Below are 72,089 nucleotides of genomic sequence, written 5' to 3' on the forward strand. Positions count from 1 at the left end.
ACATTTTAAAACAGTTGACCCGGAGCGCAGCGGCCAGCAGCTTCCCCCCAGCCCCTTACCCCTAGCGAGCCACCCACACTCTACCCCCGACCTCACACCTCCACCCACACAACCCCCACAACATCACCCTCGAGTCTACTACATCCAGGATCAGGCGTGGGATGGGATACTATACCTTTTTGAAATGAGAGAATATTACACGCTGTAGTTCGTCCAGACTTTCCATTTCTTTCAAAATATACCTTCCATTCTTAATGACCGTTTTAAGGTACTATCATTCAATGAGTAGCTTAACAATATTCATACAGACATTTAAAATAAAATGAATCTAATCTACAGCAAACTACAACCAGCCTTTTGAAAAGCAAAAGAGTGTAACTGCTTCCACCCTCAAGCCTGGTGAAGCCCCCACATAGACCTAGAATCCCTACAATTTCCACAAGGCATACACGGCTCCTCGGTGGACCAGACGGGCGAAATGTGCAGTGAACAACTCCAGTGCATGGTGAGCAAGGACTCAAGCAAGAGAAACAATAAAACAAGGCAAGAGAGACAGACTCCTAGGATATCTTTGCAACATTCATCAACAGAGACATATCCCCCCAGCAGTCAGGTCTGACACACAGCCAACAGGATTTCATAAAAACACAAGCCATCTTCCATACCGCAGTTCACAACTGAAGCAGGCGACATCGAAGACCCAGTTGACTCAGGCATCCGAAATCATCGTGTACAGGTGCCAGGCACATGAAGTGCTAGGGACATGGTCAGGCACGAGACGGAGGGAATCATCATGCAGCAGGAGTGCCAGATAGAGGGATCATGCAAAAGTGCCAAGTACAGCAAATTATCGATACTAGGTTCCATTACCATGTATAATACTCGAGTGTTTATCATGTCTCCATCATGATGTACTAGAAACCAGTTGCTTGGGGGGGGGTATATTCATCCAATACACTGCATGACTAATAATGTATTGTATTAAATGTATAAAAATGTATATTAGTTAAAGTCCTCCGAGCTAATAAAACATCTTTTTCCAAGTCTTATTACATATCTATTTACACATTTACCTACCTATGATTCACAGTTTCTAAATGATATATTTGTGCTTGACTTTCGTTATTATGAATATGAAGTGATAGATCATTTTTTTTTTTTTCATTCCAACACTCACAATACCACTGGAACGTCGAAATCAAGAGCAGAATCAAATAAGATTGCGCTGCACTCGACTTGTTTCATCTAAATGTTCCAAACTCAAAAAAATCTGACATCAAAATATATTTGTTTATTGATATCCCTAACAAATAAACCATCAGTCATTTTCTCTGGTTAGCTTTGAGGATGCTTGAGAAAACGTGTATATATCTAGCGGAAACTAAGTTTAGTCCAGTCTCATGGCTAACTGTCTTAATTCTCCTCAAAGTACTCCTAAAATCAAGGTTTCTTTCCAATTTTGTTTTGATCAATGAACAATCAATGAACATCGTTAAGATCTACCATAATCATTCATCTTTACCACGTATACGTCGACGGATCAACATACCTCGCGAAACTAAAACAGAAGCCACTCTTATGTAGTAGTCCTGTTAAATATGTATGGGAAAATCAAAATATTCATCACTTTTAAAAGACAGGAATTATGGTGACCCCAGAGTCTATGGCATCATCACAAGCAAGGAGGACCGACAGTATCTTAGAAAAACAATGAGCAGATGCTGATGTGATCCTGCGTTGCTGTTTAATCAACCTGGTGTCATGAAGCCATTCGCATCAGCCTTACGAAAAGTAACGTCATCTTGGTTCCTCCGTTTGTCTGTTAACGGTCATGCATCACTGTCACCGGGGGCGGCCAGTAACATCTTGATTCCTCCGTTTGTCTGTTAACGGTCATGCACACTGTCATCAGGGGCCAGTAACATCGTGATTCCTCCGTTTGTCTGTTAACGGTCATGCAACACTGTCATCAGGGGCCAGTAACATCTTGATTCCTCCGTTTGTCTGTTAACGGTCATGCATCACTGTCACCGGGGGGCCAGTAACATCTTGATTCCTCCGTTTGTCTGTTAACGGTCATGCAACACTGTCATCAGGGGCCAGTAACATCTTCGTGATTCCTCCGTTTGTCCGTTAACGGTCATGCATCGCTTGATACATCGAACACTCTTATGCCAAGATTTCGAAAGCTCTTAAAACGGAACACCTAGACTAGGTGCCAATTGGACATCCCCAGCTAGGCCCCTTGTATATGGCCCGAACCCTCAGATGGTCCCATAATAAGATGTCTTTATTGTCAAATTACATACATAATGCAAAATGAAATTCATAGAATTATTGCGTTTTTGTGATAGAGTACATGGTGACAACCATTCAAAAAAAAAATACCGCTCTACTCTATGCTGAAATATGAACAATGCGAATCAAATACTTTTCCAATCAATATTCAAATTTAATTGGATATCATGGTTTCCTTGGTGTTTCCTGAGTATCGCTTTTACTATGAAAAATAATGTTTCATTTTGTGCAAAGTGCAAGGTAAACCTGTTCTTGTAATCTCGAGAACCTGTGACATAACAATGATAAGTTTGAGGAATTTGAAGTGATTTTTTAATTGATAATATCAAATAAAGAAATAGAAAATATAACGAGAAAGCGGAAAAAATAATTGCTATAATCAGAGTGAATATCAAAATCTACGGCATGATCCATTTTTTTCTATAAAGAGATAAAAAAAGAGGGGGCGAAATGTTATTTCAGTGTGGTAAACGACACAGCCGACCGCCAAATCGATTTTTTTTTTTTATTTGGAGTGTATGTTTACAGTCAGGAGCCATTGTTCCCGGGGTAGACCCGCTTCACCTCACCTTATCGACAGCCAAAGCCACTATGCCTGACGCAGACTGAAGAAATCACTAGATTCTTTCCACACAACACATTCTTATCTAACGAATTCCTTTTCTTTTTTTCCAATTATTCCATCCATGTCTCCGTCTATCTATTTTCATTGCATTTCCAATTCGAATGGGGTGGATCAAGTACATACATTCTCTGCAACACCACTCACACATCCTTTCACCCTGAAAAAAAAAAAGTGCTTCTTCCTTAACACACGAAACTGTTTCAAGTGAGAAATCAACGTCTCCTCCATGCCTACAACTGCATATTCCACTGCACCCAATCTCCAATCATTCCTCTAACATCTTCATCTTTAATATCCCTAATCATAATGATTCCCCAATAAATGTATCCGTATTTTTCATAATCTACCTATAATCCTCCTGCAAACCTAAATAATTAATAAATATATCACCTTGTCCAACGTATTCTCTGCCATATGTTCTGTATGATCCATACCAATTCAAAAAACTCACACCTTTTTGCCTTTCGAGGCACATTCACACCAAATAACCTTAACATCTTACGCTATTCTCATTCAAACTACATTACGCAAATGCTCCATCTCCTGTGCTCTTATTCGTCACCTAGCCCGACCTAGTCATTTGCTAACTATACAAGAAAAGCCTAGTCGACTACGGGAGTAACCTCAACTCCAACCGACACCCTCCCCTCCTAGCCCCACCACCAGTTGGCCCCGGGGGCTACAAGACAACGTGATGTAAATGCAGGAAATTTCACGTTCTATTTGTTATTCTGTTCTGATCGAGGCGTTGATTACGCATGTGTGTGTGTGTGTGTGTGTGTGTGTGTGTGTGTGTGTGTGTGTGTGTCTTTCTCTCTGCTGATGTGTGTCTTGTGTGTGTGTGTGTGTGTGTGTGTCTTTCTCTCTGCTGGTGTGTGTCTTGTGTGTGTGTGTGTGTGTGTGTGTGTGAGGTATCTGGTAGGTGCATGTGTTTGTTGGCGTGTTCGTTGTGTAAACATTGTTGCAGAAGTTCTAGTGGGACATATGTACCTGAATATTCTGTGTGTTTTTGTAGTGTGTGTATGTCCGTCAGTCTGTCTACGTTTGAGTATATATTTGCGCGCATATGTAACCGTTCCTTCCTCTGGTGTCTTTGGAGTAATCAATTACGTATTAGTAATCATTTATTTGTGCAATGATAGGTTAGAGTTCTAATATATATATATATATATATATATATATATATATATATATATATATATATATATATATATATATATATATATATATATATATATATATATATATATATTTAATTTATATATATGTATCATTATATATATATATATATATATATATATATATATATATATATATATATATATATATATATATATATATACTGTTCAAGTAATCTCGCATGATGCAAATCGATCACCACCAATTGATATCGTAATTCTTTTCACAAACCATACAGGACCACCCTGAATAATGATAAGTGAAACATTATTTCCATCAATGACCTGATAATATGTACCAAATGAAAAAAAAATATACATATATATGTATACATATACATATATTGCACCATGACAAGCAACAAGCAGTACGAGTGTACGGATGGCCCTGCTGGCGATACATGGCAGCTCCCCCTCAGCTGGCCTGTCGCTACAGCTGCAGCTTTCCACTGTTTACGTACCACGAGTGGCTGTATCACACGCACCGCAAGCGGGATTTCTCTGCTCCGACGCCTTGTGAGTTATTCATTGTCATATCCAGTCTGTTGGTACTGTGCATATATTAATTTACGAGTGCCGTTAGTATGAATGTTAGATGAGGTCTCCGCCAAATCTACTCTAGGATGGGAGGGAAGCTGATTTGACCCCGATAGGTTCAGTGTGAGTCATCTAGTCCAAATCATTGCGGTTTTCTATATCACACAGGACGTATATCATTATATATCGTTTTGCAGGACATTCAACAGTAATGATCTCGTGTACTGGTAATTCCGTGTACTCCCGTGGAGCTGTGGTATTGATTGAAAGAAAAACATATGTCGGAGCTAACGGAACTGCTTGACCAAAACACCAAAACATCATGTAATTTTTTTTTCTAAAAAAGAAAGGAAAATATGTAGTTATCTGTCCAGTGATGAATCATATCAATCCTCTGCTCCGCCCCGGATCTGGAATTTTTTAAACTCGGGTATGTTTAGGGGGTCACTTACTCTCGCATATTTCTCGGTGCGAACTGTGCCACACCCCCCACCACAGGACCCCAGCACGGCCCACGCCCCTCACAATATGTATCCACACCACACACCTCACCCTACACCCTCCGTGATATGTATCCACGTACAGCTCAGCCTAAGCTATCCATATATGTATCCACACTACATAGCTCAACCTACGGCCTCCTTAATATGTATCCACACCACACATCTCACCCTCCACAGTGCGTATCCACACCCCACACAGCTATGAAGCTTTCATTGCCAATCTTCGCACCACACTTTCTCCCACACCGCACTTCCACTAAAATCATCCTCTCCCCACATCACACTTCCGCCTCCACCCTACTTACCCCACACCACACTTACCCACATTTCCCTCCACACCGTACTTCCTCCTATACCACCCCACACCACACTTCCTCCACACCATACTTCCTCCTCACTACACCACACTTCCTCTTGACCATACTTCCTCCTCACTACACAACCCCACACCACTCTTCCCCCACACCATACTTCTTCCCCCACACCAAACCCTCGAACATCACAACTCGAGCATCTAAGTGACCTACATAACCATGGCCGTTCACATAGTATTTCTTGTAATTACTAATGTAATGAGGTTCACTGGTGGGACAGAAGTTATGAATAGTTTACTGTGAATGACGGTTGTATTATTATTGTACGGTAGGGGTTTTCTATACACAGAGCGAATTGGTCGTGGCAATGAGGTTGTCAGTGGGGTTGTTAGTCGTAGCGATGAGGTTGGTGGTATGGGGATGGGGGTTACGGGTTGTGGCAATGGGGTTGTTGGCCTTACTGATGGGGGTGCTTGGTCTTGGGATGGGGTTGTTGGTCGTAGTGATCGGGTTGTGGTCTTACTGATGAGGTTGTTGGTCTTGAAAGAGGGCTGTTGGTTTTACTGATGAGGTTGTGGCGATAGGACTGTTGGTCTTGGGATGGTGTTGCTGGTCTTACTGACGGGGTTGTAAGTCATGGGATGGGGTTTATGGTCTTTCTGATGAGGTTGTTGATTATAGTGAGGGGTTGTTGGTCTTACTGATGAGGTAGCTGATCGCAGAGGGGGTTGTGGGGTTGTTGGTCTTAGGATGTTGTTAGTCTCTGATGAGGTTGCTGATTGTAATGGAGGTTGTTGGTCATAGAATGAGGTTGTTATTCTCATTGCTGAGGTTGTTGATTGTGGCGATGGGATTGTTGGTCTTGGGGTTGTGGTCTTACAGTGAGGTTGATGATCGTAGTGAGGGAGTTGTTGGTCTTTGATTGAGGTTGTCTCATTGCTGAGGTTTTTGATTGTTGGTCTTGGGGTTGTGGTCTTACTGTGAGGTTGATGATCATAGTGAGGGGGTTGTTGGTCTCACTGATGAGGTTACTGTGGCCATGGGATCCTTGTTCTTGGCAATGGGGTTGTTGATCGTAGTGATGGGGTTGTTGCTTTTGAAATGGGGTTCTTGGTCGTGGCGTTGGCGACTGTTGATCTTACTGATGGGGTTGTTGGTCTTACTGATGGGGTTGTTGATCTTACTGATGGGGTTGTTGGTCTTACTGATGGGGTTGTTGGTCTTACTGGTGGGGTTGTTGATCTTACTGATGGGGTTGTTGGTCTTACTGATGGGGTTGTTGGTCTTACTGATGGGGTTGTTGGTCTTACTGATGGGGTTGTTGATCTTACTGATGGGGTTGTTGGTCTTACTGATAGGGTTGTTGGTCTTACTGATGGGGTTGTTGATCTTACTGATGGGGTTGTTGGTCTTACTGATAGGGTTGTTGGTCTTGGAGTTGTTGGTCTTAATGATGAGGTTGCTAGTCATGGCAATGGGGTTTGTTGATTTCAACCATGGGGGGAAGGGGTTTTTTGTTGGTCACTTTCGAAGCATACAATGCTCAGAGCAGACAGTTTATTTTACAACAATATTGTCTGCAGTGCCTTTTGGATGTGTTTCAGTGGCGGTTATGGCCTTTCTTCAGTGTGGTTCATTACCATATATATATATATATATATATATATATATATATATATATATATATATATATATATATATATATATATATATTATCCCTGGGGATAGGAGAGAAAGAATACTTCCCACGTATTCCCTGTGTGTCGTAGAAGACTAAAACGGGAGGGAGCGGGGGGGCTGGAAATCCTCCCCTCTCGTTTTAATTTTCCAAAAGGAGGAACAGAGAAGGGGGCCAAGTGAGGATTTCCCTGAAAGGCTCAGTCCTCTGTTCTTAACGGTGCCTCGCCAACGCGGGAGATGGCGAATAGTATGATATATATATATATATATATATATATATATATATATATATATATATATATATATATATATATATATATATATATATATATATATTCACTGAGAACCAATCACTTTCCTCTCTTCCTACACGTACACATGCCTTACATCCTCGATAAAAACTTTTCACTGCTTCTAACAACTTGCCTCCCACACCATATATTCTTAATACCTTCCACAGAGCATCTCTATCAACTCTATCATATGCCTTCTCCAGATCCATAAATGCTACATACAAATCCATTTGCTTTTCTAAGTATTTCTCACATACATTCTTCAAAGCAAACACCTGGTCCACACATCCTCTACCACTTCTGAAACCGCACTGCTCTTCCCCAATCTGATGCTCTGTACATGCCTTCACCCTCTCAATCAATACCCTCCCATATAATTTACCAGGAATACTCAACAAACTTATACCTCTGTAATTTGAGCACTCACTCTTATCCCCTTTGCCTTTGTACAATGGCACTACGCACGCATTCCGCCAATCCTCAGGCACCTCACCATGAGTCATACATACATTAAATAACCTTACCAACCAGTCAACAATACAGTCACCCCCTTTCTTAATAAATTCCACTGCAATACCATCCAAACCTGCTGCCTTGCCGGCTTTCATCTTCCGCAAAGCTTTTACTACCTCTTCTCTGTTTACCAAATCATTTTCCCTAACCCTCTCACTTTGCACACCACCTCGACCAAAACACCCTATATCTGCCACTCTGTCATCAGACACATTCAACAAACCTTCAAAATACTCATTCCATCTCCTTCTCACATCACCGCTACTTGTTTTCACCTCCCCATTTACGCCCTTCACTGAAGTTCCCATTTGCTCCCTTGTCTTACGCACCCTATTTACCCTGGTTCTCAGTGAATGTAGGTTTGCGGCAGGGGTGTGTGATGTCTCCATGGTTGTTTAATTTGTTTATGGATGGGGTTGTAAGGGAGGTAAATGCAAGAGTCCTGGAAAGAGGGGCAAGTATGAAGTCTGTTGGGGATGAGAGAGCTTGGGAAGTGAGTCAGTTGTTGTTCGCTGATGATACAGCGCTGGTGGCTGATTCATGTGAGAAACTGCAGAAGCTGGTGACTGAGTTTGGTAAAGTGTGTGGAAGAAGAAAGTTGAGAGTAAATGTGAATAAGAGCAAGGTTATTAGGTACAGTAGGGGTGAGGGTCAAGTCAATTGGGAGGTGAGTTTGAATGGAGAAAAACTGGAGGAAGTGAAGTGTTTTAGATATCTGGGAGTGGATCTGTCAGCGGATGGAACCATGGAAGCGGAAGTGGATCATAGGGTGGGGGAGGGGGCGAAAATTTTGGGAGCCTTGAAAAATGTGTGGAAGTCGAGAACATTATCTCGGAAAGCAAAAATGGGTATGTTTGAGGGAATAGTGGTTCCAACAATGCTGTATGGTTGCGAGGCGTGGGCTATGGATAGAGATGTGCGCAGGAGGATGGATGTGCTGGAAATGAGATGTTTGAGGACAATGTGTGGTGTGAGGTGGTTTGATCGAGTAAGTAACGTAAGGGTAAGAGAGATGTGTGGAAATAAAAAGAGCGTGGTTGAGAGAGCAGAAGAGGGTGTTTTGAAATGGTTTGGGCACATGGAGAGAATGAGTGAGGAGAGATTGACCAAGAGGATATATGTGTCGGAGGTGGAGGGAACGAGGAAAAGAGGGAGACCAAATTGGAGGTGGAAAGATGGAGTGAAAAGGATTTTGTGTGATCGGGGCCTGAACATGCAGGAGGGTGAAAGGAGGGCAAGAAATAGAGTGAATTGGAGTCATGTGGTATACAGGGGTTGACGTGCTGTCAGTGGATTGAAGCAAGGCATGTGAAGCGTCTGGGGTAAACCATGGAAGGCTGTGTAGGTATGTATATTTGCGTGTGTGGACGTGTGTATGTACATGTGTATGGGGGGGGGGGGGTTGGGCCATTTCTTTCGTCTGTTTCCTTGCGCTACCTCGCAAACGCGGGAGACAGCGACAAATTAAAAAAAAAAAAAAAAAAAAAAAAAAAATATATATATATATATATATATATATATATATATATATATATATATATATATATATATATATTTTCATACTATTCGCCATTTCCCGCGTTGGCGAGGTAGCGTTAAGAACAGAAGACTGAGCCTTTCAGGGAATATCCTCACTTGGCTCCCTTCTCTGTTCCTTCTTTTGGAAAATTAAAAAACGAGAGGGGAGGATTTCCAGCCCCCCGCTCCCATATATATATATATATATATATATATATATATATATATATATATATATATATATATATATATATATATATACATTCAACATTAAGGAATGCCAAATGATACTTATCGTGCATAGTGGTATTTTATACGTTCTTTACATTTTACACACACACACACACACACACACACACTTTATATGAGTAATATTTTTTCCTTAGGATTGGTATGAAAATACTCTATAATCCCCCTCAAGAATATTATTAAGACCTTCAGGACTGTGTGTCACAAAAAACTGACCACTCATTCAAGCCGTGTTTCCCGTGCATATAATTCAACTAGTAACGATTTATTTTTTCTTTTTTTTTCGCGTCACTGTCGTACACGATTGTTCTTTACATCCATCTGTTTTCACGTGCGGCCATCATAGCAGTAAAGGATTTGGCCCAAATCTTATATACTGGAGAAAACGTATTGTCAATATTACCACCCCCACACCACAGTTTCCCACACCATACTCCCCTTCACCATCCTAATACTACAGTTTCCCCACACCATACTCCTCTTCACCACTCCTATACCACAATTTCCCCACACCATACTCCCCTTCACCACTCCTATACTACAATTTCCCCACACCATACTCCCCTTCACCACCCCTATACCACAATATCCCCACACCATACTCCCCTTCACCACTCCTATACTGCAATTTCACCACACCATACTCCCCTTCACCACCCCTATACCACAATATCCCCACACCATACTCCCCTTCACCACTCCTATACTACAATTTCACCACACCATACTCCCCTTCACCCCTATAGCACAATTTCCCCACGTTATATTCCCCTTCACCACCCCTATACCACAATTTCCCCACACCATACTCCCCTATACCACAGTTTCCCTCGCCATACTTCCCCTTCACCACCCTCACGCCACACTTCACTACACACTTCCACCTGCACCATCACTGACCTTATTTCCTTTTTTCTTTTTAGTTTATTTACACAACTGTCATGTAGGTTTTCCCTTGTTTTACGCTAATTTTTGTCATTAACTTTCTCGGGTTCCTTAGATGCGGGATATCACTAAGGCTTAAAATCAAGGGTTATCTGTGCATTCTGTAGAGCCGTGTTGGTTTTGTACAAATTATGTAGCAGACGATTTCCAAGTTCTGACTTGAACACAAAACTCTAATACCCCCAACTGAATATACAATACCAGCTTATTATGTGTCACCCTTTTTAGTGTCATCGGCATGAAGATGATCAGCGACAACGATAAATAACTGAACGTTAATTAACAGCTTCAGTTGAAGTCGTTTTTGCGTGTATTCTACCCAATATCGGAGAGGCGTTTCGGTAACGGTGAAATCAGAGACCTACAAATGATCTTACAACTCCCCAGCCTTTTGTCGAGACTGAAGAGAATTTACATATTTGGTTCACAATGGCATTAACTGAATAGATAAATAACTGCGTCTTGGCAAAAGTGAGCTGCAGGCAGTTATCTAAATTCAGTGAATGTGCATGCACGCTCAAGGAATATATGTTGCATGCTTAATTTTCTCTAGGCATCTTTGTTGTTTGCCAGTATTCCGACTCACCCACCATGTTAGCTGCATTGTCCTATGTCTTTTCATCTTTACTTACTGAAGTCACTTTTGTACCCAACTCAAAAATCATGCAACAGCATTTTGGACATATACTTTCATCAGTGACTTTCAAGGTCAAACTGAAAGTCAGAAAGCGCTTACTGCGAAAACCATTATCGGGTAACATTATAATAGTCAGCTGATCGACTCGTGAAAGATTTGGTGTATAATCAACAAACAGTAAGAAATATCCTACTTCAGTCTTCCAACACTGACCCTTTCCCTTGTTTCGTCATGAAATGGATTCATTCAACAGGTACTAAAACAAGAATGAAGATTTCCCACGTCCATAGTCTCATGTTTTACATGGAGAGTTAGAAATGCGGCAGACTCAGCACGGAGGGTTATCGGTCCAGGAAAATTCCCGTTTTATGGGCGAGCCACACTTTCCCTTACCTTCTCCGTGCCAGACTACGTTAAGCTCATGCGCACTTCTGCTATAATGCGCACACAGCTGCAATAAACGTTGACGTTGGTGTTTTCATTACTCTTGCTCCTATTCAATCTGTCCCTCCAGGTGTGGTGCCAAGCCTGGTTCAAAAAGCTTCGTGAAATTCGTAAGCAAAGCTGCTCTATGATCCTCACAGTTGTCATGATCCTGAATTACAGCGGTTTGGCCGGTCAAGAAACCCATTCTTAGCCTACGCTGTTAAGGATACCGGGTTTGAAGGCGTAACAAAACAGCTGCAGAATATACAAGCTATTCTCGAATGATGTATCTTTCACCAACTTTTGCTGTATGAAAAAGACTGGATAACTGCAGAATATACAAGCTATTCTCGAATGATGTATCTTTCACCAATTTTTGCTGTATGAAAAAAACTGGATAACATAATTTGGTTTCTCAATGATAGTCTTTTGAGTTTCCATGTAAACTAGTTTCCATATAAACTAGTTAAATATCTAACCAAGTCGGTCTGGTGATCACATACCAAATAGTAACGAGTCAGCTTTCGTACACACTTTGAGGCACAATATGAAAAAGGAGGAAGAGAAATGATGACATTTATTGACGTGGACTTTTAACGCAGCTGCGTAGCAAAGGGATCGAAAAGTGTGGCACGCCACAGAACGAGAATTTTTTGGTCAAATAAATCTCACTGCTAAGTCTAGTTCATTCGTGGCCCACCATCCTTATAACATTATGGAAACGGTGGGTATGGGAAACCTTGATAGTTATCTAACCCTTTAGGTCTAGCAATCATCTATACATATCTCGTAACTACCCATGTAAGTGCAATAATCACATACATATCTCTAATAACGTAGATGGTTTAGTTCGTAATTACATACACTGTCTATAATATCTAACCTTGTAGTTGCTGTGGCCGAGTCTTCGGGGGTAAGAGGGCCTTTTTTCTTGTACTTCCTCTTACACTTTTAATTTCTTCTTTCAAAATCCCTCTTTATTTTCAGCAGCTCTCCCTGTGACGATGACAACAACAGAATTTAATAAAATTATTGGAACTAAATGCTGCAGGAAAAAAAAATCAATATACATAAAGTACAGGTAGTTCAATGACCTAGAACAGGAATACATAATTCTTTTCAGTTGGAGCATATAAATTGCAGAATTCCTCTCTGAATAAATGACACAGTGCTTAGGTTAGTGACTGTAAATACAAGTGTCACTAAACGAAACATACTTTAGTATTGTTTCTTTTAGAAGCAGTAATGAGACCCCGATATATAACATGTTAGCTTCTGTTACCCAAATCAGCATATGCCTCAATTTCGTGATATGCTTGGGAGATAATGTATCATTAGCTGGTTTACTCAGTGTTTAAACGTGGTTGATTACCTCGGCCGGACGCCTAATCGTCTGCCAGGGTCATTAAAGCCATCATCGTTATTTGGTAAACATCAAATGAAGAAATTTGATCACCATGTGTTCAAGAATATTCCTAAGGCGTACGCGATCTCCGTACACATGTTCCTCCTCTCATTCCCTTATGCTTGTGTGCGTGAAGATCCAAACCTGGCATGGCCGTTTATTAGTGACACGTTTTCGAGACGCCATTACTAGCACATATTAGGTACCTGTCTATGTATACAAGCCAAGCACCGGAACTCTATGTTTATTAGCTCTTATATTGTACTATGTATATACATGTGTATGTGGATGGGTTGCGCCATTCTTTCGTCTGTTTCCTTGCGCTACCTCGCTGACGCGGGAGACAGCGACAGAGCAAAATAAATAAATAAATAAATAAATATTGTACTACTGATCTTTATACAAGCACTACATGATACATAGGAATACATCACCATGTGTTTCGATAAAGTGCAGTGTCCATATAGTGCAATTTATATGTTAATTCATCGGAAGGCACCCATGTTAACTTATAGATGAGCAAACTACCCTTAAGTTCATTACAGCATTGAAGGTGTTAGATTTTGAAGGTGACATTTTCATCTTGCCCGACTTGCAATGTCTTCAATTTCACCTTTGAAATTAGTGTCGCTCAAAATATCACGTCCATTAATCATCATGGTTAACCCATATTTGCGCGGTATACACATTGCACATTCTTTGGCAGAAACTGAAGTGATCGTTCTCCACTTTCGTGGGAGCTCACATGGCAATGCAATCAAAGAAGTTGGAAATATGCATTCATCCTTTTCATTCACATTTATATCCCGAAAAAGCTCAACTGTTGGACATCACAGATCCGAGGCATCAAGAACAAATAAATAGTGCTACATAGCCTGTAATTTGGGAAATGTAGCTACACATGTACTTTCCATTTACTTTAAAATCTTCCGTTGAGTTAGGTCAGGATGTGTGATGTTTCAAGATGAATGACACGTATGAAATACATTACCTTAGAATATCATGACAATTCAGAATGACTCTGTATCAGCTATGTATTGCCTTATGAAAATACCTAGACACTGCCAGTGTATCTTAACGTCACAGAATAAACTGAAACTCTCTATTTGTGGAAGACCACGTCTTTGGGATTCGCAGGAGAATGTCTGGCACAAAAATGCTGGAAAGTTCTAATCTCTGATCCGAGCGCAGCGCCAACATGTGCAACAGCAATAACTGAACCACAATAAATATGGCCTCATGTACAAATATCTTCCTTTTTAGACTTCATAGTAGTTAATTGTAATAAGAAAAATAATTAAGAATATTTATATGATAATAGGAATGATATCACATAAACGAAATATCTATAAATAGATTAAATAAGAGATGTTGCAATATCTGGTGAGGGTGGTGGTGACGTCATATGTCAACAAATGTCAATAACAACAGCACGTGCGTTAGGTCCAAGTGTCAGGCTCTGCTCCAGGTAAATGTTAAAGATTTTGAAACATTGTACAGGATAACTTGAAAATACTTATATTTTGTAATACATGAGAAGCTAACTATCTTCTCTTCAAGTTTTAAGACTTTGTATTACGTAACTGTAGATCTTTTATGTGGGTAGTATATTTCATTTTGCAATTTGTTCAGGAACTTGATGTGTACTATGGATGTAGCTCTGGAAGAAAAGTGCTATTGTCTTGCACTGAATGTGTAGTGTGAGACTACAATAATAGAGGCAGAGGATGATTTGGAGCATTTTACAATTGATTCTGCGATAATGATCAGTACTGGTGAGGGCTGTGAAGAACAAAGATATTGCAGAGTTACTATGATATAGTAGTTGATATTGCAGGGCCAGAAACATACTTTTGACTTTATTCATCCCCGCTGAAAGGAAAATACGGAGTGTGAAAGAGAATTGGAACCATTAGAGTTCTTTTGGCGCTTGTGGATTCTTGCCTTATCCAGGGAACAGGCATCAGAGAGATAGATACTCATGAAGGTGAAGCATATAAATAGGTTGAACACTTTCAGAATTCGACTGAGACTTCATAAACCTTGTATTTAACTTCCCATGCCAACTGAGACCATAGATTTCAGTGATACAGGTAAAATATATCAACAATTGTATCTGATGCACCCTTCACATGGTGAAGAATACTCATTAGAAATATTTTTGTGTATGCCACATGGCGAAGAATGGGTAATAGCGCGCTTTAGTGCTGCATCATTATTAGTTAATAAAAACATGGTAAAGATATTAAGAATGAGGTAAAATAGGAAAAGGGAGATGATATAAAACATCATTCATGTAATAAGACGTTCCTCCAAGTGGGTAGGGGCAAGAAGCTGTGGGAAAATGTGGAGTAAGAAAACATCTTTCACACAAACCAAAAAATCATAACAATCTGATATAGCCCATAGAAAAAATAAGCCAAACCGCGATAATGCCTTGCATGTAGAGATAATGAAGTGTAATTTTTTCAGGAGTATGAAATAGAGTTGCTAAACTAGAAGTCTTTCAGACTTTACCAGTTATTTAAACTTTCTGTGAATGAACATAAGTAGAGATAATTGCATTATCATCTTCAAACCAAGACTGCTTAAATTTTTGACTTTGTCTATATATGTAACTTGTTCACTTTAACATACATCACACAAAAACTGGATGTAAGCATAAGGCCATAAGTCCCATATATTATAAGCATTTGAAAATAGGTAATGTTCAGCTTTTGCGAGACATTTTCATAGGTTTATTTTGATTTATACATGTTTTCTGCTTACATTTATGTTAATTAAACCCTTACTTACCTGATTTTCAAAGCCCTCCCCACTCTAATTTATTACATATTTAAGAATGATACAAATCTCATTCATCAATTTTTATCATCTTATCCATGCGCTATACTACCATTAAAATGCAAAAGCGCTCATTTCCCAGAGGCATTTCTGCAATGTACCTTCACTAAGCTTTCATGAATAATGGAAATGTTTTCAGATATACCTCATTGCTATCTGCAGTAATGCTTCGTCAAGAAAGTAGAATTTTAGGTGTGTTGAGAATCAGGTTGCCACCCATTTTTTACACCTTTGATTAACTGCGTAGATTATTGTTTGGTTTTTATCATTCTTTAAATATTATGATGGCTAGAATGAAGAAAATAGATATGGGAAGAATATGTGGTGTGAAAAATTAATTAGATGGACACCTGTATGGAGATATTTGGGATGTAATGGGCTTGGTAAAGTGTATCATCATACAGAAGGTACTATGGAAGACATGGATGGATGTGGTGAGAAATTTCAGTTGGGTTATTGATGTTTCGTATGAAGATGCAACAGGAATGGTTCGGAATCATATGCGATGGAAGCATTTTGTACTGGAAAGTGACATGAATAGAGAGTTTGGTCTCAGTTGACAGTTCAACTTGATGGCTAAAAATAGAAAATAAGCAATTTAACATTATCATATATTCTTTGAACCCCTTTCGTGGAGCTCCCTCATCTTTGAAGAGGCAGTCTATGCAGGAGCATGGAAATGATTCACTAAACAAGGTCTTTGATGTGGTTATACACTTTTCTGTCCACTGATGATGATAGCCTTGGCATAGGTGACTTGTTACTTGCAGTGTAACTACCAGTCACTTTCAACAAGGCTGAACACTATCATCCTCTGTAGACAAAAGAGAGTACAGTCACATCAAGGAACTTCTCACTCCAAAGGAATCTATCATTTTCTTGCTGTTAAAAGTAATGCAGCCTTGAAGCTGTAGAGGTCCCATCAGGGAAATGGGTTCTGTGGTTATATAATAATAATAATAATGATAATAATGATAATGATAATGATAATCTGGGATACTAAACATTATTTAGAAAAGGTAATTGCTTTGCTAAACTAGATTTTTTGCTTTTCATTCTAGAATCATGTCTGAAGCAAAGATTGTTGTAAAAGCTCCAGAGAACAACAAAGAGCCAATTTTGGTGGTTTTGCAAGATGTCATCCCTGAAAAGCTTGGCGCAGATGCATCATTATCAGCACTGGAAATATCTTCAGGCAGTGGTCAACATGTAGTTCATTTTGCTAAAAAATTTCCAAAAATATCCTGGCAACCCTCTGATATTGATCAAAAGTATCTTGAGAGTATTAAGAGCTACATAGCTGAAGAAAAGTTGCAAAATGTAAAGGACCCACTAGTAATTGACATTGCTAAGGTAAGTTATTTTTTCTCTTTCATTTTCTTGAGGATCAGAAAGGACAATTACCCATTATTTGTATAATGATCAGGCATTGCATATTTAATCAAATATTCATCCAGCTTCCAGGCTTTTATTTTTCTGATAGCTATACTTTTTCCAGCCCATCAGTGAATGGCCTGAGGCATTTGCAGACCATTCCCTCGACTTGATTGTCAACATAAATATGGTTCACATCACTCCTTGGTCATGTGCTGAAGGACTGTTTGCTTCAGCGGGAAAGCTCCTGAAGCCTGGTGGTATAATGGTTACATATGGACCATATGCTATACATGGAGAGATCACTCCTGAGAGTAATGTCTCTTTTAATGAATCTTTAAAGGTAAGTGTATGATATGACAAAATTGTTAAAATCTATAATACCCTTCATGAAACTTTTGCATGCTGTGACCAACATGAATATCATGTTTTTCTTGATGTAGTAACTTTAATTCATAATAATTAGGCTCTGTATATCTAACAAATTGTATAGATATATATTTTTTTATTTTTTATTTTTATTTTGCTTTGTCGCTGTCTCCCGCGTTTGCGAGGTAGCGCAAGGAAACAGACGAAAGAAATGGCCCAACCCACTCCCATACACATGTATATACATACACATCCACACACGCAAATATACATACCTATACACCTCAATGTACACATATATACACACACACAGACACATACATATATACCCATGCACACAATTCACACTGTCTGCCTTTATTCATTCCCATCGCCACCTCGCCACACATGGAATACCATCCCCCTCCCCCCTCATGTGTGCGAGGTAGTGCTAGGAAAAGACAACAAAGGCCCCATTCGTTCACACTCAGTCTCTAGCTGTCATGCAATAATGCCCGAAGCCACAGCTCCCTTTCCACTTCCAGGCCCCACACAACTTTCCATGGTTTACCCCAGACGCTTCACATGCCTTGATTCAATCCACTGACAGCACGTCAACCCCGGTATACCACATCGATCCAATTTACTCTATTCCTTGCCCGCCTTTCACCCTCCTGCATGTTCAGGCCCCGATCACTCAAAATCTTTTTCACTCCATCTTTCCACCTCCAATTTGGTTTCCCACTTCACCTCATTCCCTCCCCCTCCGACACATATATCCTCTAGGTCAATCTTTCCTCACTCATTCTCTCCATGTGCCCAAACCATTTCAAAACACCCTCTTCTGCTCTCTCAACCACGCTCTTTTTATTTCCACACATCTCTCTTACCCTTACATTACTTACTCGATCAAACCACCTCACACCACACATTGTCCTCAAACATCTCATTTCCAGCACATCCACCCTCCTGCGCACAACTCTATCCATAGCCCACGCCTCACAACCATATGATTCACTTCCGCTTCCATGGTTCCATCCGCTGCCAGATCCACTCCCAGATATCTAAAACACTTTACTTCCTACAATTTTTCTCCATTCAAACTTACCTCCCAATTGACTTGACCCTCAACCCTACTGTACCTAATAACCTTGCTCTTATTCACATTTACTCTTAACTTTCTTCTTTCACACACTTTACCGAACTCAGTCACCAGCTTCTGCAGTTTCTCACATGAATCAGCCACCAGCGCTGTATCATCAGCAAACAACAACTGACTCACTTCCCAAGCTCTCTCATCCACAACAGACTTCATATTGCCCCTCTTTCCAAAACTCTTGCATTCACCTCCCTAACAACCCCATCCGTAAACAAATTAAACAACCATGGAGACATCACACACCCCTGTCGCAAACCTACATTCACTGAGAACCAATCATTTTCCTCTCTTCCTACATGTACACATGCCTTACATCCTTGATAAAAACTTTTCACTGCTTCTAACAACTTGCCTCCCACACCATATATTCTTAATACCTTCCACAGAGCATCTCTATCAACTCTATCATATGCCATCTCCAGATCCATAAATGCTACATACAAATCCATTTGCTTTTCTAAGTATTTCTCACATACATTCTTCAAAGCAAACACCTGATCCACACATCCTCTACCACTTCTGAAACCACACTGCTCTTACCCAATCTGATGCTCTGTACATACCTTCACCCTCTCAATCAATTTTTTTTTTTTTTTTTTTTTTTTGCTTTGTCGCTGTCTCTCGCGTTTGCGAGGTAGCGCAAGGAAACAGACGAAAGAAATGGCCCAACCCACCCCCATACACATGTATATACATACGTCCACACACGCAAATATACATACCTACACAGCTTTCCATGGTTTACCCCAGACGCCTCACATGCCTTGATTCAATCCACTGACAGCACGTCAACCCCGGTATACCACATCGATCCAGTTTACTCTATTCCTTGCCCGCCTTTCACCCTCCTGCATGTTCAGGCCCCGATCACTCAAAATCTTTTTCACTCCATCTTTCCACCTCCAATTTGGTCTCCCTCTTCTCCTCGTTCCCTCCACCTCCGACACATATATCCTCTTGGTCAATCTTTCCTCACTCATTCTCTCCATGTGCCCAAACCATTTCTAAATACCCTCTTCTGCTCTCTCAACCACGCTCTTTTTATTTCCCCACATCTCTCTTACCCTTACGTTACTTACTCGATCAAACCACCTCACACCACACATTGTCCTCAAACATCTCATTTCCAGCACATCCATCCTCCTGCGCACAACTCTATCCATAGCCCACGCCTCGCAACCGTACAACATTGTTGGAACCACTATTCCTTCAAACATACCCTTTTTTGCTTTCCGAGATAATGTTCTCGACTTCCACACATTCTTCAAGGCTCCCAGAATTTTCGCCCCCTCCCCCACCCTATGATCCACTTCCGCTTCCATGGTTCCATCCGCTGCCAGATCCACTCCCAGATATCTAAAACACTTCACTTCCTCCAGTTTTTCTCCATTCAAACTCACCTCCCAATTGACTTGACCCTCAACCCTACTGTACGTAATAACCTTGCTCTTATTCACATTTACTCTTAACTTTCTTCTTTCACACACTTTACCAAACTCAGTCACCAGCTTCTGCAGTTTCTCACATGAATCAGCCACCAGCGCTGTATCATCAGCGAACAACAACTGACTCACTTCCCAAGCTCTTTCATCCACAACAGACTTCATACTTGCCCCTCTTTCCAAAACTCTTGCATTCACCTCCCTAACAACCCCATCCATAAACAAATTAAACAACCATGGAGACATCACACACCCCTGCCGGAAACCTACATTCACTGAGAACCAATCACTTTCCTCTCTTCCTACACGTACACATGCCTTACATCCTCGATAAAAAGTTTTCACTGCTTCTAACAACTTGCCTCCCACACCATATATTCTTAATACCTTCCACAGAGCATCTCTATCAACTCTATCATATGCCTTCTCCAGATCCATAAATGCTACATACAAATCCATTTGCTTTTCTAAGTATTTCTCACATACATTCTTCAAAGCAAACACCTGATCCACACATCCTCTACCACTTCTGAAACCACACTGCTCTTCCCCAATCTGATGCTCTGTACATGCCTTCACCCTCTCAATCAATACCCTCCCATATAATTTACCAGGAATACTCAACAAACTTATACCTCTGTAATTTGAGCACTCACTCTTATCCCCTTTGCCTTTGTACAATGGCACTATGCACGCATTTCGCCAATCCTCAGGCACCTCACCGTGAGTCATACATACATTAAATAACCTTACCAACCAGTCAACAATACAGTCACCCCCTTTTTTAATAAATTCCACTGCAATACCATCCAAACCTGCTGCCTTGCCGGCTTTCATCTTCCGCAAAGCTTTTACTACCTCTTCTCTGTTTACCAAATCATTTTCCCTAACCCTCTCACTTTGCACACCACCTCGACCAAAACACCCTATATCTGCCACTCTGTCATCAAACACATTCAACAAACCTTCAAAATACTCACTCCATCTCCTTCTCACATCACCACTACTTGTTATCACCTCCCCATTTGCGCCCTTCACCCATATACATACAAACACATATACATACACAGACATATACATGTATATACACATACAAACAAAGTGCATATGAACATGGACCTTCATGGAACATACAAACCTCCGACAGCAAGGATCGAACCCGGGAACCCGCCTGTTGCACAGGGGTTCCGGGTTTGATCCTGGCTGTTGGAGGTTTTTATGATATATACACATGTTCTCCTATGAGTCCACGGGGAAAATGAAACACGAAAAGTTCCCAAGTGCACTTTCGTGTAATAATCACATCATCAGGGGAGACATGAGAGAAATATAACAGTCAGTTGATATACATCGAAGAGACGAAGCTAGGACGCCATTTGGTAAACATCTGATTGTCCACATGTTTACCAAATGGCGTCCTAGCATCGTCTCTTCGATGTATATCAACTGACTGTTATATTTCTCCCTTGTGTCTCCCCTGATGATGTGATTATTACACGAAAGTGCACTTGGGAACTTTTTGTGTTTCATTTTCCCCGTGGACTCATAGGAATATCTTGATCACGCGCAAAATTGTGATCCTTTCCAACATACACATGTACATATTCATATACTTGCTTGCCTTTATCCATTCCTGTCACTACCCCACCCATAGGAAACAGCACTGCTGCCCCCCACTTCAGTGAGGTAGTGCCAGGAAAACAGACAAAAAAGGCCACATTCGCTCACACTCAGTCTCTAGCCATCATGTGTAATGTATCGAAACCACAGCTTCCTATGCACATCCAGGCCCCGCAGACCTTTCCATGGTTTACCCCAGATGCTTTTTTCTTTTTTTGAGTGATTGTGATTACATGGACCTAGCAGATTTTTCAATTTCAGTTTAATGTCTGTTTGTACATTCACTGAAGTCCCAGTTATCATAATCCTAAAACCATAACCCTTATCCACCACCAGGTCCCACAGTCCTTCCCATGGTGTTCCTCAGTTGCTTCATATGCCCAGGAGCAGTTCATATGACAGCACAGTGTCTCCTGTATACCACATCACTCAAATTCATTGTCCAATGCCTGCCCTTCTCTCTCCTGCATGTTCAGGCCCAGACCACTCACAATTTTTTACTCTCTATCCTTCCATCTCCAATTTGGGCTCCCCCATCTCCTTATCCCATCCACATCTGAGACACATACCTCCTGAGGTAGAGGAGAAAGAATTAATTCTACCTTTGTATTCTTTGTGTGTCATAGGTAACTAAAGAGAGTAGGATATAGGGGGCTGGATATCTCTCCATTTCTAAAAGAGGGAACAGGAGCCAAGCAGGGAGTGCTCTTGCTCCTTGAAGGCTCAGGCTTGGATGTCTAAAAGTGTGTGGATGTAACCAAGATGAGAAGAGAGGAGAGATAGTTAGTGTTTTATGAAAGAGGCCTGGATGTTTGGCTCAGAAACAAAGATCAAAATTAAGGGGCAAGAATGGTTTGGAAATGCCTAGGAGTAAAGTCAGGGGTTTTGAAAGGACAAGAGTAAAGGAAGGAGTAGCACTAGTCCTGAAGCAGTTGTGGAAGTGTGTGAATGTATGGAAGTAAAGTCTAGACTGATGTGGGTTAAAATGAAAGTAGAGGGCAAATGATGGGTGATTACTGCTTTTGCACTTGGTCATGAGAAGAAAGATCATGGGATGCAAGTGTTTTAGAAGCAGCTGAGTGAGTGTGTCAGCTGTTTTGATATAAGAGACTGGGTGTTAGTGATGGGTGATTTGAATGTGAAGGTGAGTATTCTGGTAGTTCAGGGTATGATTAGGGGGCATGGGGTATTCAGTATTATAAGTGGATATGGTGAACAGCTTGTGGAGCTTTGTGCTGAAAAAGGACCAGTGATTGGGAATACCTGGTATAAAAAGAGGGATATACACAAGTATACATGTATGACTAGGAGAGATGGTCAGCGGGCATTATTAGATTACACATTAATTGATAGGCGTGTAAAAGATAAACTTTTGGATGTAAGTGTGCTGAAAGGGGTAGCAGGTGGGATGTCTGATCTCTATCTCTTGGAGGCGAGTGTGAAGATTTGTAGAGCCTTTGGAAAAGAGGAAACAGTTTTGATGAGTAGCAAATGTGAGAGTAAGTGAGCTTGGAAAACTGACTAGGGTGAAGAAATATCAGGAGAGATTGAATGTATTATGGCAAAAAGTGAGAGTAAATGAAGCAAAGGGAGTGGATGAGGAATGGGAGGTAAGCAGTACTGGACTGGTATGTGCGAGAGATGCATGTGGCATGCAAAAGGTTGGAGATGGGCAGATTAGAAAGGGTAGTGAATTATGGTATGAAGTAAAGATACTAATGAAAGAGAAAGGAGAGGCATTTGGGTGGTACTTACAGGGAAGGAGTGCAAATGATTGTGATTAGTGGTCTAGAGGAAGGTGCAGGGGTCTAAAAAAAAAAAGGGCAAATGAGAGTTAGGGTGACCAAGCATCAGTAAACTTTCAGGAGAAGAAGGTGTTTTGGAAGGAGGTTTGATAATATGTGAAAAACAAGAGTACAGATGGGAACATTGGTGATGGGGCAACAAGGGTAGTGGTGACATATTGTAATGAAGTGAAATGGAGCAATTTGAAGAGCTTTTGAATATAGGGTATTTGGGTTTGGATGGTATACAAAGTGAGTCATGGAGAATGGTTTGGTGAAGAGAAAAGAGGTGGTGAGAGCATTATGTAAAATGGAATGTGGCAAGGCGGCTGGAGTGAATGGTATTACAGTTGAATTTATTTAGAAAGTGAGTGACTGTATTGGTGATTGGGTGATAAGGATTTTCAGTGTATGTATGGATCATGATGAGGTGCCAGAGGATTGGTATAATGCTTGTATAATGCCACTGTTTAAAGGCAAGGGGGATAAAGAAGAATGTTGAAACTAGAGAGGTATGATTTTGTGAGTTTACCTGGTAATTCATACAGGAGGGTTGTGACTAGAGAGAAGCAGTGAGGCTTCAGAAGTACTAGAGAATGTGTGGATCAGGTGTTTGCTTTAAACAATGTTTTTGAGAAATGCTTAGAGAAAGAGACGGATTTGTATGTGGCATTTATGGATGTGGAGAAAGCATATGATAGAGTTGATAAAGATGTCTTGTGGAAGGTCTTAAGAATATATAGTATGAGAGGAAAGCTATGAGAAGCAGTGAGAAGCTTTTACCAAAAGTATAAGGCATGTGTATAGATAGGAAAAGAGGAGAGTGAATGGTTCAACATGAAAGCTGATCTGTGGCAGGGGTATGCCATGCCATCATGATTCTTTGATTTATTTATGGACTTGTTAGTAAGAGAGGTATGTGTGAGAGTCTTGGAGAGATGGGCTAGTATGGAGTCTGTGAGATATGAGAGGGCCTTAGAAGTGAGTCAGTTGTTTGCTGTTGATACAGCACTGGTGGCAGATTTGAGTGAGAAACTGCAGAAGTTAGTGACTGAGTTTCGAGAGTGTGTAAAAGGAGGAAGTTGAGAGAAAATGTCAATAAAATCAAGGTTATTAGGTTCAGCATGGTTGAGGGACAGGTTAGTTAGGGTGAGTTTGAATGGGGAAAACTTGGAGAAAGTGAGGTTGATTTAGATACCTGGGAGTGAACATGTTAGCAACTAAAACAGTGAAAATGGAAGTGAGTCAGGTTTGGTGAGAGGGTGAAAGTTCTAGGAGCATTGAAGAACATGTGAAAGAGAGAACAGTATCTGGGAGGGCAAAAATAGTTATATTTGAAGGAATAGTAGTCCTTACATTATCCATACATATACTGAAAATTCTTACCAACCAGTCAACAATACAGTCACCCCCTTTCTAAATAAATTCAGGTGCAATACCATCCACTCCAGCCAACTTGCCACATTTCATCTTACTTAAGCCTTCACTACCTCTTTTCTTTTCACCAAACCACTATCCATGACTCATTTCATATACCAACCCGTATACCCTATTGTCAAACACATTCAGAAGTCCTTCAAAATGCTCACTCCATCTCCTTACTTCATCATTATATGTCTCCACTTCCCTTTTTACCCCCTTCATCAATGTTCTCATTTGATCTCTGCTTTTCACACATTATCAACATCCTTCCAAAAGTTTACAGATGCTCGCCCACCCCAACTCTTATTTGCTCTCTTTTTCGACCCTTGTACCTCCCTCTTGACCTTCAGTCGCAATCATTTGTACTCCTTCCTCATAAGTATCACCCAAATGCCTCTTTTTTATCTGTCACTAGCAACTTTACATCTTCATCCCATAACTCACTACCCTTTTTAATCTGCCCTCCTCCCACCTTTTGTATGCCACATGCATCTCTTGCACATACCAGCACTGCTTCCCTAATGGATGTGAGGCATGGCCTATAGATAAGGCTGTGCAGAGAAGGGTAGATGTGTTGGAAATGTTTGTGGACAATATTTGGTGTGATGGGGTTGGATCAAATAGATAACGAAAGGATTAGAGAGATATTTTGTAATAAAAAGCATCTGGTTGAGAGTGCTGAAGAGGGTGTGCTGAAATGGTTTGGATGTATTGAGAGAATGAGTGAGGAAAAGTTGACAAAGAGGATACATGTGTCAAAACTGGAGGAAACAAGAACAGGGAAACCAAACTGGAAATGGAAGGAGGGAATGGAAAATATTCTGAGTGATCAGGGCCTGAACATGGAAGAGGGTGAAAGGCATGCAAGGGATTGATTGAATTGAAATGATGTGATGTACTGGGGTTGATGTGCTGTCATTGGGCTGAACCAGGGCATGTGAAATGTCTGGGGTAAACCATGGAAAGATCTGTGAGGCCTGGTTGTGGGTAGAGAGCTGTGGTTTCATTGTATTACACATCACAGATAGGGAATGGACGTTAGCGAATGTGGCCTTTCTTCATCTGTTTGTGATGCTAGCTTGCTGATGAGGGAAATGGCAGTTAAGTATGAAAAAAAGTAACTTATTCATATTGATTTGGTATGAATATCTTTTTTTTTTGTGAAAGTGTTATGGACGGGTCATTGCACTTCGTTAGGAGTTCAGATAATTTAGTTTATTGAAACAATACAGTACACATGTTTTATGGAAGAAATCTGCATAATCAGCTGTAAACATTTCACACAGATTCAATTCCTGATACAGGCACACAGACCTGTACATATTCTTACTGCCATGACAAAGCAGAAACTATGTCCATGGCCATTAAAGGGAAAGTTGGGGGGTACCTTGTGGTTAAGGGGGGTAATGCGTGTGTGGTTGGCCTGGGGAGCAAGATTCACCTTCAACTACCTTCATTTTCTATCAAGACAAGACCAGTCAGGTTGTAGTGTGATATGTATGCATGCAGAAAGTTGAGGGCATTTCAGTGCTTGGAGTCTTTGTTGTGGTATGAAGTCTGTCATAGTTTTTAAGAAATAATCCATTAGATTGGTATACATTTTGGTTTTTGAATTGTTACTTTTAGAAACAAAATGATGCGTGGGGTCTTCGTGACGTTGATGACCTGGAGAAGGAAGCCAAAAAAAATGGTCTTGTATTTGATGCAATGTTCAACATGCCTGCAAACAACAAGACTCTTATTTGGTTGAAGACTGAATGATTAGACTAAACTCTTGTGTTCTCTCCTGTCTGGCTAAGACTGGTGGGAAAATTAACATGTCCAGGGTGACCAAATTCCTTGTGAAATGTAATTTTATAATGTGAGAAACATTACACTCATTGAGCTTGAGTAATACATGGTAAGTGTTGATGCAAGTGAAAACTAGATGTTCAAGTTATGCTGCATTCTGAACCTAATTTGTTTTCCACTGATGATAATGATAAGTAGATTTGTGAATTCTAGCACTGATTGATGAACTCTATCACTAGCGTGTTTACCCACATAACTCTACCCTGTTCAATTCATTTTTATTAAACAAACTAAATATTCCTACTATAATAGACCAAAGATTATTTCTTGCATCGAACTAACTTGTTCTTAAGGCATTTACTCATTAAGTCTAAAGATTCTAGCTTGTCACAATACATTTTACTAGGGAGCTGCAGTATGCACTAGGAATTATTTCTTGTTACCAATGTACAGGTGTCTCCAGGCCTGTAAAAGAAATGTATCAGCCAAAGCAATGAAGTACCTTTTCACTTCAGTTAGTTTGTTATGCCAAAAGGTTTAAGTACTGGTTTTCATTCATAAATGATAGAAGTTTTTTGAGGGAGCATTAATGATGCTAGTTGAAAATTAAAGTATGACAAAATATGTATGTTCATGTAGTTCATATTTTTCAGTGCAATATATTTATTGATATTTTAACTTCATGAAGTGAAAAGGGTATGTGGATATGAAGGTGCACATTATTGTGATTTCTTCTATTTGCTTACCCTTGTATTTGTGCCTTATGTGTAAATTGATGCCTTTTAGAACATTATGATAGTTCAGGCAAGCAGTTTTTGAAATGCTTTGTATAGGATGAAGTGTACAGGGATGAATGACTTCAGGACTATGCAGGTTATGTTTAGGAAACCAGTACCAACATGACAATCTTTGATAATGGGTGCATAGTCATTTTTGCTGCTGTTAGATTTCAATTTATGTGCACACCATAATAGATTTTGTATTTTTTCATATTTCAGATGTATATATTTCATGCACTAAAATTTGGGTTTTTAGAGGGAGTTTGATATTTTCTTGTACATCCCATGCATCGATCAGGTCACCAGACTTTGCTTGCAAAATTTACAATCAATTTAAGGGTTTCTCAACCAGAAAAGAAAAGAAATTGATGATTGAATTATGATAGGCATATAATGAAAGTTAGACTTTTATATGAAAAATACAGGCAAATTTATGCTGTATCAGATTTATTCATATATTTTGAGTTTCTTGTGCATTCTCTTGAAAATGCAAGTAATAAAAGCACATGCCTAGATCTTTCTACAATTGTAGGTTTTCACATTAGCTAAACTATGCTTGTTTTGATACATAGGTATGATAAGTTTTCCTTCAGTTAAAAACTACCTAGGGTTTTTTACTGTACTTGGTCTTGCTGACTGGCTGGTATTGGTCAGCCCCTCTGGACTTTTTTTTTTTTTTCAAATATAGAGCAGATACTTCATTCCACTGTGCCACTCTCTTGGTGTCTTGTAACTTCATACCTGTAACTTTTGTATCTGCTCAGTCACTACTTTTGGGCTGCTAATCATGGAGCACTTCAATTACATGAAAACTGTATTTCAGATTTTCTTTTATTTGATTCCTTTTGTGAGAGAGGTTCAGCTAGAATTCATTTACAATGAAATATATGGTAGATAATATTCATACAACTTGCTGTTAGAATGTGTGTGTATAAATATTTGTAATTCCAGGACATGTGTGTTTAAAGTTATTGGAATTTTAGTTACATACTTATTTAGACTTGCGAATAACCAAGCAGAAATTCATGTGAGGTTTAAAATTATGAGAGGGTGAAACATTTGTTGACAGTGGCCCTGACCAGCTTGCCAGTGCCAACAGTGACCCTAACCAGCCTGACAGTGCCACTGATAATATCCCCAACAAGGTTTCCCCATCCTTCTGTCAGGGATTCAGAAAGGCTGTGTGTAGAATTTTCAAAAGACACCAAAATTCACCTACTTAAGACACTGTCAACACGAGAGAACCTGTTTAACAGTGACACTGATGACAGGGTATCAGTAGAACCTCATAAATAGCATTGTAGTGAACTAATGATACACAAATAAGGGATTTATGATCATGAAGCATCAAAGGTTTGATATGACTTCTATCTTGTGATCATTAATTTCATTTATGATTTATGTTCAGTGGATATTTTGACTATGATTGCTTTTGGAGCAGAATAATTGTAACACTTCTGTAACAGTTCAGAACTTGTGCCTAAGGTTTAGTTACAAGTGCAAAAGATTCACTTCACAAAGAATTCTCAGCATATAATGGAGTATTGCCATACGCAAGTTGGTTCCATCAATCACTAGACAGTTAAAATGTTAGAATACTGTAATTATGTGTAGATATTCTCTTTTAGTTTGATAATGGGTGAATAGTGTTAAGTATTTAAGTTTAGCTTGATATTTTTCCCACTTTCTGGTCTATGTAAAGACTGTTATCTATGAAAAGACTGTTATCCAAAAAATAATATTGAAAACAAAAATGATTCCTGGCAAAATAAATTTTCTGTACCACACATACAGTCTGACAGAAGTGGATTCAGTAGGCTTATTTAAGAGTTTTCCATCCTTTGGAACAACAGTCCTTTGAATTGGGTATCTTTTCATATTGGGGCCACTGTTCTCTATATCAACAAAGATCTGCACAATGATGTTTGCAAAGAGAAGGAAGATGATGAAAAAGAACCAGATGTCAATGAGCTTGATGGTGGCAGTGGTGGGGAGTGAGCTTGAGAGATTAGCGAAGAGTGTGTAGAGAACAAGAAGGGTCGTCAAGGACATCATGGCCCGCACATTGAGTGCTTCCAGCTTCACAAAGAGTGTGACCCAACTGACCAACACAAGAAGCACTGAAGGCACAAAGGTCGACATCACTGTCATGCCCTTACGTCGGCGCAGCTCAAACACAATGTTCAGGTGGCTGTTCCCTGAGGTCGCATCACTTATGTGCATATTGTGGATGGAATAGCGAGCAAGATCCACAGGTCCACTGTATGAGACATTTCCTTCTTCCACACCAAAGCGCACATGCTTTTCGTAGATGGACAGCAGTTGGAGGTCTAGACTGCAAATCTGTGTGTCAAAAGGGTATCTGTAGAGTTCGAAGGCACAGGAGACACTTGCGATGTAGTGGTCTGTGCGAACAATGTCGTTGGCCTCACCCGGATACTCCAGATCTGGGGAAATTGTGCAGAAAGTTGGTTATACCTTTTCTTAGCACTTATAGTCTGGTCCCCTTAACATGCCCTGAGACACTAAGATGGTGTGCAAAAATTATCTGTAGTAGTGCAGAATACCAGAGCCAATGTTTCTCCATTACTCTGCTGTATCAAAGAACCTAATCTCAGAATGGAAAAAGCTGTCTTCAAGTTTTTTGTTTATCTATTTAGTTAGCTAACTATTTATCTCTGTTTATAATGTTAACTCATCTTCCAGTTACATGGAGCAGATGAGATGCACATACGTCCCCATTTCACTCAGACTGGTACCAGTAAGGCCAATAAATAAAGGTCTCATAATAGCATATGTTGTTCTCGAATGGATTATCTTTTTTTTCAGCAACTATATTTATCAGGTGATTCTACTTTGCTTAAGATACAATACTTTGCTCAGAAATTTCCTAATACAAATCAAATGTCAGCTGGCTTTGAATCACTCTCAAATGAGTCTAAAACAGGTTTTGTACTGCACCAGCTGGACTCATTCAGTACTTGCAGTGCCACCATTGGTTCACAACACCAGCATGGTGCACAAAGTGTTCATAAGTCTGCAAATGGCTCATACAGTGATCACAAACCAGCATGGCTCGCACAGTGCTTATAACTCTCATGATTGGCTTACAACACCACAAGTGGCTCATGAAATGCTCACTAAGTTATTGAGAGGTTAGAGACCATAAACCTAATTTGGACACAGACTAAAATACTGTCTTAAGAATGTGAAAAAACTGAGTCTTATAGGGATAGATCTAAACATACCTTGCAAGAAATGTCATAGCACCTTTCGTTTATAACAAGATACCTGAAATTTTAAGTCTGTATCCACTTTTTACATCTAGTTGATAAAACTTACCATGTGAAACTACCCATTATAAATTGTAACATCTTATGTAATATCAACCCACTGGGGCCTAACTTTGTGACCCTATAATCCTTTTGCGATAGCACTCATAGGAGGAGCATGGGGTGCCAATATGATTAGCCAGGGTTACCGGCACAAATCAATCAACTTATTCTGACAGTGGAAATAGAGGAGTAAAGGGAGACTTGATCACAACCAGTTTGGAAACATCAGCAAGCAGTTCATTAAATGCAAAGAGAGCAACTGGAGGATATATCATGGAAGTGAGCAAGAAATGTGTTAGAAAAGAGATAAAGATGTATTTTTATTCTGTTACAGGAGATGAATAGAATAAACCAAATGGTAGAACTGAAAATCCTAGCAATATACAAAAGTTTAAAAAGAAGGGTAAGGTTCAAAAGATGGGGATCCCATGTGTATGAAACTCCTTCCCTGTACTATACAAGTAGGTAACAACACAGAGCTCCTATCATTTGTGATTCCTACAGTGCTCAAGACACTCACAGGCTTGCACAGACCCATTGTTCTTGACAGTGCAACATGGTGTTCAGTTAGTTAATTGGCTTTTATTTATGTATATGGAATTACCTATTTGAACTGTAAGGGGAGGGTGTTCTACACTCATGGGGCCCCATTCTTGAACCTTTTTAACTTCCGTATGCTTTCCACATTCACAGTTCCATTGTTCTGGTTTATTCCATGTATCCACAACTATGCACACTGTAAAAGTACTTAAACATCATTTATAACAGTTTTTTTGCTTGTTATCATGTTATGGCCCCTGATGAATGTGTTTGATGATAAAGTGGCAGATATAGGGTGTTTTGGTTGAGGTGGTGTGCAAAGTGAGAGGGTCAGTGAGAATGGTTTGGTAAACAGAGAAGAGGTAGTAAAAGCTTTGCAGAAGATGAAAGCTGGCAATGTGGCGGGTTTGGATGGTACTGCAGTGGAATTTAATAAAAAAGTGGGTGACTGTGTTGTTGACTGGTTGGTGAGAATATTCAATGTATGTATGGTTCATGGTGAAGTGCCTGAGGGTTGGCAAAATGCATGCATAGTGCCATTGTATAAAGGCAAAGGGATAAAGGTGAGTGTTCAAATTACAGAGGTATATGTTTATTGAGTATTTCTGGGAAATTATACAGAAGGGTACTGATTGAGAGGGTCAAGGCACGCACAGGGCATCAGATTAGGGAAGAGCAGTGTGGTTTCAGAAGTGGTGGACGATGTGTGGATCAGGTGTTTGGTTTGAAGAATGTATGTGAGAAATGCTAAGAAAACAGATGGATTTGTATGTATCATTTACGGATCTGGAGAAGGCATATGATAAAGTTGATAGAGATGCTCTGTAGAAGGTATTAAGAGTATATGGTGTGGGAGGTAAGTTGCTAGAAGCAGTGAAAAGTTTTTATCGAGGATGTAAGGCATGTGTACGAGTAGGAAGAGAGGAAAGTGATTGGTTCCCAGTGAATGTTGGTTTGCGGCAGGGGTGTGTGATGTCTCTATGGTTGTTTAGTTTGTTTATGGATAGGGTTGTTAGGGAGGTAAATGCAAGAGTTTTGGAGAGAGGGGCAAGTATGCAGTCTGTTATGGATGAGAGGGCTTGGGAAATGAGTCAGTTGTTGCTCGCTGATGATACAATGCTGGTGGCTGATTCGGGTGATAAACTGCAGAAGCTGGTGACTGAGTTTGGTAAAGTGTGTGAAAGAAGAAAGCTGAGAGTAAATGTGAATGAGAGTAAGGTATTAGGTTCAGTAGGGTTGAGGGACAAGTCAGTTGGGAGGTAAGTTTGAATGGAGAAAAACTGGAGGAAGTGAAGTGTTTTAGACATCTGGGAGTGGATTTAGCAACTAATAGAACCATGGAAGCAGAATTGAGTCACAGGGTAGGGGAGGGGGCGAAAGTTCTGGGAGCGTTGAAGAATGTGTGGTAGGTGAGAAAAGTACCTCAGAAAGCAAAAATGGGTATGTTTGAAGGAATAGTGGTTCCAACAATGTTATATGGTTGTGAGGCATGGGCTACAGATAGGGTTGTGCGGAGGGTGGATGTGTTGGAAATGAGGTGTTTGAGGACAATATATGGTGTGAGGTGGTTTGATTGAGTAAGTAATGAAAAGGTAAGAGAGATGTGTCGTATTAAAAAAAGTGTAGTTGAAAGAGCAGAAAAGGGCGTATTGAAATGGTTAGGTCACATGGAGAGAATGAGTGAGGAAAGATTGACAGAGAGGATATATGTGTCAGAGGTGGAGAGAACGAGGAGAAGTGGGAGACCAAATTGGAGGTGGAAGGAAGGAGTGAAAAAGATTCTGAGTGATCAGGGCCTGAACATACAGGAGGGCAAAAGGCGTGCAAGGAATAGAGTGAATTGGACCGATGTGGTATACTGGGTTCAATGTGCTGTCAATGGATTGAACCAGTGAAGCATCTGGGGTAAACCATGAAAAGTTTTGTGGGGCCTGGATGTGGAAATGTATAGGTATGTATATGTGCGTGTGTGGGCATTTATGTTCATACATGTGTATGTGGTTGGGTTGGGCCATTCTTTCATCTGTTTCCTTGTGCTACCTCGCTAACACGGAAGACAGCAACAAAGTATAATGAAATATGGTCCCTGGTTGTTGTGGTCATGCATCTTTGAAAGAACTCCACTGTTGCCACCAGCAGGACTGGTTTGAAACATAAACTGTGATTAGGTCATCCCTTACTCTTCTCTTTTCCATTGTGGACATATCCAGAGACTTTAACCTTTTCATGCCAAAAATTGTTCTTCTATTCCTGCTACCATTTTTGTTGCCCTCCACTTATCTTTTTCTGTTAGATATTTGTGCTTCAAGTACCAGGACCAAACTTAAGAATGATATTCAATGGATGGTGTATTGTAGAGATGTGAAAAGTATACTCAATATATCCTTGCCATTATACTTGAAAGCTATTCTCATATTTACCAGCAAACAGTTTTGTCTGCTTTACTATTGATATTTACCAGCAAACAGAATGTCTCCTTTACTGTTGTCTTGATGTGGGACTCTGGCAACAGGTTAAGGATAATATCAACTAAATCCCTTTCACAAATAGATTTTTGTAGATTTTTTCTTGGTAGATAATATTTATACTAAGGCCAATCCGTGGTACAATTCATTTACTTGGGTTTACTTTCATTAATCATGTACCAAATTAACTTTGGAGTATGTCAAGATCCCCTTTTAAGTTGATGCAATCCATTTTGCTTTTCACTTCCATCATGACTTTGGTATCATCTGTAACATATTCAGGTAGGAGTCCATCCCTTCAAGCAAATCATATACACAGAAACAGAAAAGTTATGGTCCCAGAGTAGAACCTTGCAGCATACCAACTTAAAACACATTCCAAGAATGCTTCCAGACACTATTTCAAATAAGACAGCACAGGCAACTGAGGCCCTAATCAAGGCCATCTCATTAATGATATATATATATATATATATATATATATATATATATATATATATATATATATATATATATATATATATATATATTATTTTTTTTTTATTATACTTTGTCGCTGTCTCCCGCGTTTGCGAGGTAGCGCAAGGAAACAGACGAAAGAAATGGCCCCCCCCCCCCATACACATGCATATACATACGTCCACACACGCAAATATACATACCTACACAGCTTTCCATGGTTTACCCCAGACGCTTCACATGCCTTGCTTCAATCCACTGACAGCACGTCAACCCCGGTATACCACATCGCTCCAATTCACTCTATTCCTTGCCCTCCTTTCACCCTCCTGCATGTTCAGGCCCCGATCACACAAAATCTTTTTCACTCCATCTTTCCACCTCCAATTTGGTCTCCCTCTTCTCCTTGTTCCCTCCACCTCCGACACATATATCCTCTTGGTCAATCTTTCATCACTCATCCTCTCCATGTGCCCAAACCACTTCAAAACACCCTCTTCTGCTCTCTCAACCATGCTCTTTTTATTTCCACACATCTCTCTTACCCTTACATTACTCACTCGATCAAACCACCTCACACCACACATTGTCCTCAAACATCTCATTTCCAGCACATCCATCCTCCTGCACACAACTCTATCCATAGCCCACGCCTCGCAACCGTACAACATTGTTGGAACCACTATTCCTTCAAACATACCCATTTTTGCTTTCCGAGGTAATGTTCTCGACTTCCACACATTCTTCAAGGCCCCCAGGATTTTCGCCCCCTCCCCCACCCTATGATCCACTTCCGCTTCCATGGTTCCATCCGCTGCCAGATCCACTCCCAGATATCTAAAACACTTCACTTCCTCCAGTTTTTCTCCATTCAAACTCACCTCCCAATTGACTTGACCCTCAACCCTACTGTACCTAATAACCTTGCTCTTATTCACATTTACTCTTAACTTTCTTCTTCCACACACTTTTCCAAACTCAGTCACCAGCTTCTGCAGTTTCTCACATGAATCAGCCACCAGCGCTGTATCATCAGCGAACAACAACTGACTCACTTCCCAAGCTCTCTCATCCCCAACAGACTTCATACTTGCCCCTCTTTCCAAAACTCTTGCATTTACCTCCCTAACAACCCCATCCATAAACAAATTAAACAACCATGGAGACATCACACACCCCTGCCGCAAACGTACATTCACTGAGAACCAATCACTTTCCTCTCTTCCTACACGTACACATGCCTTACATCCTCGATAAAAACTTTTCACTGCTTCTAACAACTTTCCTCCCACACCATATATTCTTAATACCTTCCACAGAGCATCTCTATCAACTCTATCATATGCCTTCTCCATATATATATATATATATATATATATATATATATATATATATATATATTTTTTTTTTTTTTTTTTTTTGCTTTGTCGCTGTCTCCCGCGTTTGCGAAGTAGCGCAAGGAAACAGACGAAAGAAATGGCCCAACCCACCCCCATACACATGTATATACATACGTCCACACACGCAAATATACATACCTACACAGCTTTCCATGGTTTACCCCACACACTTCACATGCCCTGATTCAATCCACTGACAGCACGTCAACCCCGGTATACCACATCGATCCAATTCACTCTATTCCTTGCCCTCCTTTCACCCTCCTGCATGTTCAGGCCCCGATCACTCAAAATCTTTTTCACTCCATCTCTCCACCTCCAATTTGGTCTCCCACTTCTCCTCGTTCCCCCCACCTCCGACACACATATCCTCTTGGTCAATCTTTCCTCACTCATTCTCTCCATGTGCCCAAACCATTTCAAAACACCCTCCTCTGCTCTCTCAACCACGCTCTTTTTATTTCCACACATCTCTCCTACCCTTACGTTACTTACTCGATCAAACCACCTCACACCACACATTGTCCTCAAACATCTCATTTCCAGCTCATCCACCCTCCTGCGCACAACTCCATCCATAGCCCACGCCTCGCAACCACACAACATTGTTGGAACCACTATTCCTTCAAAAATACCCATTTTTGCTTTCCAAGATAATGTTCTCGACTTCCACACATTCTTCAAGGCTCCCAGGATTTTCGCCCCCTCCCCCACCCTATGATTCACTTCCGCTTCCATGGTTCCATCCGCTGCCAGATCCACTCCCAGACATCTAAAACACTTTACTTCCTCCAGTTTTTCTCCATTCAAACTTACCTCCCAGTTGACTTGACCCTCAACCCTACTGTACCTAATAACCTTGCTCTTATTCACATTTACTCTTAACTTTCTTCTTTCACACACTTTACCAAACTCAGTCACCAGCCTCTGCAGTTTCCCACATGAATCAGCCACCAGCGCTGTATCATCAGCAAACAACAACTGACTCACTTCCCAAGCTCTCCCATCCACAACAGACCTCATACTTGCCCCTCTTTCCAAAACTCTTGCATTCACCTCCCCAACAACCCCATCCATAAACAAATTAAACAACCATGGAGACATCACACACCCCTGCCGCAAACCTACATTCACTGAGAACCAATCACTTTCCTCTCCTCCTACACGTACACATGCCTCACATCCTCGACCAAAACTTTTCACTGCTTCTAACTTGCCTCCCACACCACACATTCCTGATATCTTCCAGAGAGCATCTCTATCAACATATATATATATATATATATATATATATATATATATATATATATATATATATATATATATATATATATATATTTATTTTTTATTTATTTTGCCTTGTCGCTGTCTCCCGCGTTTGCAAGGTAGCGCAAGGAAACAGACGAAAGAAATGGACCAACCCACCCCCATACACATGTATATACATACACGTCCACACACGCAAATATACATACCTATACATCTCAGTGTACACATATATATACACACACAGACACATACATATATACCCATGCACACAATTCACACTGCCTTTATTCATTCCCATCGCCACCTCGCCACACATGGAATACCATCCCCCTCCCCCCCTCATGTGTGCGAGGTAGCGCTAGGAAAAGACAACAAAGGCCCCATCCGTTCACACTCAGTCTCTAGCTGTCATGCAATAATGCCCGAAACCACAGCTCCCTTTCCACATCCAGGCCCCACACAACTTTCCATGGTTTACCCCATACGCTTCACATGCCCTGATTCAATCCACTGACAGCACGTCAACCCCGGTATACCACAACGATCCAATTCACTCTATTCCTTGCCCGCCTTTCACCCTCCTGCATGTTAAGGCCCCGATCACTCAAAATCTTTTTCACTCCATCTTTCCACCTCCAATTTGGTCTCCCACTTCTCCTCGTTCCCTCCACCTCCGACACATATATCCTCTTGGTCAATCTTTCCTCACTCATTCTCTCCATGTGCCCAAACCATTTCAAAACACCCTCTTCTGCTCTCTCAACCACGCTCTTTTTATTTCCACACATCTCTCTTACCCTTACATTACTTACGCGATCAAACCACCTCACACCACACATTGTCCTCAAACATCTCATTTCCAGCACATCCACCCTCCTGCGCACAACTCTATCCATAGCCCACGCCTCGCAACCATACAACATTGTTGGAACCACTATTCCTTCAAACATACCCATTTTTGCTTTCCAAGATAATGTTCTCGACTTCCACACATTCTTCAAGGCTCCCAGGATTTTCGCCCCCTCCCCCACCCTATGATTCACTTCCGCTTCCATGGTTCCATCCGCTGCCAGATCCACTCCCAGAAATCTAAAACACTTTACTTCCTCCAGTTTTTCTCCATTCAAACTTACCTCCCAATTGACTTGACCCTCAATCCTACTGTACCTAATAACCTTGCTCTTATTCACATTTACTCTTAAATTTCTTCTTTCACACACTTTACCAAAACTCAGTCACCAGCTTCTGCAGTTTCTCACCCGAATCAGCCACCAGTGCTGTATCATCAGCAAACAACTGACTCATTTTCCAAGCCCTCTCATCGACAGCAGACTGCATACTTGCCCCTCTCCAAAACTCTTGCATTCACATCCCTAAGAACCACATCCATAAACAAATTAAACGGCCATGGAGACATCACACACCCCTGCCGCAAACCAACATTCACTGGACACCAATCATTTTCCTTTCTTCCTACTCATGCACATGCCTTACATCCATGTTAAAGATTTTCACTGCTTCTAGCAACTTACCTCCCACACTATATAATCTTAATACCTTCCACAGAACATCTCTATCAACTCTATCATATGCCTTCTCCAGATCCATAAATGCCACATACAAATCCATTTGTTTTTCTATTTCTCACATACATTCTTCAAAGCAAACACCTGATCCACACATCTTTTACCACTTCTGAAACCACACTGCTCTTCCCCAGTCTGATGCTCTTTACATGCCTTCACCCTCTCAATCAATACCCTCCCATATAATTTCCCAGGAATACTCAACAAACTTATACCTCTGTGATTTGAACGCGACCCTTATCCCCTTTGCCTTTGTACAATGGCACTATGCATGCATTCTGCCAATCCTTAGGCACTTCACCATGCACCAAACATACAATGAATATCCTCACCAACTGGTCAAAAACACAGTCATCCCCTTTTTTAATAAATTCCACTGCAATACCATCCAAATCCGACACCTTGCTGTCTTTCCATCTTCCGCAAAGCTTTCACTACCTCTTCTCTTTTTACCAAACCATTCTTCCTGACCTTCTCACTTCGCACACCACCTCGACCAAAACACCCTATATCTGCCACTCTATCATCAAACACATTCAAGAAACCTTCAAAATACTCACTCCAACTCCTCACCTCACCACTACTTGTTATTACCTCCCTCTTCACTGATATTCCCATTTGTTCCCTTGTCTTTCGCACTTTATTTACCGACTTCCAAAATATCCTCTTATTCTCCCTAAAATTTAACGATACTCTCTCACCCCAACTCTCATTTGCCCTCATTTTTCACCTCCTGCATCTTTCTTTTGACCTCTTGCCTCTTTCATTTATACCTCTCTCAGTCATTTGCGCTGTTTCCCTGCAAAAATCGTCCAAATGCCTCTCTCTTCTTTTTTACTAACAATCTTACTTCTTCATCCCACCACTCACTACCCTTTCTAATCTGTCCACCTTTCTCATGCCACTGGCATCTTTTGCGCCATCACTGCTTCCCTAAATACACCTCATTCCTCTTCCACTCCCCTTACGTCATTTGCTCTCACCTTTTTCCATTCTACTCTCAATTGCTGTTTCCCATGTCAGCGAGATAGCCCCAGGAAACAAACGAAGAATGGCCCATCCAATCATACACACACACACACACACACACACACACACAGCGGGAGACAGCGACAAAGCAAAAAAAAAAAAAAAAAAAAAAAATATATATATATATATATATATATATATATATATATATATATATATATATATATATATATATATATATATATAAGGGTAAGAGAGATGTGTGGAAATAAAAAGAGCGTGGTTGAGAGAGCAGAAGAGGGTGTTTTGAAGTGGTTTGGGCACATGGAGAGGATGAGTGAGGAAAGATTGACCAAGAGGATATATGTGTCGGAGGTGGAGGGAACAAGGAGAAGAGGGAGACCAAATTGGAGGTGGAAAGATGGAGTGAAAAAGATTTTGTGTGATCGGGGCCTGAACATGCAGGAGGGTGAAAGGAGGGCAAGGAACAGAGTGAATTGGAGCGATGTGGTATACCGGGGCTGACGTGCTGTCAGTGGATTGAATCAAGGCATGTGAAGCGTCTGGAGTAAACCATGGAAAACTGTGTAGGTATGTATATTTGCGTGTGTGGACGTATGTATATACATGTGTATGTGGGGGTTGGGCCATTTCTTTCGTCTGTTTCCTTGCGCTACCTCGCAAACGCGGGAGACAGCGACAAAGTATAAAAATATATATATATATATATATATATATATATATATATATATATATATATAAAACACCCATACACATACACAGACACATACATATATACATTTGTACATATTCATAATTGCTTGCCTTCATCCATTCTAGGCGCTACCTCGCCCCACAAGAAACAGCATCGCTACCCTCCGCTTCAGCGAGGCAGCGCCAGGAAAGCAGACAAAAAAGGCCACATTCATTCACACCCAGTCTCTAGCTGTCATGTGTAATGCACCGAAACCACAGCTCCCTAATCCACATCCAGGCCCCACAGACCTTTCCATGGTTTACCCGATGCTTCACATGCCCTGGTTCAGTTCACTTACAGCACATCGACCTCAGTACATAACATCGTTACAATTCACTCTATTCCTTGCATGCGTCTCATCTTCCTCTATGTTCAGGCCCCATTCGCTCAAATCTTTTTCACTCCATCCTTCCACCTCCAATTTGGTCTCCTGCTTCTCCTTGTTCCCTCCACCTCTGACACATATATCCTCTTTGTCTATTTTTCCTCACTCATTCTCTCCATATGTCCAAACCATTTCAAAACACCCTCTTCTGCTCTCTCAACCACACTCTTTGTATTACCACACATCTCTCTTACCCTTTCATTACTTACTCGATCAAACCACCTCATACCACATATTGTCCTCAAACATCTCATTTCCAACACATCCACCCTCCGTACAACCCTATATACAGCCCATGCCTCGCAACCATATAACATTGTTGAAACTACTATTCCTTCAAACATACCCATTCTTGCTCTCCGAGATAATGGTCTCTTTTCACACATTCTTCATCGCTCCCAGAACCTTTGCTTCCTCCCCCACCCTATGACTCACTTCCACTTCCATTATTCCATTCGCTGTTAAGTCCACTCCCAGATATCTATAACACTTTACCTCCTCCAATTTTTCCCATTCAAACTCATCCCAACTAACTTGTCCCTCTACCCTGCTGGACCTAATAACCCAGATTTTTATTCACATTTACTCTCAACTTTCTCCTTTCACACACTTTTCCAAACTCAGCCACCAACGTCTACAGTTCTCACTCGAATTAGCCACCAGTGCTGTATCATCGGCGAACAACAACTGACTCACTTCCCAGGCTCTCTCAGCCCCAATAGACTGCATATCTGCCCCTCTCGCCAAAACTCTTGCATTTACCTCCCTAACCACCCCATCCATAAACAAAAAAACATGGTGACATCACGCTCCCCTGCCGTAGACCGACTTTCACTGGAAACCAATTACTATCCTCTCTTCCTACTCGTACACATGCCTTACATCCTTGACAGAAATTTCTCACTACTAGCAGCTTACCTATCACACTGTATATTCTTATTACCATCCACAAAGCATCTTTATCAAGCTTATCATATGCCTTCTCCAGATCCATAAATGCCACATACAAACCCATCTGTTTTCTAAGTATTTCTCACACATTCTTCAAAGCAAACACCTGATTAACACATCCTCTACCACTTCTGAAACCACACTGCTCTTCTGCTCTTCCCCAATCTGATGCTCTGTACATCCCTTCGCCTACTTAAATCAATACCCTCCTATACACTTTTCCAGGTATACTCAGCAAACTTATGCCTCTGTAGTTTGAACACTCACTTTTATCACCATTTGCCTTTGCACAGTGGCACTATACATGCAATCCTCAGGCACTTCACCATGATCCATACATATTCTGAATATCGTCACCAACCAATGAACAAGTCAGGCCATTTCTTAATAAATTCAACTGCAATACCATCCACTTCCTCCTCCTTAGTCATGTACCCACTTTATCAACCAACCCCCACGGATGGATGAACAGTTGTGTGGACGAACTCCAACAACCAAGATTCGAACCTATGCACTCAATATTGGTCATTCCGTGGATGCGTCACGGTCGGGAACATTGGCGTGCGTCCTAGGTTGCCGTCCACCAAGATTATATTGTCATTGGAGGTCGTCTTCACCCTGTTCCCTCCTGAAGATCCAGTTTCTTTACCAATCTCTTTTGTGGTACATTGTCAAATGCTTTTTGGCAGTCCGGATATATCAATCCACCCAGCTTTCTCTTTTGTCTAGTGCAGAGTTCAGTCTTTCATAAGAAAAAAAAATCACACATGACCTTCTCTTGAAACCTTGTCTTTCACTTAAGGTGTTTCTTCACTTTAGGAAGTCATCCATTTAGTATTCTGCAGACCAACACTCCTCAGGAAGACTTGTGTTGTAATTCAGCACCTCTTACCGGTCTTTCTATAGATATGTATGGCGTTTGACACTTTTCACTCCCTTGGCACTTTACCTTTTCCCAGTAACATCTGGAACAACATTTATAAGTGGATTATCAGTTTTATAGTCACGTATTTTCAGCACAAATGGAGAAACTTCAACAGAACCATGTATGTATGTATGTATGTATGTATGTATGTATGTCTGTTATTAGTTAGTGCCAGTTTAGTTGGGATTTCAGTCAACTGATGGCGTTAATGACAGAATCTAAAGAAACCATCATACAAGAAAACTGTTAAACTTATAGAAATATTGTTGAGAAGTGAAAGGTAATATTAATATCATCACGAGTGGAACTGAACACTCCAAAATTATTGGGTACTGAACAGCTTAAGGGTACCAAGTGATATTTTGGAAGCTTAAAGTATTCCTTTGTTGATAATTCTATTCTCATGGAACTAGGAACAATAATGATTTTATCACGTATGACATACAGCACACACAAAGAAATGATACAAGACGTTACGATGAAAGGAAAAACTGCATGCATATAAACGGAAATCATGGTAGCAGAGAAATGGTTTCACACGAATTAATTTTATCTCTATGAAACAGGTGAATATGAAAAGCTATTCACATACCTTCCAGCCAACACAGATGCAGCGTGAGAGGTTATTCACACCTTAGTACCTCCTGAAATTCATTCTGTTCACAAAATTGAGACAGAAGAAGACACGTATGGATAGACTCGGTATTAAGTTTCGTTTCCTATTTTTCAGTCTTACCACGTCTGTATACTCTCTTCTATTTTTCAAATATCACCCCTAAACGTTGTCATTACGACGATTTTTTTTTTTTAATGATTTCTGTCATATTTACAATACAGCTGTCAAAGGACTGATAAAAGTCTGGGTGCACGGACCACTCTGGAAAGATCTCACATAAGGCACACAGTAACAACCTTACATGCTAATCACCCACTGTATATTTGCACTCCTCGTCACACTGCAAGAGAAAATGGACGTGAAATGTATGTTATTCAGGTTGGACTGTGGAGAGTTCAAGTACTGAGGGCATCTAAAAAAAAAAATAAGAATTACTAATTGTTTGCATTTCCCTGCTAGTAACGTAGCCTTGGGGTACAGGAGCCTTGAGGAAGGACTTGAGTAACACCAAGACTCATAGAAACTGCTTCTGGGTAATTAAAAATGAACAATAATTAATAGAAAAATGAATAATAATAATAATCTATGTATAGTGTTCGTGTTTCTACATATCTGCTAATGGAAAAAGTTACATCGTGAGAATAATGGCAAAATCCGTAAGCTGCGGCAGTGAAGTGTGGCGATGACGGCCTGTGTCATAGCAGGAGTTGTCTTGTAAGGTTCAGGTTAAAGGCAACCGGTGTCAAGGGTGTAGCGACTATGGCCTTTGACCACATCCCCAGAACGATCCAAGCTAGGCTTAAGGACGGCCTGAGAAGCTAGTTGCACCGATAATGACAACAAAGAAAAATGAAGGTAAATTGCCGGATAGAACAACTGAACAGTAATTGATTTGTTATAAGGAACAAAAACATGATGTGGTGAGTCTCAGGCAGACTGTATACGAAAATGGAAGGTAGATACCAATGTGCATGATAATGGAAGATAGCGTATCAATGTGCAAGATAATGGTATGTGTTAGCGTATCAATGTGCAAGATAATGGTATGTGTTAGCGTATCAATGTGCAAGATAATTGGAGAGTGTTAGCGTAGCCACAACATGCAACACAGCGGCCTCTCTGACCTGTGTCGACGTCGTTGTAGTGAGGTATCGTAGCGTTGTTGGCCGTCGTGATGGCCAGTGAGCTGGCCAGGAGCTTCTCTTGGCCACTATCCAGGTTCACTATAAGGTACTCGGGCTTCCAGATTTTGGCCACGTCATCTTTGTATAAAATAGTCCCCTTTCTCCGAGCTGAGGTGCTTGAAACTTAGCACGCTATCCCGCCACGTCAAAGTGAAGTAGAACTCTATTGAAATGACCATATTAACGTCGTCAATGGCAGTAAAGCGCGTGAAAGTGATGGAGGGTGAGAGCATCAGGACAGAGCCATTAGGTCCCATGGGCGGCAGGTACCACCGGTAACCGCTACTGACGATGACGACACCGCAGTCGTCCTCGTCGCTACCGTCTTCACAATCATGACGCAGGTCACACCGCTGGTTATGGCTGATACAGGCACCCGAGAGACACATGAAGTGCTCGGAGGAGCAGACGGACAGACTGAGATTAATGGCGTCACCTGGAGTACCGCCACACAGGGTGGAGTTCAGCACCCACTGTTGCTTGCCTAGCGGATATTGCTGTTGATCGTCCAGCCTAACCCAAGCTTGCGTCTGGTTGCTCTCCGTGTTGACCAGGTGCCACGCCTCATACTCATCATTCCATACAACTGAATGATCGTAGAATCCACGGAAAAAAGGTCTGCGACCAACGTAACCGTCCAGTCGGAACCTCGTCTGGTACTCACTGTCGAAGCAGAGACCACGGAGGAAGAAGAGGCTGTTGCGTTGAAAGCTACACGCGCTACATTTTTCCATGCGACACATTTCGATGCCCCACGTACCGTCGAACTTCATCGCCATGCAGTTGTCAAAGATGCCACCATCTATTGCACCCGACTCTAGCGCCGTGTAGTTGGCAGCCTTCTGAGTGTTCACGTCTATCCAGACACCTTCCTCAGCTTCGTCCGAGAGCCCTACCCACAGTTTCCAGTTATTGATACCACAGAGGTCCTGGAGTGGTTCCAGGTGCCCAAAGAGAATGTTATTCTCGAAGTCGGACGTCGGCACCGCCAGAGACGCTCCGAACTTACGGCACTTGTCCAGCGACCCTGAGAAGCTTAATCCCTCGGGGAAAATCAGGTAGTGAGGGTTAAACCTGAGTGTTAAAACAGGAAACATGAACGTGTGGCCCGAGGAACTATTCACCATTAAGAAAATATATATTTTGCATGTTTGGCAGTCTTCTTCATCAAGGAGGAATCTGGTACATTTAATCAATTTGCTTTCAGTTTGTTATGGACTTCCCATTATAGTATTTCAAGAAAACTCACCTATTATCTTCATGGTAATCTAGAACAGGAAGAAGGGGTAAGGATTTATGTTTGCCGAAGTGTGTGAGAAACATTATACCATCCTAAGTGCTAGCTCTCACCTGCAGATGTCCGAGAGAGGCACCAAAGTCTCCTGGATTGGACCAAACACCTCAAGCTTGGCCGTGTCGAGAGCGAAGACGTTCCCTCGACCAGGGTTTCGACATTTGGCCAGGTCGTAGATCTCTTCAGGGTCCAGCAGGCGGTCCCAGAAATTGACCTGTGTGATGTCTCCTTGTAGTATCTGTCAAAAACATTCTAATGTTACTGAGAGTCTGACACAAGCCACAATAACACCTTGTAAACATATCGTTAGCCAGGCGTCGGGCTGCAGGAATACGCCTACTGTTGTTGCCATATTGGCATCTTTTATATGAGTAAAATTCATAGCAAGATATTACGGATTTTATCCAAATCACTTATCATGAAATTAACTATGAGTAGGCCAGCCAAAATCCTGATATACTATTTTGATTTTTTTTGTTGATACTCCCTGTAGATATTTCTACATACCCAATATATCACTACCTTTTATCCTTTATTTTTTACGTTAATTGAAATTCAATGACGTTAGTGATATGGAAAAAGAGGAGATAAGGACAATTATTTGCGAATTTTGGAGGAAGTGGAAAGCCGTCTTAAAATCTGCCAAGTCATAGCTATTGGGAAAGACATGAGAGGGTAGAGAGGTCCAAAGCTTCTATGTACTGGGAAAGAAACAGTTATCAAAACGTCCCACCCCTGAATTGCCAACGGCCACACAATATTCAGGTAACGCAGCAGTTTGCCGAGTATTGAGTGGTCTAGCTAGTGGTGGGGAGCACACAAGCAGCCACCTCTCGGGAGCAAAAACCAAAGTAATCCCTATAGAAGAGGGAAAGTGAATCAACATTGCCTCAAGTACGCTACCAGAGCAGACACCAACTGAATAACCCTTCCATTCATCCTAGCATATGCAAACTTCGGAGAAAGGAAGACAGTACGTTTGGATATATGTGAGTAGATGTGGCACCAGGTGTCGCCAAGAGGCCTGACATGAGCCACGGGGTAGAAGAGATGGAATATAGTGCTAAGTGCATTGCGAAGCGTGTTGATGGAGAGGGCAGTGTATGTAAGGGCAAACACAGGTGTATTTGAGGAGTTGATCACTCTGACGGTATTGTATACGGATGCGGGTCTTAGCAAAGGAAAATGAAATGCCCGAGGACGATATGTGGCAGGGGGTGGGTTCATTGTGTTAGAAATCAATTCAGTGATTCTACGGCGCTGAGTCAGAAAAGAGCATGTGTGGTATGGCATCTGACTTCCCCTCTGAACAACGAGCAATATTTGTCTACTTCCCTAATCATCTTTCCGACATCCAGCTGTCTAAGGCTGCCTCTTCTCTGCACTGTAAAGTGAACTATCATCTCTACCATCGTTTCCGCTCAAAGGGCAGTGTTTGTGCTGACTGAAGTGAGAGAGAAAAAAAAATCCATTGCCCTTCTCGTGGATCTTTGTTCACCCAACTTTGGTCAGATTATACAGCCATGGGTACAACAATCATTCTTGATATATATACCCACCTTCACCCTAACCACTCACCCTTCTCCCTTCCTACTCGCACACAGAATATAATAACCTTCTATGTACTTCATACATCCATAGTTCATTTCCATGATACATCTTTGTTAACCCCCTATCCTAAGTTTTCTTCCCAACCACGACTACCATATACGTCGTCAGTCTCTTCTTCCTCCAAGTATTTCTCTTACATAATCTTCAAAGCCAACACCTGGCCCCTCACCTCAAGTTCTCTACCATTGCTGGAGCCACACTCTGTGCATGCCACCACCCTATCACTCACCGACTCTCCTACACACCCAACCAGGTGTACTCAAACAGAGATTTACACCAATGTAATTCCAGCATTCACTCTTGCCACCACTACCTTGATACCACTGTACTCCGCCAGTCATGGAATACCCAAATCACCAATATCTTATATAAACACCACAAAAAAACAATAAGAGGAGGACATCATGCTGGTAACAGCCTGCAAATGAGTACATTATCCCAGACGACCCTAGTAGAAATGAAGAACCAAAAATAAGTTCCCTTAAAGGATGGTCATTGAGCCTTTGAATACGGTGGTCCGGGCCTTGTGGGCAGACCACTAGCACGGACCATCGTGATCACAGGGTTGAATAAAAGTTTTTGCTATGCTTACACATGTTCTGAGGACAGTTTACACATGTTCTACGGACAGTTTACAACCTCGTGAAAGTTTAATCTTAACTGACACGTTGCATGTCATGTTTGCAGGGATTCAAAAAGTAATGTGGATTTCATATTCATAAGTTTTCTAAACAGCAAAAGATCTTAAACTTCTACCCACCTGGTCTAGATTTAAGATACCATGTCGTATACTGCAGTATCTACATGAAATATATTCAGACTCGATATGGAGAAGGAATCATATGTAGTGTGAGCGAACGGTTCAATATAGTCTACATGGAGCGAGATATATATATACATGTGTGTGTGTGTGTGTGTGTGTGTGTGTGTGTGTGTGTGTGTGTGGTTGTACTATGCATGGCAGGGAGACGTGGGTTTACCTGAGTAGGGTTGAATTGTCCGCTGAGGATATCTTGTTCCTGACCCAGGATGATGGAACCGTTCAGCAAGAGGCCCACGGGACCTTCCAATGGGGCGCTGACGAACTCCTGCGGGAACGAACACGAAGACGCGGGGAGAGAGAGAGAGAGAGAGAGAGAGAGAGAGAGAGAGAGAGAGAGAGAGAGAGAGAGAGAGAGAGAGAGAGAGAGAGAGAGAGAGAGAGAGAATTTTCGCGTCTTTAATACAAGTGCTATTTCATATATATATATATATATATATATATATATATATATATATATATATATATATATATATATATATATATATATACATTATTTATTTATTCTATTATACTTTCTCGCTGTCTCCCGCGTTAGCGAGGTAGCGCAAGGAAACAGACGAAAGAATGGCCCAACCCACCCACATACACATGTATATACATACACGTCCACACACGCACATATACAAACCTATACATCTCAACGTATACACACGTATACACACAGACATATACATATATACGCATGTACATGATTCATACTGTCTGCCATTATTCATTCCCATCGCCACCCCGCCACACATGAAATGACAACCCCCTCCCCCAGCATGTGCGCGAGATAGCGCTAGGAAAAGACGACAAATGCTACATTCGTTCTCACTCAGTCCCTAGCTGTCATGTAGAATGCAAAGAAACCACAGCTCCCTTTCCACATCCAGGCCCCACAAAACTTTCCATCGTTTACCCCAGACGCTTCACATGCCCTGGTTCAATCCATTGACAACACGTCAACCCCGGTATACCACATCGCTCCAATTCACTCTATTCCGTGCACCTCTTTCACCCTCCTGCATGTTCAGGCCCCTATCACTCAAAATCTTTTTCACTCCATCATTCCACCTCCAATTTGGTCTCCCACTTCTCGTTCCCTCCACCTCTGAAACATATATCCTCTTTGTCAATCTTTCCTCACTCATTCTCTCCATGTGACCAAACCATTTCAAAACACCCTCTTCTGCTCTCTCAACCACACTCTTTTTATTACCACACATCTCTCTTACCCTTTCATTACTTACTTGATCAAACCACCTCACACCGCATATTGTCCACAAACATCTCATTTCCAGCACATCCACCCTCCTCCACACAACTCTATCTATCGCCCATTCCTCGCAACCATATAACATTGTTGGAACCACTATTCCTTCAAACATACCCATTTTTGCTTTCCAAGATAGCGATCTCGACTTCCATACATTTTTCAGCGCTTCCAGAACTTTCGCCCCCTCCCCTACCCTATGATTCACTTCCATGGTTCCATCCGCTGCCAAATCCACTCCCAGATATCTAACACACTTCACTTCCTCCAGTTTTTCTCCATTCAAACTTACCTCCCAATTGACTTGTCCCTCAACCCTACTGTACCTAATTACCTTGCTCTTATTCACATTTACTCTCAGCTTTCTTCTTTCACACACTTTACCAAACTCAGTCACCAGCTTCTGCAGTTTCTCACCCGAATCAGCCACCAGCGCTGTTATGCATACTTGCCCCTCTTTCCAAAACGCTTGCGTTCACCTCCCTAACGACCCCATCCATTAACAAATTAAACAACCATGGAGACATCACGCACCGCTGCTGCAAACCAACATTCACTGAAAACCAACCCTTTTCCTCTTTCCTACACGTACACATGCCTTACATCCTCGATAAAAGCTTTTCACTGCTTCTAACAACCTGCCTCCCACACCATATGTTCTCAATACCTTCCACAGAGCATCTCTATCAACTCTATCATATGCCTTCTCCAGATCCATAAATGCTGCATACAACTACATTTGCTTTTCTAAGTATTTCTCACATACATTCTTCAAAGCAAACTCCTGATCCACACATCCTCTACCACTTCTGAAACCACACTGCTCTTCCCAAGTCTGATGCTCTGTATTTGTCTTCACCCTGTCAATCAATACACTCCCATATAGTTTCCCAGGAATACTCAACATACTTATACCTCTGTAATTTGAGCACTCACTCTTATCCCCTTTGCCTTTGTACAATGGCACTATGCACGCATTCCGCCAATCCTCAGGCACCTCACCATGAATCATACATACATTAAATAACCTTACCAACCAGTCAACATTACAGTCACCCCCATTTTGAATAAATTCCACTGCAATACCATCCAAACCCGCTGCCTTGCCGGCTTTCATCCTCCGCAAAGCTTTTACTACCTCTTCTCTGTTTACTTAATCGTTCTCCCTAACCCTCTCACTTTGCACACCACCGCGACCAAAACACCCTATATCTGCCACTCTATCATCAAACACATTCAACAAACCTTCAAAATACTCACTCCATCTCCTTCTCACATCACCATTACTTGTTATGACCTCCCCATTAGCCCCATTCACTGATGTTCCCATTTGTTCCCTTGTCTTACGCACTTTATTTACCTCCTTCCAAAACATCTTTTTATTCTCCCTAAGATTTAATGATACTCTATCACCCCAACTCTCATTTGCCCTCTTTTTCACCTCTTGCAGCCTTCTCTTGATCTCCTGCCTCTTTCTTTTATACATCTCCCAGTCATATGCATTATTTCCCTGCAAAAATCGTCCAAATGCCTCTCTCTTCTCTTTCACTAATAATCTTACTTCTTCATCCCACCTCTCACTACTCTTTCTAATCCACCTACCTTCCACGCTTCTCATGCCAAAAGCATCTTTTGCGCAAGCCATCACTGCTTCCCTAAATACATCCCATTCTTCCCCCACTCCCCTTACCTCCTTTCTTCTCACCTTTTTCCATTCTGTACTCAGTCTCTCCTAGTACTTTCTCACACAAGTCTCCTTCCCAAGCTCACTTACTCTCACCACTCTCTTCATCCCAATATATATATATATATATATATATATATATATATATATATATATATATATATATATATATATATATATATATATATATATATATATATATATATATATATATATATATTTCTTTTTCTTTCATACTATTCGCCATTTCCCGCATTAGCGAGGTAGCGTTAAGAACAGAGGACTGGGCCTTTGAGGGAATATCCTCACCTGGCCCACCTTCTCTGTTCCTTCTTTTGGAAAAATTGAAAAAAAAAAAAAAAACGAGAGGGGAGGATTTCCAGCCACCCGCTCCCTCCCCTTTTAGTCGCCTTCTACGACACGCAGGGAATACCTGGGAAGTATTCTTTCTCCCCTATCCCTAGGGATAATATATATATATATATATATATATATATATATATATATATATATATATATATATATATATATATATATATACACACACACACGCACATATACAAAGCGGTTTAGGCACATACCTGACCTTGCCAATACACGACGTAGGAAGAGCGGCCCACCAGGTGACACAAGTGTTGCCATACCTCGGGCAACAGGTCAAAGCGCCTGCTGCTCGTCTGTGACTGCACCTGGTTGTTCAGATACACCTTTAGGATGTTGTTGTCGTTATCTGGAAGAATCGCAAAAAATATCCAACACAGATATATATATATATATATATATATATATATATATATATATATATATATATATATATATATATATATATATATATATATATATATATCAATATTATTATTGTCATCATTACTTTGCTTTGTCGCTGTCTCCCGCGTTAGCGAAGCAGCGCAAGGAAACAGACGAAAGAATGGCCCAACCCGCCCACATACACATGTATATACACACATGTCCACACACGCAAATATACATACCTATACATCTCAACGTATACATATATATACACACACAGACATATACATATATACACATGTACATAATTCATACTGTCTGCCTTTATTCATTCCCATCGCCACCCCGCCACACATGGAATAACAACCCCTCCCCCCTCATGTGTGCGAGGTAGCGCTAGGAAAAGACAACAAAGGCCCCATTCGTTCACACTCAGTCTCTAGCTGTCATGTAGAATGCAAAGAAACCACAGCTCCCTTTCCACATCCAGGCCCCACACACCTTTCCATGGTTTACCCCAGACGCTTTACATGCCCTGGTTCAATCCATTGACAACACGTCGACCCCGGTATACCACATCGTTCCAATTCACTCTATTCCTTGCGCGCCTTTCACCCTCCTGCATGTTGAGGCCCCGATAACTCAAAATCTTTTTCACTCCATCTTTCCACCTCCAATTTCGTCTCCCACTTCTCCTCGTTCACTCCACCTCTGACACATATATCCTCTTTGTCAATCTCTCCTCACTCATTCTCTCCATGTGACGAAACCATTTCAAAACACCCTCTTCTGCTCTCTCAACCACACTCTTTTTGTTACCACACATCTCTCTTACCCTATTATTACTAACTCGACCAAGCCACCTCACACCACATATTGTCCTTAAACATCTCATTTCCAGCACATCCACCCTCCTGCGCACAACTCTATCCATAGCCCACGCCTCGCAACCGTACAACATTGTTGGAACCACTATTCCTTCAAACATACCCATTTTTGCTTTCCGCAATAATGTTCTCGACTTCCACACATTCTTCAAGGCTCCCAGAATTTTCGCCCCCTCCCCCACCCTATGATTCACTTCCGCTTCCATGGTTCCATCCGCTGCCAAATTCACTCCCAGATATCTAAAACACTTCACTTCCTCCAGTTTTTCTCCATTCAAACTTACCTCCCAATTGACTTGACCCTCAACCCTACTGTACCTAATAACCTTGCTCTTATTCACATTTACTCTCAGTAAATGTGAATAAGAGCAAGGTTATTAGGTACAGTAGGGTTGAGGGACAAGTCAATTGGGAGGTAAGTTCGAATGGAGAAAAACTGGAGGAAGTGAAGTGTTTTAAATATCTTTGAGTGGATTTGGCAGCGGATGGAACTATGGAAGCGGAAGTGAATCATAGGATGGGGGAGGGGGCGAAAGTTCTGGGAATGTTGAAAAATGTGTGGAAGTTGAGAACGTTATTTTGGAAGGCAAAAATGGGTATGTTTGAAGGAATAGTGGTTCCAACAATGATATATGGTTGCGAGGCGTGGTCTGTAGAGAGAGTTGTGGGGAGGAGGGTGTATGTGCTGGAAATGAGATGGTTGAGGACAATATGTGGTGTGAGGTGGTTTAATCGAGTAAGTAATGAAAGGGTAAGAGAGATGTGTGGTAATAAAAGAGTGTGGTTGAAAGAGCAGAAGAGGGTGTTTTGAAATGGTTTGGTGAAATGGGGAGAATGAGTGAGGAAAGATTGACAAAGAGGATATATGTGTCAGAGGTGGAGGGAACGAGAAGTGGGAGACCAAATTGGAGGTGGAAAGATGGAGTGAAAAAGATTTTGAGTGATCGGGTCCTGAACATGCAGGAGGGTGAAAGGCGTGCAAGGAATAGAGTGAATTGGAGCGATGTGGTATACCGGGGTCGACGTGCTGTCAATGGGATGAACCAAGGCATGTGAAGCGTCTTGGGTAAACCATGGAAAGTTTTGTGGGGCCTGAATGTGGAAAGGGAGCTGTGGTTTCGATGCATTATACATGACAGCTAGAGACTGAGTGTGAACGAATGTGGCCTTTGTTGTCTTTTCCTAGCGCTACCTCGTGCAGATGCGGGGGGAGGGAGTTGTCATTTCATGTGTGGCGGGGTGGCAATGGGAATGAAAAAGGGCAGACAGTATGAATTATGTACATGTGTATATATGTACATATCTGTGTGTGTGTGTATATATATATATATATATATATATATATATATATATATATATATATATATATATATATATATATATATATATATATATATATATATATATATATATATATATATATATATATATATATATACATATATATATATATATATATATATATATATATATATATATATATATATATATATATATATATATATATATATATATATATATATATATATATATATATATATTGGATTACGAGTTAATTGATTACGTTACTGGATTACGTGTTAATTGATAGACGCACGAAAGAGAGACTTTTGGATGTTATTGTGCTGAGAGGTGCAACTGGAGGGATGTCTGATCATTGTCTTGTGGAGGCGAAGGTGAAGATTTGTGGGGGTTTTCAGAAAAGAAGAGAGAATGTTGGGGTGAAGAGAGTGGTGAGAGTAAGTGAGCTTGGGAAGGAGACTTGTGTGAGGAAGTACCAGGAGAGACTGAGTACAGAATGGAAAAAGGTGAGAACAAATGAGGTAAGGGGAGTGGGGGAGGAATGGGATGTATTTAGGGAAGCATTGATGGCTTGCTCAAAAGATGCTTGTGGCATGAGAAGCGTGGGAGGTGGGCAGATTAGAAAAGGTAGTGAGAGGTGGGATGAAGAAGTAAGATTATTAGTGATAGAGAAGAGAGAGGCATTTGGACGATTTTTGCCGGGGAAAAATGCGAATGAGTGGGAGAGGTATAAAAGAAAGAGGCAGGAGGTCAACAGAAAGGTGCAAGATGTGAAAGAGAGGGCAAATGAGAGTTGGGGTGAGAGAGTATCATTAAATTTCAGGCAGAATAAAAAGATGTTTTGGAAGGAGGTGAATAAAGTGCGTAAGACAAGGGAGCAAATGGGAACTTCAGTGAATGGGGCTAATGAGGAGGTGATAACAAGTAGTGGTGATGTGAGAAGGAGATGGAGTGAGTATTTTGAAGGTTTGTTGAATGTGTTTGATGATAGAGTGGCAGATATAGGATGTTTTGGTCGAGGTGGTGTGCAAAGTGAGAGGGTCAGGGAAAATGATTTGGTAAATAGAGAAGAGGTAGTAAAAGCTTTACGGAAGATGAAAGCCGGCAAGGCAGCGGGTTTGGATGGTATTGCAGTGGAATTTATTAAAAAAGGGGGTGACTGTATTGTTGACTGGTTGATAAGGTTATCTAATGTATGTATGATTCATGGTGAGGTGCCTGAGGATTGGCGGAATGCTTGCATAGTGCCATTGTACAAAGGCAAAGGGGATAAGAGTGAGTGCTCAAATTACAGAGGTATAAGTTTGTTGAGTATTCCTGGCAAATTTTATGGGAGGGTATTGATTGAGAGGGTGAAGGCATGTACAGAGCATGAGATTGGGGAAGAGCAGTGTGGTTTCAGAAGTGGTAAAGGATGTGTGGATCAGGTGTTTGCTTTGAAGAATGTGTGTGAGAAATACTTAGAAAAACAAATGGATTTGTATGTAGCATTTATGGATCTGGAGAAGGCAAATGATAGAGTTGATAGAGATGCTCTGTGGAAGGTACTAAGAATATATGGTGTGGGAGGCAAGTTGTTAGAAGCAGTGAAAAGTTTTTATCGAGGATGTAAGGCATGTGTACGTGTAGGAAGAGAGGAAAGTGATTGGTTCTCAGTGAATGTAGGTTTGCGGCAGGGGTGTGTGATGTCTCCATGGTTGTTTAATTTGTTTATGGATGGGGTTGTTAGGGAGGTGAATGTAAGAGTTTTGGAAAGAGGGGCAAGTATGCAGTCTGTTGTGGATGAGAGAGCTTGGGAAGTGAGTCAGTTGTTGTTCGCTGATGATACAGCGCTGGTGGCTGATTCATGTAAGAAACTGCAGAAGCTGGTGACTGAGTTTGGTAAAGTGTGTGAAAGAAGAAAGTTAAGAGTAAATATGAATAAGAGCAAGGTTATTAGGTACAGTAGGGTTGAGGGTCAAGTCAATTGGGAGGTAAGTTTGAATGGAGAAAAGCTGGAGGAAGTGAAGTGTTTTAGATATCTGGGAGTGGATCTGGCAGCGGATGGAACCATGGAAGCGGAAGTGAATCATAGGGTGGGGGAGGGGGCGAAAATTCTGGGAGCCTTGAAGAATGTGTGGAAGTCGAGAACATTATCTCGGAAAGCAAAAATGGGTATGTTTGAAGGAATAGTGGTTCCAACAATGTTGTATGGTTGCGAGGCGTGAGCTATGGATAGAGTTGTGCGCAGGAGGGTGGATGTGCTGGAAATGAGATGTTTGAGGACAATATGTGGTGTGAGGTGGTTTGATCGAGTAAGTAATGTAAGGGTGAGAGAGATGTGTGGAAATAAAAAGAGTGTGGTTGAGAGAGCAGAAGAGGGTGTTTTGAAATGGTTTGGTCACATGGAGAGAATGAGTGGGGAAAGATTGACCAAGAGGATATATGTGTCAGAGGTGGAGGGAACGAGAAGTGGGAGACGAAATTGGAGGTGGAAAGATGGAGTGAAAAAGATTTTGAGTGATCGGGGCCTGAACATGCAGGAGGGTGAAAGGCGTGCAAGGAATAGAGTGAATTGGAACGATGTGGTATACCGGGGTCGACGTGCTGTCAATGGATTGAACCAGGGCATGTGAAGCGTCTGGGGTAAACCATGCAAATCGTGTGGGGCCTTGATGTGGAAAGGGAGCTGTGGTTTCGGTGCATTATTACATGACAGCTAGAGACTGAGTGTCAACGAATGGGGCCTTTGGTGTTTTTCCTAGCGCTACCTCGCACACATGAGGGGGGAGGGGGTTGTTATTCCATGTGTGGCGAGGTGGCGATGGGAATGAATAAAGGCAGACAGTGTGAATTATGTACATGCGTATATATGTATATGTCTGTGTGTGTATATATATGTATACATTGAGATGTATAGGTATGTATATTTGCGTGTGTGGACGCGTATGTATATACATGTGTATGTGGGCGGGTTGGGCCATTCTTTCGTCTGTTTCCTTGCGCTACCTCGCTAACGCGGGAGACAGCGACAAAGTAAAATAAAAAAATAATAATGAATATATATATATATATATATATATATATATATATATATATATATATATATATATATATATATATATATAGGGTGTCCCTAAAAACTGCACTCAATTTTTGACACCCTGTAACTCACTGACTTTTTTTTCAGATCCAATTGACCGTGAATAAAGTAAAAACATTCAGTAAGTCATAGGGTATCAAAAAGTAAGTACATACTTTTGAGACATTCTGTGTATATATCATAGATATGTGTAGTGTGTGCGTGTGTGTGTGTGTGTAGTGTGTGTGTGTGTGTGTGTGTGTGTGTGTGTGTGTGTGTGTGTGTGAGTGTGTGTGTGTGTGTGTGTGTGTGTGTGTGTGTGTGTGTTAAATTAACCGGACAACTTTTTTAATCGGATTCTTCCTAAAGTTTTTAGGTTTTTCTCATATCTTGCAGCGACTCTGTCGCGTCATACTGACGGCGTGTGGGCTTTGTGGCGGGTGATGGCGTGTGGCCTCATCTCACCTGATCATCCTGGGGGAAACATGCTTGTTGACCCCCCCCTCAACCTACAGCTGCACCTGCAGTATTAATACCTAACTCCCTCACTCGATGTTCGGCCGTGGCGGTGGCAGATCAAAAGCGGCCACTGTCATTATATAGACGACCGCATTGCTTCCATGTGGGGCGCTGCTCTTACGACTTTTAACCGTAAGTCCAAACAACTTGAAGAGAGAGAGAGAGAGAGAGAGAGAGAGAGAGAGAGAGAGAGAGAGAGAGAGAGAGAGAGAGAGAGAGAGAGAGAGAGAGGTCAGAGGCTCGCGACGTTCGGCTTCGACGTCTCAAATTCCATGTGGGAATAGCTCCCACTTCCCAGACGTGACCTCGCCGGGTATAACTGCAGTCAGACAGTTGACTCATCACGAGACAATTATATACCACCACTCAGGGACTGAAGTCTTGGCGATGAGACTCCAGACTTAAGCCGCCCTTAGGGCGTGTCCTCCGTCAGTAGATGCCCCCTGTAGGACTCCTGACGTTTCATATTCCTGGCAGATTTCATCGTCGTGCCTCACCTCCGCAGGACGAACGTAGGACATCGTCCCCGCCCGTCACAAGCAACTGCTTGAATGAACAATTGGACCAACGACCAAGTTAAACAGCGAACTACCTGCTATGTACCAAGAGAGGCGCAACACTGCCTTCGTACGAGAGACGATTGCCAAGTCTAGGAACACAAGGATACTACCTCGTGAACAAGACAAGACGATTACACATCACCGAAGCCCTTATTATGAAGGAACAACAGTCAGAACACAGGCCAAGACACACTACTCCACCTACACGCCCCAGCATCCCCGTGCAACCAATAAGTGGACAGGCTACTTGCAAATCCGCCTGCTGGTGTTACCCACCTTCACGTTTTAGACAACTTGAAGATTCAAAGAATGATACAAAAAGAATATCTAGTCATTTTAACAGAAAACGTTTACAAGAAGAAATACTACCACACACACACACACACACACACACAGTGAAGTACTTACAAAACAAGACGGCATTGGAGTCTTCGTCGCTGATGGCATAGGAGAGATGGATATCGTACAACGCCAGCCTCTCCAGCCTGAAGAAATACGGCACATTAATCCATGTCATGCCAAATGGGATACGTTCTTGTTATTCACAGAGAGGAGGTGACATTAACAGGAATCCAATAGGAGGTACCTTTTAAGAGGAACACACTAGGGGGTAACAGGAGATCGCTTTAAAAGTGACCAGCTAGGAGGTAGCTTTAAAAGTGACCAGCTGGGAGGTCACTTTAAGGGGAACTCATAAAGAAAAATTGGCTTTGACAGGAAATGATTATGAACGTGGTATTCGATAATTTACTCACGGGCACATTATACTCAATCTAACATCAGTTAATCATGATACGATCGTACGGATACACGCAGGTTGGATGGGCGCTCATATACTGCATATCAAGATCGGAGATTCATGGTTTGGGAGATGGAGGAGAGTGAAATTGCTCGCACCATGGGTTGACTGGCAACAACTGTGAGAGAGAGAGAGAGAGAGAGAGAGAGAGAGAGAGAGAGAGAGAGAGAGAGAGAGAGAGAGAGAGAGAGAGAGAGAGAGAGAGAGAGAGAGAGAGCGTATTTCATCAAAATGCCAGGAAATATACATCTAAATTAGGCTTCCCATAACTTGAGATTATGACAGACTGTAAATAGTCAAAAATACAGACTTCCTTGTATTGGCAGCCTAACCACTCATGTGACCTCGACGGTCGAAGCTCTCGAAATTGCAATGTAAACATTATCATGCATCCAATTTCCCCTTTAAATACAGTGCCTGACGCCACCTCACCAGCCACCTTTTATATGTCTATGTTGAAGGTTCCAGGCATGGACAAATGTCCACATCAAGGCCGGGTCTTAAGTGAAATATTGAAGGAATTATGAAACGGAAAAAGAAAAGACAAGTGGAAGTATTTATGAATTTTGGAGGAAGTGGAAAACCTGGCCTTTGAAATGTGTCAAGTCATAGTGATTGGGAAAGACACGAGAAAGTAGAGAGTTCCAAAGCTTCGAGGTGTAGGGGAAGAAGAAGGTATCAAAACGGCCCACCCTTGAGTTCCCGATGGCCACACAGTAACCATGTGACGCAGCAGCTTGCCGAGTATTGTGTGGTCTAGCTAGTGGTGGGGGCACACAAGCAGCCAGCTCTCGGGGGCAAAAAATGAAGTAATACTTATAGAAGAGGGAAAGTGAACCATTATTGCGGCGTACGGCAAGGGGGTCAAGTTTGGAAGTTAGCTTGGACACTTTATAAGGCGGACCGCTTTGACAAAACTCTGTCAAGTAAGGATACAGAGCTAGAACCACCCCAGATGTGAGAGCATTATTCCATACAATTCCTTTGTATAAACGGAGCAACTGTTCAGAAGAGAAAAGATTTCGACATCTTAAAAAAGACATCCAGTTTCTTAGAGGCAAGACTTGGCTTTCCCTTTCATGTGGGATTTCCATGAAAGAGTAGATGTTACAGTAATACCAATAGTGGATTACAAATTCAGGGTACAGAGTGTTAGATTTTCAGTATAAATGGAGAAATGGCTGGAGCATTAACTTTCAGATATGGGTCATAGAATTCAATCTTGGTTTATAGGAGGCATTCAACTTAACAAGATATATCGCGTGAGCCAAAGTATGATATTTGTGCCAAGTCTGGTTTATCAAGGATTGTGGACAGATCAATCGATTGATCGAGAAAGGCAGCTGAAAGTGGAGAAAAGGAACAGTGCAGTGTTGCCGTCGCCAGGTAGGGACACACTGGATTTATCTGAAGGAGTGAAATCGATGTTGATGACTAAAGGACCACCCGTGTGACGTGAGATCGTACCCCTGCGAGAAGGAGGAGGACAACGGATCATCATGGTACCATCGCGGCCTTGATGGTAGACCTACCGTTCTCGCGCTGACTGACGATGTGCTCGACCTGGAAGCATGTGTAAAATACAGGTTCGGAACACGATCCGCAATGCACCACCCTTAAATGTAAAACCCTCAACATTCTCAATATATTTGAATTGAATATGCATATATGGTATTGCTCCAAGTCATGTGCAGTTTAAAAAAGCTATACGGTTTCTTCACAATCATTCTATTTTTTATTAATATAATATTTATTTTTTATATATCTCATAATATATATCATTAATACTATAGCTGCATATCCACAGAGCTATTCCGTTTTCTAATGCATTAGCTTTTTCTATACATCTTTTTTTTTATTTCTAAAAACTATTCTCCATTTTTTTTTGCTTTAGCCTGGTCAGCGTTGCGAGGTAGCCAAGAAGGACGGCCTATAAATGGAACCAATCCTCACCCCCACCCTCCTCCCTCCCTCTTGAAAAAAAAAAAAAACTAAGAGGTAGGGGACCGACTTCACATGCCCTCACCCGCTCCTCACCTATATCCCATTCGCACCGCGGAATACGTGATTTTGCCTCTTTCTCCCCATTCCCAGGCCGATAATAATTTTTTCATATAATTCAAAAACAGTCAGTTTGTCTCCCGCGTCACACTCTCCCTCGGTGCCAACTCGACACTCAATTATGCTCTTGTCAGTTTTCTAGCTCATACGAGCCAAACATTATCAATACTCTCAAGATCTGTAAGAAGTTTTGCATTTGATCATTGTAAATTCGTGTTACCTAAGCTGTAATTATTATAGAAATTAAATTTTAAACTCAAGGAATAATGTACCGACCATACAGTCCCAAATGTCATTTCAACCATCACTGCAACAATTATCTATTACGAGTCACTACGAACAACAGTAGAACATTTTCAAATTATGACCCTATAAAATGATCGAGTTGTGCTATCGAGAAATTCACTTTTGCAATTAACTCAACAGGCCAATGAAATTATCGCCCTTGGCAACCTAATGCATCTCTATCTCCAGGTCCACCGCAGCCATGACTCAGGTCAATGACTATAACTACCCTTTGCCAGTTTTACCCACCTGTAAATATAGATTTGACATTACTAGGATCACTTACCTATAACCTACTCTATTCTTCACTAATTCTTTTAATTACAAACAGTCATTCGGTTTTTGATAGCACCAGTTATACAGAAAGTGCCAGCTTCCAACCCTTGAAGGGTTAACTGGCCAATAATTGTCCAAAGAACGCTGATTTCAACTTCCAGCAAGCCACCTTAGAATTGAAGACCTGGAACACCACCAACTCAGGCCGCAACCTGTCCTGAGAATCTTATTTAGACCCGATTAGTATGCTTACCCAAAACTTGCACGCTCAAGGATCCTCGCTTGATGCTTAATCTTCCAACAGGGCGCGTACGCGCTCCCCTTATATAATATAATATATATATATTTTATAATATATATATATATATATATATATATATATATATATATATATATATATTTTCTTTTCTTTTAAACTATTCGCCATTTCCCGCGTTAGCGAGGTAGCGTTAGGAACAGAGGACTGGGCCTTTTTTGGAATATCCTCACCTGGCCCCCTCTGTTCCTTCTTTTGGAAAATTAAAAAAAAAAACGAGAGGGGAGGATTTCCAGCCCCCCGTTCCCTCCCCTTTTAGTCGCCTTCTACGACACGCAGGGAATACATGGGGAGTATTCTTAATCCCCTATCCCCAGGGATAGTATATATATATATATATATATATATATATATATATATATATATATATATATATATATATATATATATATATATATATATATTCTTTCTTTCAAACTATTCGCCATTTCCCGCGTTAGCAAGGTAGCGCTAAGAACAGAGGACTGGGCCTCTAAGGGAACATCCTCACCCGCCCCCCCCCCCCTCTGCTCCTTCTTTTGGAAAATAAAAAAAAAAAAAAGAGAGAGGGGAGGATTTCCAGCCCCCCCGCTCCCTCCCATTTTAGTCGCCTTCTGCGACACGCAGGGAATACGTGGGAAGTATTCTTTCTCCCCTATCCCCAGGGATAATATATATATATATATATATATATATATATATATAGAATGAAAAAAGTACAGTTGTCACCCCGCAGTCACAACCCTCCCGCGGTGGGAAACACGTCAATTATGGGTACTATTGTCAGGTTGTTTAGCTAGTAAGGAGCAAATTATTATATTGCAAGAATAATGTAAGGAATTGTTGCATTGAATCATTTGTAGTAAGTATCGTGAGTATAGAGCTGTAAGTTGATTATAGAAATTAAATTGTTAAACTCAAGGAATAATGTACGCGTCCATAACAGGTCCCACATAGGATTAAGCCTAGTGCAAAAAGTTTACTATTTACGATGGTCACTTACGAACATACAGTGATACAATTTCAAATTATGACACTATGAAAATGTATCGAGTGTGCAAAAGTGAGAAAGGGACTTTGTGAAGTAATCAACCAAGGGAACTGAAATAATCGCCTTGGCAACCTAAAATGTGCATCTCATATCACGCAGGACACAGCCATGACTCAGGGTCAATGAGTATCCTATCCCCTTTGGAGACAGTTACCCAGCCTGGGTGAGATATAGCATTTAACATCTACTAGGAATCCTGGTAACCTAAACCTCCATCTGTCACAAAAAAAGGTGTGTTTATACAGTGTGCCAGGCTCGTATCCCATGTGAAGGGTAACGAGCCAATAATGTGTCCACAAGAGACGCTGATAGTTTCAATTCCAGCAGGGCACCTGTTTGGATCGAGCGCCTGTACGACACCAATCAGGGTCCCACCTGACGAGTGTCTTAGTTGTGTGAAGACCGATTGTGTGTGCAGCGCCAAGGACGTGCTTGTGGCGTGCTTGACCAAGCGGGCGCGGTACGGCGCGCCCCTGAGTGAAACGCGAGCATGGAACTTAACCTGACGTGGAGGACGAGATCCATGGTTAGGCTACGGCTACACCCACGCCCAGAGACCCGGCTGCTCTCAAGTGTCTCAAAATCCAGCAAAGAACACGCGTTACCAATTGATATCACGCAGGTAAACTTTTATCACCGGTGAGTAAACAGAGCCGCTGGTCAATATTTATGCTGTGCGCCAGGAACTGCAGTATATTGTTTGTTTGACATGTTAATCGGTGAAGGGCATTAACAAGAAGCTCCGTGCAACGGTGAATGAAGTTGTTTACTTTCCGTTCGCAGTGTGTTAAGATTTGCATTCCACATTATTTCTGATACTGTGAGTAGCCTTAGATTTTTGATGTAATAATATCCTCGGATTATGTTAGCAGTGTTGCAACCAGTTAGATTTTAAGATATCCCAGCAACTGCGTACACAGACACATACCGCTGTCATATTATGATGTGGACTCGTGTCATTCTATTTAGGTATTTAATGTAAGAAAGTTTTATATATATATATATATATATATATATATATATATATATATATATATATATATATATATTGCAGAACTCCGACTATATGAGGTTACACCCCGAATGACGTCATTTTGGCAAGGCTGTGTTAGTGGAAATATAGTCTCGTCAAAAATGAATATATCCTACTCCAAAGGAGTCCACAGTTCACTGCAACTGAACGTAGTGCCTCTTTTGGCATGCAGGACCCTCTAGAAGGACTTTGATTCCTCCTCCTGTTCATGCTCGCCTTCACAACATTGCATTACAGTCAATAGCTGAAAATAAATACAGTCTAATTAACGATCCTATCACTTGACTCCATGCTTTCCCCTGCACTTGACACTGGAGCTGCAAGGACTCCATACAGTGGGTTCTGAGGTTGTATAATCAAAACCTCTAAATCTCCATCGCCCAGAAGAGCATCAGGAGCGTTCTTGAACAACAGACATATGAAAACATGATACTGACGACTTAATGCTTGCCAGCGTAGATCAATGGAGCCTAACCCCATTACTCTAACAACTTGAGTGTACCTTTTTATCGAGATCATACGATATACAAATTGTAACCAGCAGCCGCCCTTTGGAAGCACAATTCTCCTGCCGGAAAAATTACGGTATGGAGACAGGTTGATGTCATATGCTTGTAACATACGCCTATCGTATATTTCTAGTCTTTACGCTTTTTCTCCTGAACTCTTCATTTTGTTAGTCTGTTTGACGTCAATATCGGAGGGTCCTGGTTTAATGAAATATCAGACTATGAATAGCAACCTTCATGGCCTCATACATAATTGACTTGTCCATTGTGATACGAGCACGCAGACACCATTTCGGCAAGCCTAACCGACACAGTGTACAACTCGCACTCCTCAATACAGCTCAGCACTCGGGAGTAAACTGCCCATTAATTAACTTGATCAACCTAAAGATCAAAGTCTGTACACGTCACTATGACGAAAATAAGATACGTAACAGCTGTCAGCCCACAGAATAAATAACAAAAGTCAAATCACCTGAAATTGACATTCCCACCAACCATTTTTGTTTTTCTTAGGCAAACGATGGGTAAATTAGGTCAGTTAATGGGTGGTGGGGGTAAGGGTGCTTAAGGTGATTCTTGTGTCCATTGTGATAATGGGGGCCATTTCCTGGAGAGTTGAATCCACCAATCAGTCAGCCTCAGTGTACGTACTGCAGGGGCCAGAGTCATTCCGCAGGGATAAAAAAAATTTATGCGAACGACATATTTACACATGTATCGCTGATATTTACATGTGTAGCAGTGCCGTTAATCTTGGTTTATGGTTGTAATAATGTGTCCACGAAGGGCGAGAGGTGAACCTGTACCCATACCACTGAACTTAAGAAGGTGGTAAGAAGCCAAGACATCGTAGCCATTATTTGATCGTACCATCGTATTCACAAGGAGTGAAAATATCAATACCTCCTTTTGGGATTTTTGGAGACAAATTTCTTAACTTTTACTGAGTTCAAGAGACAGTATCTCATATTATTAAGCCTACCACCCCTTCCTCTCGATCATAATTATGTAACGAGCAATTCTACCGTGTCGCTAGTTAAGTCTGGAGCTACGTTGTCGTTTTAAATTATTTGTGTTAAGACACCATAGGCCAGACACAGGGTGTATGCGGTATCAACACCTGAGGAAGGTGTTAAAAGATTTTGTTTATTGGTTGATGGATGCAGTTGTTTGTAGCTTGACGCTCACTGCCTTGATGTTCCCTGGTGGCAGTCGATGGTCCAAACAACTTGAGTGATCAGTTTTCGATTTTATTATAGTGGCGGGTAATGAAATGCCACCCAACTCCCGCCAACCTCCTCCAACCGAGTCGAAGAAAATTTGGGTTTTTCAGGAACATAAAAACCTGCCCAGCTTCAAATTATAACGATGAAATGTATTTTGCAAAATATAAAAATACATGTGAATGATAAATTATTGTTAAATGGTCATCATTTTGTTGAGGTATATATCGTCTGGCGTTGGAGGAAATGTTTATCTACATTTTGAGGTATCCACTGAAAAACCAGGTCCATCTATGGGCACTAGACACAACACACAGCAGACCACAGACATAACAGGAATCTGACACCATACAACAGACACTTACAACACATTCTGGACACGAGGAACACAACACAGCCCAGATACAACATATACTGGCCATGAGAGCCATACGACTTCAGTATACAACATTAAATGGATGTTCAACACAGTAGGTGGAAGGCAGCCACGGACATACGGAGGGAGGTTAGGAACGAAACGGCGCAGTGAACCAACACTACACTAGCTGTTAAGTTCCCCTCCGAATCTCAGGTTACTGTATTTCTGTTTCACGCACACATGGGTCCCTGGCATTCAGTGTATACACACACACACACACACACACACACACGTCTTAACTCTACGCCTAACCACTGCATCACTCACCCACGCCAGCACCTGGGGAAACGCCATGATTACCCCCGGCCGCTGCCCGCCACACCAGGAGCACCGCCACCACCTCCAGGAGCATGACGCCCTTGTGGTAGGGGAGCGAACGTGGTAGCTGATGACAGACGCCTCCTTCGGCCCCGCAGGACGCCTGAAGAAAAAAAACGAATCGTAGTAATGATTATTTATCTCGGTATCATGACCTTGAGGCAAGACTAGAAGATAGATCGCATGTTGAATTTATGAGCGCAATAGATAACAGCATGAGAGGCCAACACAGAAGGACTATAATGCAAGTACCAGACATTATTATCAACCCGTATGACAATAGCAAAACAGCTGATGTAATCTATACAGATTCTCACACAAAAAAAATATCAAAGTTCCCCATCAAAGGTTACTTTTCAAAGGCATAATATAGTATAGATGAGGTTGTAATTCAGCAGTTAGGAAATTGGTTAACTGCTCATAGAGTTGTGATTAAAGGTCAGGCCTCAAGAATGGGTTAGACGTAACTAAGTAGTTTACTATAAGGCTCAGTCTTGCGAACACTTCTCTTCTTGTAAGATACCGAAATTCGCACACGATGCTAAGATAATAAATGGACGATAGAAATTGAATGCCTACAGCTTCAAAATGACATAGACAAAATGATGGACTGGGTTCATAGGTGGCGAATGAATTTTGATATCGGTAAGGCAAACTTTTACATATCGTAGTCAAAAAAAGAAAAGGCAAGCTACAATATGAATTCTGTTGGACTATGAAAGGCAAATGAGGAAAATGGCTTGGGTGATCTAAGTAAACTGCACAAAAGCAGTTAAAAGGACATACAAAATTCTTGGCTTTATGCGTTGGACTATCGAATTTAAGTCCAGGGAAATTATCCTTAATCTGTATTGCATCCCCATCTTGATTATTGTGTTCACTTTTGGTCAAACTACTTGAGGGAAGACAGAGACAAAATGGAAGGAGTACAGACAGAGACAAGCGACCAAGATGAAAGCCTAATTCAGATGCAACCAAGATGAAAACCTAATAAACTACTTACATCAGTTGAGTTTAGGAAAAGAGAAGGAATATTGAGGAGTGATTTCATACAGGCATTTACAATTATCAAAGGCTTCGACAATCTCAATATCACGACTTACATTGGAATTGATTCGTCTGATTTCAGTCCTAATAATGGCTACAAACCTGTAGACAAAAGTTTTACTTCGAACTGGCGAAGAACTTTTTTTTTTTCTTCAACGGAATTTTTAACATAAGGCATGATTTGCCAGTTAGAGTGGTTGAAAGTAGTACCATAATACGTTTAAGAAAAGTGGATAATTTTTCTTTTCATAGCCACAACTTATCGATATTATTTGCGCTTCCTTTGCTTCATTTTTTATTCATCTTGTAGGATCTAGTCACGGACAGAATTCCACATTATCGAAAAAGAACAGATAAGAGAAAGCATTTACGAATTTTGGAGGATGTGGAAAACCCCTTGTTTCAAAATGTGCTAGGTCATAGTTAGTGGGAAAGACACGAGAGGGTAGAGAGTTCCAAAGTTTCGAGGTGTAGGGAAAGAAACAGTTATCAAAATGGCCCACCCGTAAGCTAGTTGCCTACGGCCACACAGTAACCGTGTGACGTAGCAGCTTGCAAAGTGTTGCGTGGTGCGTATATCTATTCTTACCGCATTGATCTGTGATTTTCGTAACTTATCCATTATCTCAAACAGCCTTTGAGGGATGCAGTGGCCTGTTGCTCTTTGAATTTCCTCGTATTCCTTTGTGTACACAACACAGCATAATGCAACCCTGTCTTCTCTACCTAATAAAGCACACTTATACACACATATCAGTAAATCAACTACAAATATTCATATATATGTAATAGTTTCGCATGTAATAAATTTGTTGTTAGTTATTGACGGATATAATTCTATTTTTCAGGGTTGTGGTAATTTGTTGGTAATGTTATTTCTTATACAGCAGTTTGCTGGCTGTGCCTTACTTTCGTTTTATTGTTAACGCTGTAATTTGAATATCGTCTGCCTGTACTGTGTCATAGTCTTGTTATTTGCTTTAGATATTGGTAGGAATTATTTCTGTATAGGAGGCAATCCTTTGTATTTCAGTTGGCTGGTTGGGTGTGTGGGCTCCAAGCCTATCTATCATCAGCTGCCAAAGTCAGCTGATGATAGATAGGTTTGCCAGGTCAAGTTCCATCCACTAACGGAAAACAAGAATTAAATCCCCTTTTAAGGTGTTAAGGATAATTTCCAGACCATATACAATCTTCCTGTGTAAGTGGCATATGTGTATTGCAGAATATGCGAAAACAAGAGATTGGATTATGTTCATTATCTTTTGCCAATAGCAATGGAAATACATTTGATTTTTTTTTTTTAGCAAGGAAGGAAAACTTGACACACACACACACACACACACACACACACACACACACACACACACACACCATAACGGAAATAACTAATTTATACATGTGCAACACATTATACATAGTTTCCTAGTCGTAATCAAATTCAAAATTACAAGCTTACGCTCACTTTCTGCCATTCTTCAACCCATCTCTCTCAATATCCCTGCATACAACCACATTCTCGAAGCTCATTCCCTTTCACCGCCCTCTTGCCACCCAAATCGTTCCCTCTTTTCCTAAAAACCGCAACATAACCTTCACAGTCTTCTCCACCAAGAGGTGAGTGATCAGGCATTCCACTACCTGCCCCGTCTCAGCACGTTCACATTCAACAGTTCTCTCCTCCATGCACGCCTATTAGTACACTATCCAGTAATGCCCATTTATCCACATTCCTACTTTTTGTTTTATTTTTCCTGAGACGGCACGAGCAACTGAGGCCCTAATCAAGGTGGGGGGGGGGGGGGTGAGAGAGATGTGTGGTAATAAAAAGAGTGTGGTTGGGAGAGCAGAGGAGGGTCTGTTGAGGTGGTTTCGACACTTAGAGAGAATGAGTGAGGAAAGATTGACAAGTAGGGTGTGTGTGTCGGAGGTGGAGGGTACGAAGAGGGGCGAGAGACCGGATTGGGGTGGAAGGATGGAGTGAGGGCGATTTTGAGCGATTGGGGCCTGAACATACAGGAGGGTGGGGGGCGTGCGGGGAATGGAGTGAATTGGAGCGATGTGGTATACCGGGGTCGACGTTCTGTTGATGGATTGAACCAGGGCATGTGAAGCGTTTGGGGTAAACCATGGAAAGTTTTGTGGGGCCTGGATGTGGAAATGGAGTTGTGGTTTCGGTGCATTATACATGACAGCTAGAGACTGAGTGTGAACGAATGTGGCCTTTGTTGTCTTTTCCTAGCGCTGCCTTGCACGCGCGGGGGGAGGGGGCGCCATTTCATGTGTGGCGAGATGGCGACGAGAGTGGATGAAGGCAGCATGTGTGGATATGTACATGCGTATATTGTTTCAAAATGTGTAGTCATATTAGTGGAAAACACGTTGAGGTAAGAGTTTCCAAGTTCGAGTGTGGGAAAGAAACAGTTATCAAAATGGCCCACCCTGTGAGTTGTTGGGTCTACGTTTCCCACAGTAACCTGTGACTAGCAGCTTGCAAAGTGTTGGGGCGTAAATCTATTCAATAACGCATTGAATCTGTTATTTTCGTAACTCATCCAATTTTTCTCAAACAGCCTTTTGGATGCATTGCTGTTGCTTTCTTTGATATTTTCCTCGTATTCCGCTTTGTGTACACAAACAGCGAAGAAATGCCAACCCTGCCTCTACCTAATAAAGCACACTTATACACCAACAGTAAATCAACACAAATATCATAATAAATAGTTTCGCATAATATTGTTGTTAGTTATATGACGATAATTCTATTTTCAGGTTGTGTAATCTGTTGGTAAATGTATTCCTATTCACAGCTATTTCCTGTGCTGGCCTTACTTTCGTTTCATGTAACCTGTAATTGAATATCGTTGCCTGTATGTCCAAAATCTTTTCATATCTTTAGCCTTTAGATTTGGTAGGAATTTTTCTGTATAGGAGCATCCTTTTACTCCTCCCACATTCGCTGGTATGTGTTGGCTCCAAGCCTATCTATCATCAGCTGCCAAGTCAGCTGATGATAATGTTTCCATCAAGTTCCCATCCATCTAACGAAAACAAGAATTAAATCCCCTTTAGGTTTAAGATAATTCCAACCTATATACAACTTTCCTGTTAATGCATATGGATTCGAATATCAAACCACCAGATCTGATTATGTTCCATTATTTTCCGCTAGCAATGACATCATTGATTTTTTACAAGAGAAAACTTGACACACACACACTCACCACACACACACCACACACCACACACACCCACACACACACAACCATATACTGGAAATAACTAATTTATACCTTGCAACACATTACATATTCCCATCTAATTCAAATTCCAAAATTACAAGTTACGCTCGACTTCCTACCATTTTTCAACCCATCTCAAAATTTCGCCGCATACACACCACATATCGAAGCCACTTCCCTTCCAGCGCCCTCTTGCCATCCCAAACGTTCCCTCTTTTCCTAAAACGCAACATAACCTTCACTCTCCAGTTTCTCACCACAAAGGTGAGTGATCAGCATTCCACTTACCTCCCCTCTCACAGTTCTACATTCAACATTTCTCCTCCATGCACCCTATTAGTACACTAACCAGTAATCCATTCTATCCACATCCTACTTTTTTTTTTTATTTTTCCAACGGCACGCAACTGAGGCCCTAATCTAGTGGGGGGGGGGTGTGAGAAATGTAATACACAGGTGTTGAAGCAGAGACGTTAGAGTGGTTCTCACACTAGAGAATATATCGGAAAGATTACAGTAGGTGTGCCTTCGGAGTGAGTACAAAGGCAAGACCGATTGGTGAAGATGTGGGCATTTGAGCATTGCCTGAACATACCAGAGGGGGGGCGGCCGGATTACGAAATTGACGATGTGTATACCGGTCGACGTACTTCATGGATTGAACCAGGGCATGTGAAGCTTCTGGGTAAACCATGAAAGTTTTTGTGGTTCCTTGACTGTTGGAAAGAGCGGGTTTCGATGCTTACCCGGTAGCGGAGCTAAGTAAACGATGTGACTTTGTTGCTTTTTTCCTACCTCCCTGGCCGCCCGGGGGAGGGGCGTCCATTTCATGTGTTGGAATTGCGACGAATGATAAAGGCAGCATGTGTGGATATTACATGCGTATATTTTGTGTAGTATATTATGTAACGTTAATGTACAGTTTTAGGGCGTGTGACGTTTATGTAACGAGGTGTGTGTGGGTGGGTTGCCAATCTCGCTGTTTCTTGCTACCCCTAACATGGGAGAAGTAGACAAAGTATATATTAATAAATTGTATATATATATATATATATATATATATATATATATATATATATATATATGTTTATATAGTATTTGATTATATACCCTAGCCTGAGCCAGGTACCCATTTTATCCACCAACCCCAAGGGTTGGATGAACAGCTGGGTTGACTGTGGACCGACTGCCGCATCCGGGATTCGTCAAACCTATACAATCGGCTCTGGGCGGCCCGTGAATGAGTCACGTTCAGGAA

The 72,089-nt window shown here is 41.3% G+C and overlaps 2 protein-coding genes across 6 annotated transcripts in view; both read left to right on the forward strand.

Moving 5' to 3' along the window:
* The first annotated feature begins 4,497 nt into the window (after positions 1-4,497).
* Positions 4,498-28,506, forward strand: LOC139759798 (methyltransferase-like 26). Of its 3 annotated transcripts, none has more exons than XM_071682267.1 (4): positions 4,498-4,617; positions 17,027-17,318; positions 17,464-17,682; positions 26,741-28,506. In XM_071682267.1, the coding sequence occupies exons 2-4, from the start codon at positions 17,031-17,033 to the stop codon at positions 26,873-26,875; spliced, it is 642 nt and encodes a 213-aa protein (XP_071538368.1). In that variant the 5' UTR covers positions 4,498-4,617; positions 17,027-17,030; the 3' UTR covers positions 26,876-28,506. The 3 variants fall into 3 exon arrangements, with proteins under 3 accessions (XP_071538368.1, XP_071538366.1, XP_071538367.1); XM_071682265.1 differs by lacking the exon at positions 4,498-4,617 and adding an exon at positions 14,505-14,589; XM_071682266.1 differs by lacking the exon at positions 4,498-4,617 and adding an exon at positions 15,095-15,214.
* Positions 28,507-63,349: 34,843 nt separating this feature from the next.
* Positions 63,350-72,089, forward strand: part of LOC139759801 (SUZ RNA-binding domain-containing-like) — an 84,663-nt gene continuing 75,923 nt past the window's right edge. The window contains exon 1 of one of the 3 annotated variants that reach the window (XM_071682273.1): positions 63,350-63,660. In XM_071682273.1, the coding sequence (XP_071538374.1) occupies positions 63,529-63,660 (132 nt within the window). In that variant the 5' untranslated portion in view covers positions 63,350-63,528. The remainder of the gene's footprint in view (positions 63,661-72,089) is intronic. The other 2 variants (XM_071682276.1, XM_071682278.1) reach the window with 2 other exon arrangements.

Source organism: Panulirus ornatus, chromosome 34, assembly GCF_036320965.1.
Source record: "Panulirus ornatus isolate Po-2019 chromosome 34, ASM3632096v1, whole genome shotgun sequence".
Lineage (NCBI taxonomy): Eukaryota > Metazoa > Arthropoda > Malacostraca > Decapoda > Palinuridae > Panulirus > Panulirus ornatus.

Coding starts and splice junctions, on each gene's coding strand:
- LOC139759798 (XM_071682265.1), top strand. CDS start 14,537: ATGTCAATAACAACAGCACGTGCGTTAGGTCCAAGTGTCAGGCTCTGC. Junction 17,319..17,463: donor TAGTAATTGACATTGCTAAG/GTAAGTTATTTT, acceptor TACTTTTTCCAG/CCCATCAGTGAATGGCCTGA. Junction 17,683..26,740: donor CTTTTAATGAATCTTTAAAG/GTAAGTGTATGA, acceptor TGTTACTTTTAG/AAACAAAATGATGCGTGGGG.